The sequence below is a fragment of the Gordionus sp. m RMFG-2023 genome, chromosome 4, assembly GCF_954871325.1.
Source record: "Gordionus sp. m RMFG-2023 chromosome 4, tfGorSpeb1-WG-v2, whole genome shotgun sequence".
NCBI lineage: Eukaryota > Metazoa > Nematomorpha > Gordioida > Chordodea > Parachordodidae > Gordionus > Gordionus sp. m RMFG-2023.
In genome coordinates, this window is record NC_088778.1 from 25,842,690 (window position 1) to 25,904,683 (window position 61,994).

The 61,994-nt window shown below is 26.9% G+C and overlaps 2 protein-coding genes across 5 annotated transcripts; one reads left to right on the plus strand and one right to left on the minus strand.

Annotated features, from left to right (window-relative positions):
• The first annotated feature begins 4,999 nt into the window (after positions 1–4,999).
• Positions 5,000–50,135, plus strand: LOC135927834 (uncharacterized). Of its 4 annotated transcripts, none has more exons than XM_065464036.1 (26): positions 5,000–5,076; positions 5,299–5,890; positions 14,220–14,449; positions 14,722–15,032; positions 15,770–15,933; positions 16,113–16,183; positions 16,556–16,665; positions 20,816–20,912; positions 21,260–21,371; positions 22,039–22,105; positions 23,397–23,498; positions 24,022–24,173; positions 24,264–25,124; positions 27,087–27,639; positions 27,885–28,063; positions 28,813–28,990; positions 32,253–32,513; positions 39,020–39,232; positions 40,059–40,203; positions 40,404–40,495; positions 40,691–41,028; positions 41,410–41,640; positions 43,376–43,448; positions 47,007–47,076; positions 49,113–49,551; positions 49,821–50,135. In XM_065464036.1, exons 1-26 carry the CDS (start codon positions 5,067–5,069, stop codon positions 49,984–49,986), a joined length of 5,817 nt encoding a protein of 1,938 aa, XP_065320108.1. In that variant the 5' UTR covers positions 5,000–5,066; the 3' UTR covers positions 49,987–50,135. The 4 variants fall into 4 exon arrangements, with proteins under 4 accessions (XP_065320108.1, XP_065320106.1, XP_065320107.1 ...); XM_065464034.1 differs by having other exon boundaries at positions 14,220–14,506; positions 49,821–50,134; XM_065464035.1 differs by having other exon boundaries at positions 14,220–14,506; positions 21,263–21,371; positions 49,821–50,134.
• A 4,669-nt stretch (positions 50,136–54,804) lies between these two features.
• Positions 54,805–56,756, minus strand: LOC135927923 (polypyrimidine tract-binding protein 2-like). The gene is made up of 2 exons (XM_065464192.1): positions 56,686–56,756; positions 54,805–56,639 (listed from the first exon to the last, which is right to left on the minus strand). The coding sequence occupies exon 2, from the start codon at positions 56,627–56,629 to the stop codon at positions 55,133–55,135; it is 1,497 nt and encodes a 498-aa protein (XP_065320264.1). The 5' UTR covers positions 56,630–56,639; positions 56,686–56,756; the 3' UTR covers positions 54,805–55,132.
• Positions 56,757–61,994: the final 5,238 nt, after the last annotated feature.

Consider the following 61,994-nt stretch of genomic DNA (forward strand, 5'->3'; position numbering starts at 1 on the left):
AGAGGAATAGTTAATTTGGTTGTAATCATCCTTTTGGAGTATATATTTTTGTGAATCAAATTAAAATTTGGCTTGTTGAATAATGATATCGAGTTGGCTCAAAAAATAGCTTAAGCTGACTTTAAAAAAAATTCGATCAAGTCGACTTAGCGATTTTTCAGATCTGAGCAGAGCAGTTTTTATGAATCAACTTATCTTGATATATTTAGAAATCAAGTATATTTGATTTAAGATATAGAATGATCCATAAAAAAGGATTATTTAATTTTAAATTTTAACAATGCAAGGTACACATCCAGATTAAAACACAAGGCAGAAAAATTTGAAAACAATGTAGCAAATATCTAAAAAAAATGATTCCAAATGAAAATTATAGGGAAAATCAGATCTTATCATTAAATATTAATTAAGAAAAAATAGTAGAAAATTAATAATTAATGTATGCGCAATATTAAATTTTTATATATTTGAGTAAAATGAAAATCAGAACATTTGTCTCCAATAGTTTTACAATTATATCCTTAATATTTACTCTTATGAGATATGTCTTATATACTGCTATAGATTTATTACCAATGACAATAATCAAAATATATGCGAGTATATGACAATAATGTTACAATGCAGGGGCGTCGCTAGCCTTTACAATCTCAGGGGGCTCAACTTAAAAAAAAATTATATGGGGGGGGGGCGTCCCCCCCCCCATATCCCCCAATTTACGGGCCTTCTGCCCGCATTTTCCCGGCCTTCGGCCGGGTTTTATATTTATATATTATACTTTTTGAAAATTGTTAACTCTAAACAGTTATTCTGAATTTCATATTTTGTCATTTATTATATTATATATATAAACTGGCATATAAATAATTAAAACAATACAAGACATTTCTAAAAACAATATTTTTTTAATACAAAATCTATTTATTACAGTATAAAATATTTTTGATTGCTGATATAAAAAAAATTTGAGTCTAAAGAATTATAAGTGATAAAAAAGATTAATTCATATATATGCCTCCTAAATTAATAATAGTTTTTAAAAACACATAATGCAATAATATAATTATTATGACAAAAGGTTATCAAACTAATAAAACTCTCTGTTACCATTTTAGACAATGTTAGAATGGACTAATAAGGATAATTTTAGAAGCCTAAAATCAACAATTCTTGAAGAAGAGAGTATAAAGACCAACTTTTAGATGACATGATGAAAGCTAGATGTAATCGAGAAAATTATTGTGAGATATTAAATTTCTAAAAGATTAACTTCCATTTTAAATGATATATAAACGACTTCACGTTGATCATTATTGTTTATCAAAAATATGCAATCATATGTTCTCAGCCGTTGTAGTAATAATCTTAAATTACATAGCAACACAAATAATAGATGCTGGTAAATTTGCAGTAATAGCCATGACACTCATGATGTAAACCAATATCAGAATTTATTATGTTGGATAAATTGATAAAATAAAAACACTAAAAATCTTTGGAAGAAATAATTATGCATATTGAAGCTGAAGTTATTTACATGGCAATGCTATATTAGAAATGAAACATTTTCTAAATAAAATAAGGACCAAAATGATATGATGAAACAATTAAGATTTTATATATTGTTGCACCACCTTGATATATTATATCTAAAAATAATAGTAGTTTGTAAATATCAAAAATAACTTATATTAAACACTTAACTCAAAACTATTTTTCAAAAAAGAAAAAAATAGCTTTCATAAAAACACGCAAAAGAAGAGAAGAAAAGGTATCAAATTATTACATCTATTGCAGGATAAATAATAATAAAATGTTTAATATTTAAAGTTATTTATGTTAAATACTTATATTCAAATTGTTACTATATTTATTATCAAAAACATTTATTAGTAAAATTTATTATAATTTTAGCTGTAATATAATATATAACTATCAAATACATCTACAAAAGTGGCATTTTATCTAATATTTTATAAATAACTGTATATAGTAGAGGACAATAAACTATATGTCTACTTACTTTTTATAAAGAAATCTCTTATACTTTTTTGGACCCTGAAAACATTTTTAGGAATATGTATGATAATAAAATTTAAAAATAAATATACAGTTGATTAGTCATTTTGAACTAGCCTAATTACAATAATAAATTTGAATTTTTAAATATTATATGATTATATTTATTTAATTAGGGTTATATAATAATTTAAGTAATAAAAGTCAATTAAACTTCAATTGTCAAAGCTAAATTAATTGTTGCATTATTCAAATATTATTATTTATTACTATATAATTTTTAGTATTTGTTATAATCTAATTTTATTTTATAAACGGCGTAACCTTACTTTTTTAATATTATTTTACTTTTTTGTATTTCGTTTTATATTCTAATTTATATTTTAGAAAATGTATATATACCTTTAGAAATGAAAAAGAAATTAGTTAATAAAATATATTTTTACTCACTCGAACCTCGCGCCATATCGTCACCATCCATATCCTTTTCATGGTGCCCTCTGGGTGGTGGACTAGAAAAAGATGACTACCTATTATGACTCTACCTTGTGCCTAACCTATGGATATGACTACCTATTATGACTCTACCTTGTGCTTAACCTATGGAGATGACTACCTATTATGACTACCTTATCTATTGTGACTACCTAATCTACTGAGATGACTATCTAACCTATGAAGACTGCTTAACCTATGGAAATGACTACCTATTATTACCTTATTTATTGTGACTGCCTAATCTATTGATATGACCAATGTCTAATCTATGGAGATGACCAAGAATCAAACCTTAGCACGTTCTTTCATGCAAAAAGCTTCTTTCTTTATGGTGCCCCGGCTCTGGATGTTGGACTGGAATATAATAGCCAGCACCTAACCTAATGTGGCAACCTAGAAAGAACCATAATGAAAGTTGGACGTTAGGTTATGAATTCTATATTGTGAGACCAATGATGATTACTTAATATTCTAATTCACGTAATAAGAAAAGTTATTATATTAAGATTTTATGCCAGGATAAAGGCATGTTATAAATTTTTAAAATCACTAAAATGTAAAATCATAATGGATATATTTGAACACACAAAAAGCCGTTAAAAAATTATTTATAATTTCTTAGTGAAATATTGATACTAAAATGTAAAATCATAATGGATATAGACCACACAAAAAGCCTTTAAAAAATTATTTACTTAATTTCTTATTGATATTTTTTGATTTCTTGAATGATGACCAATTGTTGTAAATTAACAACTAAAGATGAATTCTTAGATATAATTAAATATAAACCATTAAAAATCCTAAACAAAAAGATAAAACTTTAATTTTAAATATATTAAAATGTAATTAAAACATATGAATTAAAAGGGATTGATTTAAATAACCCTTATAATTAATACTTAATATGATAAAAATGTTTTTGAAATAAAGCTTTTGAAGACAAAAGGTTATGTAAAAATTAAACATCATTATTTTAGAAAAATATTGTGTGAAATTTAAATTTTTTTTTAAGAGAGGGAAATGTGCATAATATTTGCATATTTTTAACCTCGGAGATTGAAAATAAATAAAAATAAATTAAATATTAAAACGCTACTAATTAAATATTAAAACTCTACTAATAAAAAAATGTAAAACGCAAAAAATATAAAACGCATAAAACGCTAAAAGTATAAAACGCTAAAAGTATAAAACGCTAAAAGTATAAAACGCTATGATTAACTTAACACCTAAAAAATAATATAATAATTTATCATTCCTTATTCTGGATTAAAATTTTATTCCTTATTCCATTAATTATCATTCCTTATTACATATTTTATTGTTCCAAAATTCAAAATTTTATTCATGCATATTATTCATACATTTGATTTGATCAACTATTCCAAATTATATATTCCGATTTATTCTAAATTCCAATATTCGACTGGATTAATTATAAAAAATGATAATAACAATTGAGCAATATCAAACAAGCTATGATTAATGGAGATAATTTACGATATGGATATCAAGATTGTGATTAAACAAACCAAAGTGCAAAATCGAATTAATCAAACCAACGATTGGGACAAGCCAAAATGATAAACCACTTGGACAACAAACTCTTATGACTTCTCCGATGACAGAAGAGGGAGAATGTTGCATTATTCAAATATTATTATTTATTACTATATAATTTTTAGTATTTGTTATAATCTAATTTTATTTTATAAACGGCGTAACCTTACTTTTTTAATATTATTTTACTTTTTTGTATTTCATTTTATATTCTAATTTATATTTTAGAAAATGTATATAAACCTTTAGAAAAGAAAAAAAAATTAGTTAATAAAATATATTTTTACTGACTCGAACCTCGCGCCATATCGTCACCATCCTTATTCTTTTCATTAATATTTAGTGAGTTATTGATAATATATTTTTAATACAGAATTTGATTGCATGCTGACATAGTGAAAATATAATTTATATGTATTAATCTAATCTAATAATTAAAATAGTATTCATTTAATAAAAATTTAAATAGTCTTATCAATATCTAAATAATAAAATTAAATCTATATATAACTTAATGGAATTTTAAAAGATATCAATCAGGGGGCAATCAAAAAAATTTATTTTTAGTTTAAGGGGATATTAAGGAGCCATTAAAAAAAAATTTTGTTTCAGGGGGCTAGTCAAATTTTTTAGGGGGCTTGAGCCCCTGCGTCCCCCTAGTGACGCTGCTGTTACAATGCAATATTTATGAATGCTTTATAAAGGGTTAGGGTTAAAAATATTAATGATTGACTCAGTTCTCCATACTCATATCTATCACAAAATATACTCTTGATAATTTATGAATAAAACTCATTTAATAATTTGGCATGTTTATTTTTTTTTAGTAAAAGTTAGAGCAATATATATAAAAGAAATATTATATAATGAATAAACCACAGTCAACTTTATAATCATAAGTTTATTTTCCCCCTTAATACATTTAACATCGCACCATATGATGTGATTGAAGCGGACTTTGAACATGAAGATGTATTGATAAATAGATGGATGGGGGTACATAGCATATACGAATAGTAGTAGTAAGATATAATATGAAAGTTTGAGCTCGTAAAACTTTAGTTTACTTGTATTCATTATATATTAAATTTAACTTGATCCCGTCAACAAATATAATTGTTTCATAATTTTTAGGGACTTTATAATTAATAGTTTAGGCAATATTCGAAAGTTACAGAAATTTAACTAAAACTAACTTTAATTTTTATAAAATTTTAGATTTAAATGATGTCAAAGAATTATTAGATATAATCGTATCTAATGTCAAAAAATTATATGATAGCCTTGTTTTTTATAAAAATGATCAAAACTTATGTAATTCAGGTGACCAAAACTTATATAATTCTGATGAAGGTACGCATAATACATCCTTTTCCCATAGCCAAAGTAATTATGACCCAAGGCATAAAATCGTGCAATTTAAGGCCAAATATTATAACAATAAAAGCTCCTACATATCTCCTAATCAAGAAATATTACAAGAAAAGACTTTATTTTCACATTCTATTCTTGATATTAAGAAGTTAATTACGATGTTTAAACACACATCTCACACCTCTAGTTTAAATAATTTACACAATTTAAATGAGAATCACAAGAACTATAATAGATTTGTAATTTCAAATTTGGCAAAATTATTAGTGAGCCTAAATCTAAATACTAGGTCATTATCCTCCAATAGCATTACATTCCTCTCAAAAAATTGGTTTTTAATCAGATCTTATGGATACAAAGCTCTACAAAATTATATAGAAACCTTGAATGATGTATGGATTCTCATTGAATTTCACATAGATTACCTAATAGCACGGTATATATATATTTTATATTTTTCCTAAATTCAAAAACACCTAATAATTAGTATATTTTAAAATTTATACTGGAAATTATTACGCTACTATTTATATCCTAATATGTAGGTGGAATAATTAGTGTATTTTAAAATTTATACTTGAAATTATTACATTATAAGAGAATTAAGTGTTAGGTACTTTGCTTAGAATTGATATAATTCAAACTTGGCTTATTGATGAATTAAAATTCATAACAATCAAGATATAAATTAATTCCTTGTGTTAATTAAATAGATATATAACTAGCTAAAATAGTAGATAAATTATACTAGTTAGAGTTTGAACAATAAATTAGTACAAACAATTTTTTATTTATTTCTTATATATAAATAAAATAATAATATATTTTACAAATTTATACTGGAAATTATCACATTATATTATATTATATGATGTTATGTGTTAGATACTTGGCTTATTGAAGATTTTAAAATTCAAACCTAGCATATTGAAGGATAAAAATTCTAACAAAAAAGATATAAGTTAAACTCTTATGCTAATTAAATTGATATATAATAGTAGATAACTTATACTAATTTAGTAATATTTTATTTATTTCTTACATATAAATAAAGTAGTATAAATTGCATTCTATTTTGTTATCTGGTAAATAACCGATAAGAATAAGATTTATTAAATAATAATAAACATAATAAGAGAGTAAACTAGATATTATAAAGTGAGAAACAAATTAAACATATAATAAGAGAGTAAACTAGATATTATAAAGGGAGAAACAAATTAAACATATAATTGAAGTAATATATAACTTTATTGTTTTTTCAATGTATACTGGTAATAAATACATACTAAATAATTTTTTGGGTAATCACTGTTTAAGGTAATCACTATGTTAACTCTTTAGATAATACGATGATCATATTAAACACTTTGATAATCTCTATTTAAACCTTTTAAATAACATTTGTTTTCTTTTTAACAAAAAACACTTTGATAATCTCAATTTAAACTTTTTAAATAACATTTGTTTTTTAACAAAAATTCATACTAAGTAATTTTTAGAATCACTATTTAAGGTAATCACTATGTTAACTCTTTGGATAATACGATGATAAGGTAATCACTATGTTAACTCTTTGGATAATACGATGACTTATTAAATTTGATAATCTCTATTTAAACTTTTTAAATAACATTTGTTTTTTCTTTTCTTTTAACAAAATAAATCAAATGTTTGTTTTATTTTATGTATATTTTATATTTTAACAAAATAAATCGGATAATAATTTTATTTTATATATATTATTATTTTCTTTAATTTTATCTTCGGTTAATTTAAATACTATTAATTTATATACTATATGTAACGTCAAACTTTTAAATTACAATTATTCCTAGATTTTTATTTTTTATTTATTTTTTATTTTATTTTATTTTATTTATTTTATATATATTATTATTTTCTTTAATTTTATCTTCTGTTAATTTATATACTATTATAACTTTTAAATTATAATTATTCCTAGTATATCGTTAAAATTCTCGAAACTTTCTCAAAAGATTAATTACTTTTATCAATTCTTATATATACAACAGATTTACAAGTTTTTTCTCTCGTATGATTTATGATTTTCTTCTATTATTACTCACTTTTAGTGCTGTTGAAACTTGTCTCATTATATCGTGAAATATTAATATCTAAAACTGACATTAATAGACGAAATGGGAAAAAATCTTGAAAATATTATATTGTTGTAGCTGTCGGAAATTGTTTGATAATTTAAATTCCATTTTTTTTTTCTATAGAGAAATCTTGATAAAAAAAATATATTATATTTACAAGTTTTTTCTCTCGTATGATTTATTAATTCTATTATTACTCACTTTTAGTGCTGTTGAAACCTGTCTCAAATTTGATATTATATCGTTGTAATACTAATATCTAAAACTGATATTAATAGACGAAATAGGGAAAAATTCTTGGAAATATTATATTGTTGTAGCTGTCGGAAATTGTTATGATAATTCAAATTCCGTTTTTTTATAGAGAAATCTTGATAAAAAATCTATTTAATTGTAGTAATAAGCTGTCAAAAAAATTGCTTTGATAAATAGTGATATAAGTTGTCTGAAAAACTTTATTTTATATAGTGAAGTCTTGATAATATATATTGTCGAAATCGTGTTTTATAAATCGTTAAATAAATTGTCTGAAAAACTTTATTTTATATAGTGAAATCTTGATAATATATATTGTCCGATATCTTGTTTTATAAATCGTTAAATAAATTTTTAATCTAGTAATATAAATTATTTCTCTAATTTTTAATTACTAAATAAATTTACTAACATTACAATGAACAATTTTTCTGGTTCTCTAAGAATTATATCCCTAAATGCTAGATCCCTAAATAATAATAAATTTGCCCAACTAAGAATAATATTAGATACCCTAGCGGTTGACATTGCTTGTATACAAGAAACACATTGGATTGATACTTGTAAAATTAATTGCAAAGGTTACCTACTCTTTAACTCGGGCGAAACTGAAAAAAACTGGTATGGAGTTTGTATATTGATCAAAAAGAATCTATCGGGCTACATCTCAAAATTCGATGGCGTAAATAGTAGGGTATGTAGCATAAAAGTAAATACGAGATGTAAAACCTTAAATATTGTAAATATTTATATACCAGTGAACTATACTGAAAAACAACCATTCTTCATTTTTCTTGACGAATATCTAAATAAATTTCCGAAACGCGAAAACTTACTAATTGCTGGGGATTTTAATGCGAAAGTAGGAAAAATTGATATAAAGAATCATATTTCCCTTGGTTCAGGAACACTAAATATTAAATCCGATATTGGAGGAAAACTACTATTAAAACTCTGTCATAAGTTAGATCTTCGAATAGCTAATACTTTCTTCGAACATTCGGATAAAAGAGAGATATACACATATTTTAGCCCAACATACAATACTTGGTCTCAAATAGACTATTTTATTTGTAATAGGTCGACTATGAGTTGGATAAAAAATATTAAAGTTCTTCATCAGGTTTTATTTAACTCTGACCATAAAATTATAGATTGCTCTATGGTAATAGACCCGAAGATATGGCATATGAGGAAGAAAAGAAACGGAAAGTCACTTTCGAAACGTCCCAAATTAGATATCGAGGCTTTAAATGATCACAATATCAAAACAGAATATATAAAACAAATCAGAAATAATTCTCATAAATTTATCGATCATACTAACAACTTATCCTCGGACACACTATGGGAAAATACCCGTGACATTTTCAACAATGCGGCATCAAATTCCTTACCAGCCAAGATGAATTATCCGGACTGGATCTCAATAGAATCAAAAAATCTTATTTCAAATCTAGTGGGGAGTGGTCATTATAGGAGAAACAGAGCCATGTATATCCTAAACGATATAAGTCATAAACTCAGAAGAGATAAGAGGAAATTCCTTGAGGATCGTGCCACTGAGATAAGTAATTCGTTCAGTGCAAATGATTCATATAAAGCTTTTAAATTATTGAAATCCTTCACTTCTTTCAAAAAAGAGCAATTTTTTAAACTTAGTCACAACTCAAAAGAAATTACAGATCCAGAGATACAAATGGAAATATGGGTTTCACATTACTCTAAAATATTTAATAGCAACGAACCCTCCTCTACATCAAATAATTGCAACGATCCCTCCTCTACATCAAATAACTAAATAGTAATATCTCCCATTGATCAAAGTCCATCTACCTCAAGTTTCTGGCTTCCAAATCTGCTAAACCTTGGACTTCCCCAACTCCTTCCCGCTCAAAATTCTTATATCTCAAATTTTTTATCTAATTCTACGTACAACTCAAATTTAGAATCTCCCATTGACCAAAATGCATCTTCCTCAAACTCCTGGCCTCCTCAGGTGCAATTACTCCAGAACCCTCCTAAATGGCCTTCTGATCTATGCCCTCAAAACTCTTCTTCCTATAATCTCTTGCCATCTAAATTATTACATTTACCAAACCAAAGTGAGTCTTCCATTCATCATGGTCCATCCACTTCGTACCTCTGGCCCCCACAATTATTTCTCCCACAAGATAATACTCATAATACTACATCTTTATCTACACATTCTTCCCTCTCTACCTTATTCCAAAATACAGATAGAATCATAGATCCTATCAAGAGTGAAATAATAAATATAATAAAGAAACTAAAAAATCACAAGGCGTTTGGTCAAGATAATATTCGTAGTGAATATTTAAAAACGGACCCTATATTATCCGCCGATATACTATTCCCTATCATATCGAGAGTATGGAAGGAAGGGATCTGCCCTAGTGATTGGCTATCGGCTACCCTAATTAATTTTCCAAAAACTAAGTACCCTAAAACTCTAGAGGATTGGAGAGGAATCTCACTAAATTCTATAATTTATAAGATTTTCACTAACATAATCCTAAATCGACTCAAACCTTTTATAGAACGAGATTATGTGGATTCAATAGTTTCATTTAGAAAGGGGCATAATGCTCTTGAGGCTATTCTCAACTTAAAGATACAAATAGAGAAATCTATAATACGAAAAAGGCAATTAATAATTATAGCTCTGGATTTTAGGAAAGCTTTTGATACGATTATTCATGATAGGTTATGGATAGCATTAGAAGAAGTTAATAAATACTCCAACTTCTTTGGTAAAAATATTAAAAAATATCTATAATGATTACTCGATACAAATTATCCATGCGGGTCATAAATCAACAAAAATACCAGTTAAGATAGGTTTGAAACAGGGATGTGTCCTTTCTCCTCTTCTTTTTAATTTTATTACAAACTATATCATAAAAAGAGTGACTAAACAATGTTTAGCTCAGATTCCCATCGTAAAATTTAATATTCTTGCTTTTGCCGATGATATTTGCATTATAGGAGATTCTATATCACACCTCCAATAGCTAGTGGACATGATGACCCAAGTTGCTGATTTTTTTGGTTTAAAAATAAATATTGATAAAACAAAGTTGATGACATCAATATTCTCCCCTCCAAACATGAATCTAACGATACAAGGGAGAAAAATAGCAGAAGTTCAACAATTAAAATATCTAGGAGTGATACTGGATAGAAAAGGAAATACTAAACTAGACCTAATAGCTAAAATAAATAAAGGCAGACTGAAATATAGATCTTTTATGAAAATATGGAGTTCGAATCAATTATCAATTCCGTTAAAGATTCGATTATTTAAAACTTTAATATTCCCCTCCTTAATCTATGGTATAGAAACTTGGAAAGATACCAAACAAGAAAGTAAAAAGATGCAAACGTTCATTAACAAATGTCTTAGATATATTACCAAAACTTTCTACCCGTATAATACTTCGAATCATAATCTTTGGTCCAGATGTGACATTCTCCCTATATATAGACTATGTGAATATAGGAAAATCGAAATATTAGGGCACATTCTCAGACAAGCCCCAAACAACCTAGTATATCAAGCCCTTTTTATTACCCCTTTGGAAGAATTATCTCTCAAACCTTTCCTATCCTACAAAAATAGTTGGTTTGGTAGAATAAATCGATCATTATCGGACATAGATCTATCTTGGGAATTCATAAAACGTGCTTCGTTAGATAGAAAAACTTACAAAATCGTATTAAGACTTATTTACGAACACTTGACGAATAACTGCTGAGAATGTAACAAGTAAAGATGATTAAATTAAATTTAGTTTAGTTTATTATTTAAAAATACAATTCCGTATATTACTTTGATATATAACAAGTAAAGTTGAGTAAGTAAAGTTATTTTATTTTATTACTTAAAAATACAATTTCATATATTGCTTTGATATATATCTAAGAGTTGAAGTTATTTGAATAGGGCTATAGTAAATGAAGGCAGATTAAATTAGTGCACATTGTAAGATAAATTATAATAGATTACATTACATTATGAGATTTAGGTCTAATAGATTAAATAGATAGATATTTTTAACTAAATAATTATAAAAAATAATATAATTATATCTTCTAACTAAATAATTGGGAATAAATCGTAAATAAACTAAATAAAATTTAATAATCATAATAAAAATTAAGACTAACTATAAAAAAATAATTTTAGATAATTAACTAATGACTAATAATTTGTATTGGATGATACAGTACTACTATTTTTTCCTTTTAAATATGCTCATAATCTTATTCCCTACGCTATTATTATTATTGGATTGGGTGAGTTCCACTCCTCTTAATAATTATATCTGGGTTACAAGGTTTGTTGGTATCCTTGAGGAAAAAATCGGCATAATTATTATGGAGGATAGGGCCTCTATAGTAATTCACGTTCGCTCATTTTGGGCAGGTCCATGACCAACGTGCTAGATAAGATAAGAAGAAGTGAAGAAAAAGAAGATTAATTTATTTTATTAATCTAACATTTTTTTATACATTCATTAAATATTTTTATATTTACACTACTTTATATTAACAGTTCCTTTTTCATTTCTTATTATTCAATCAGATTCTTGTTTATATTCAATTCATATTTTTAAAGTATAATATTCCTTTCCTAAAGAGTAGGTAAAATTTAAATTAAAACCACTTGAAGCTAAAAGGACTAGAGCATATCAGAAACATAAATTAAAAATTTATTTATAATTAAAAAAAATTGTTTTTTAATGATTGTTACTGATCATACATTTTTTTTTAAAGTTTCTGTCATGGCTATGAACTGTGAAGTATAATGATTTGGTTCATTTTGGTTAGTTAAAAAAATATTAAAGGATTTTGGTTTTTTTTTTTGAAGAATTTTTTATCGATTTGGTTCGGTTTAGAATTTATAACGATTCTTGTCGTTTGTGTTTATTTACATTTGATTTTTTTTTAAAAATAAATCATAATATTAGAGAATAATCTTTTTAATTTAAATTCCTTATTTTATTTAACCATGGAAATTATTTCTTATCTAATTAACTAGTAATTTGCCTCATCTCTATTAAATTATATATAAAGTAAAAACAATGAATTTGGTATTTATTGATTGACATGAAGATAATGACGATATGCTTTTATTATTAAATCGAACCAATCTCACAATTCTCCTAGGGAATGATATTAAACCAGCGGGCGGGGGACTTTTCCAGAAATTGTTTCCGATCGTTGTTGTTGCAGCCTCCCTTTCTGCTAAATCTATAACCGGCCATATTCTCTTTTCTTCTCCAATCGTTGCAAGGGCCACACCCTTGAGCTTCTTCCTTCCTGCGCCGAGGTTCAATTCACTTCAGCCATCGGCTTCAAACGTGAAGAGACTACAAATATCGGTTCCCCTCCACGAATTCTGCTACTATCTTTCTTATCTCCAAATCCTTGAGAACATCTAGTTTCAGGTGGTGTCTCTTAATGCACCTCTGATCACCCATATGCTGTCTGCTGGCAATTATTTTAATTCGTCAAGATAGGAATAATACAATAAACCCGAAATTGGAAAGGCCTAATTCAATGGAATAAAATGTGACTTGATTTCTATGTGAAATGTGATAGAGCTTTTAGTATGACCAAGACGAAGGAATAGGATGGTGAGGCCTACCCCAGCCCAAGCTTATAGGTGATCAGCGTAGATGTTATAGATGCAATGAGAAAGGCCACCTGCAATATAGATGTCCTAGAGGATGATCGGGAAGATAGTGACGGAATCCATGGATCGATATTTTTTTTATAAATTGGGTTTTAAATTTATTTTAATATAGTTTTTAAATATGTTTTTTTTAATATATAATTGAAGAATAGATTATGAATGCACTATTAAATAGGTAAGAAAGAGTACATCTATAATTGGAGTGTTTAGGAATTGCTACACGGCTCTATTTTTATCCAATATTTATAAACTGCTAACTAAATATTTTACCCAGAAAAATATTACGAAAACATGAAGATATTTCACATAGATGGCAGCACAAATGTGTGGATTAGCTAAATCTGGAGACTAAATCAATATTTTTTTCGGGCTTAGAAATCAAGATTTTTAACAGCACTAATTCTAACCCTTCAATAAACAAAATCTTTAAAAAATTCAATTTTTGAAAATAAAATTTAATAAATTTTTTTAAATCTTAATTAAATAAATATTAAAAAATTTAATTCATAACTAAATTTTTGGCGCCTCCAGCACTTTGGCACTTTTATGGCGCCGAATTAAAAATTATCGACGCGCGGCGTATTATAATTTTTACTTTTGCAATTATTAATATATAAATATAATTGATATTAGTAAAATAAAAATTCTTTTTGAATGATTGACAGAGATATAGATTTGAGCTCAGTTACCGACTCAGAGAAGATTCAAGCCTTAAAGCTATGCAACAAATGCTTGACAATAATATCTTCCCACCAAATTGATTCGCCCAACTCATTGATGAATCCCTTATTGGCTATCCTTTCCATCCCATCCCAAAAAGAGGACGCCCCTCGTCAATTGTCACCGGATAAAACATCGTCTAGGGAACAAATTTTCAATATCAATCCACCGATTGGTACGAATAATTCTTACTACTTGATGCCAATCGTTATAGCTATGATATGCGAATATAGTTAATATTTTTAAAATTTAATTTTTTTTTTCAACCTTCAAATATTTCTCAATAATTAATGTCTACCAATTATACAGCTGTTTTAGGGTTCAATCCAAACCAATTTAAAAAACTTATAATAACAAAGGATAATGCCATTTTCATCGGGTGGCGCTTTATTTTTTAAAAAAAGAAAGAAAAATGAATATATTTATTTTCCGTCTAAAATTCCGCAGTAATATCTAGCTACTCCAGCTCGAAGCCCTCCCATTGCATTACCTTAATGCCTCGCCTAATCCAATCGATAACTTTTATGGGCTCGCACCCCGAAGTCACTAATGGGGGAGATAAGGGAATCCTATTGGTCGACTCCATAATATCTACCTTTTGTTACGTTCTCAATCTTCTCTCCTACCCTAAGAGATGTACGACGAGTGAGAAAGTTAACAACGAGAGTGAAAAAATTTGCTATTCAAAATGCGACGTGATTGGAACCATCCAAGAATACGATGTTGACAATCATGCCTGTTTCTACATGAATATCGAGGTTGAAACAACTTCTATCTTTGATTTTAAAATTTTTCACACAAAAAAACCCATAAAAATTGAATGAGTTAATATTAAAAAAAATAATCAAAAAGACTTATTTTTTTATCGTTTTTAATATGATTATTAATGTTTTATTATATTTTAAGTTGATAAACCCAGCTTTCACAGTTACCACGAATTTGCGACCAAGTATACAAAAATTAAATATAACATTATTAAATATTTATACCATATTTTGTGTACTTCGCCGCGAATTCGCGCTAACTGTAAATGTGGGGTAAGACATTTGAAATGCTTTCCTAATAAACTAGTCATATTTGAATAATTGTTCAATTAGTGTGTTATGTAATGGCATCGCTAATAATTAAAACTTATATGAAAAAGTATAGTTTAAATAAGGTATATATACAAGAAGATGTTTTTTTTTATTTGAAAACAAAAACTAATATAAAATACAAGAAGAATTGATATGAATCATGATTTTTTAAAAAAAATTATCTTCAAAATCGCGATTTAAATTGCAATATAAATTCGATTTAATCATGCCAATTTTAGGAGATATAATCGTGTTTACTATAAATGTTCTCCTCGTGTCACCTATTAGTATTTCAACATGAAAAATTTATAAAATTTTGAATAATTAGATCCCACTTGCAAGATGCAACAGAGCATTCTACCTAATTTTAACATAAAAAATATGTCCTTTTTTTTGTTTTCTTTATAAAAAATAAAAAGCCTATTGTAGCGTATTTCACCTCATCCCAATTGGATATCTCGTTACAATCTCTCTATAAAAAATTTGAAAATGTTCGTAAAAAGGATGTTGTCGATATAGCCGAGGTTTCAGCCTTCTATGAACCTAATATACATAAAATTCATAATTATGCCGAATATTTGGGGTTAGTATATTTATTATATTTTAATATGGGGATTAGGTTAACATTATTTATAAATAATGAATGATGAGAAAGAAAAAAAAGAAAGAAAGAACGCTATTGTAATTTTCTGATCTTTATTTTTGTCCATACAAATTTAAATAAAAGGAGGAGAAAAATGAATTAATATATTTTTAATACAGGGAATCAAAGATTTATAATCTCGCTAATTATTGTAAACGAGCGCTGATCACTCTCATTCGACATTGGTCCGGTAATTTAATATCATCTAATTAGTGAACGTAACCATACCGGTTTTAAAATGGCCTTCAATACGGTGTTTTCAAATCGGTATTATCCGGTCCGGTCTTTGACTTTTCGCTACAAATTATATATTTATATTTTTAGTTGCCGTCAACTGAGTATTAAAGTGTCCTAAATCATATCTATTTTTTTAAAATTTTTCGGAAAAACATTCCATAAGCTATAATCTCTACTATAATTTTTCCCTAAACAAATTATAAATATCTATTTTGATTAATATGTTAATAAATTTTGGATTTATATAGACCGAGGCTTAAACGATTCATTTAAAAAAATATATAATTGTCAAAAATTTTAATATTTCTTTCCAAAAAAAAATTAGGATTAATTTATCTCCTGTCCACGGGTAATCATGTCATTAACGATTCCACCGAAACCAGTAATATGCTAACCTTGATCCGCTCTTTGGAATTGCCTTTTCCTCATACTCAGGTTTAGTCATTTTATCCATAATTTTAAATTTAGTAAACGGACTCCAATAAATCCATCTTTTTTTTATATGAAGAGGATTTCCATTATTATAGAACTATATTTAAACACATAAAAATCATATTTAAAATAATAATATAAAGGATAGGATAAGAATTTAAGCTTATCTCAATTTTTTATAAATAGATATAGTAGCGTAGGGTTGGCAACAATTAGGATATTAGGATTTATTTTTATAAAATAAAAACGATTTTTTTCAATTTCATTTAATTTATTTAAATTTTCAATTTCAAATATTCAAAATGTTTATAAAATATATAATTAAAATTATTATAAACTAAAATATTTAAAAAAACGGTGAAGGGGGATTAAAAAATTATTTTGTCAGACATAGGGCCGAGGATAGAAATAAAATTAGATCTACATATCTCAAAATATATTCTTTGTCTGATAAATTTTCTTTATGATCTCCAGTGATTGTTAACTTTTTAACTAAAGTTTTTAAAAATTTAATTACATCTTGGCCTAGTTCAATTTTACAAACGCATCTATATAGGTATAGCTCCATACCAAAGATTGCCTTTTCTACAAGGTAAGAGCGACACGATCTGGTCATTTATAGTCTGGTATTCACTGCTTGCTCTTCAATCTATAGTAGCAAATCTCCAAAGGATCTCTTTTTACGACAAAGGCTTGCTACTGCAATTATTGGCCCTAACTACCAAAGTTTTATATCTTCCATCGAATAATCTCGCATGCCTCATCGAACATTGTCTTCTTATCTTCCTTAGATTCTCTACTAACTTCTATACTTTTCTCTCACCTCAATCACAGTTTTACACTTGGCGCTTCTATTAATTCAATATTTACAAAAAAGGGAGATATACGTAGAGAACTGCAAAGTAATTTTTTCGCAACCCGAGCCCGACCCGAGCCCGAATTAAAAAAAATTTTTTGTCCGAGCCCGACCCGAGCCCGAGCACACATTTTTTAATCCAACCCGACCTGAGCCCGACCCGAATAAAATTTTGCAATTTAAGTTTTAATATTATAATAACCAAAAAAAAATTTATGCGTATTTATTCAGTTCAGCCACCTTAAATAAAAGTTTATTTGACGGCCATAATCTATTCAAGATATATATTAAGTTGCATTTTATTAAATTTGTAAAAAATATTATAAAACGATTAATATACAAGCGAATTTAAAAATTATAACGATTATATAATAAGCATCATTTATGCGAATATAGATATGATGTAAAAGTTAATAAATATATAAAAAATATAATGAACATATTATATTATATATTGACCTCATCAATATCATTATCAAAATTATCACAAAGTGAATAATTATGATATATAAATAAAGAGGCGTCCAGTTTATCTGGCTTTAAACGAGTCCTTCTCTCCTCAAAGGCCCTAATAGCAGCTGAAAACGCCCCTTCACTGCTAGCCGACGAAGCAGGGATAGCCAGGAATTTTTAAGAGCTAAAATACTTAAATTTGGAAACTCATAATGGTTTGTTTTCCACCATTTTAAAATATTATCGTCATCAACACATAATTTCGGATCTAGATATTTTTTTAGCTCGTCAACTTCGGCGCTAGCATCAGAATACGCATTGTCAGCCTCCCATAGAGAGAAGTCCAAAAACGTATCTACCACCACCTCTGTAGTTTCTTAAGAAAAAAATATTCAATAATAATATTAAGATATATATTTACATTATTATTTTTTAATAAATAATTTTATTATTAATTTAATAAACCTTTATTTACTACTCTATCGGTTGAGCACGAGTTAGATGGTGAGTTGTTTAAAGACTTTTGCTCAATCACATCTCTGTTGATTTTCTCTGCATTAATCAACGTGTTGATATGTTGACACAAATCTTTATAATGTTCCCGGGATAACATTTTCATATCCCGAAATTTTGGGCACAAAAACGTCGAAATTTGGTGGAATAAATCTATTTTAAATTTATCCACAAATATATCCCGGCATCTTAATGAAAGCTGGTTTAGCTGATAGTTTAAGCTAGGATTAGCTAAAAAACTCAATATTTTATGATAACATAAAATAACTTTGTGAATAGTAGGTTTTAAATCACTCTCAAGTTCATCACTCGCAATTTTAAAAGGCGTCAGAAACTTGATCAGATCCCTCATCATTTCAAAATCAATATTTTCAAGTCTAATCGACTCTCCTCTGGAATTGAGGATTTCCAATATGTCATTAAATTGATTAAAGATCGATTCAATCATATTCAACCTACTATTCCACCTAGTCTCAACACACATGTGGAGAGTTTTATCGAGGCGATTAACTAATCTAAAATGTAATGATATATTTTAATAAAAAGTTAATTTAGTAACAACTGGTGAATTGTTAAAACCAGAAATTATCTCAAAATTTTACATATTTGATGATTAATATTTTTTTTGATATATGATATTTTTTTATAAAATTTATGTAATTATCATTATTCAACATTGATTTAATAAAATTTGAATTTTTTGAATTTTATTTAGTGATAATAAAATAATTAAAGGAAGTACTGAAAAAGAAAATTTTATTTCAGTAATTTTAGGAAAATTTGTCTAACTTTTTTTTTGGAAGTAAATATTAATCTAAGATTTTGTATTTATTATCTCCAATATTTTTTAAATATATACTCAAAATTTTAGATCTCAATTTTTAATATGTTTTGAGATATATCTAATCAAAATTTGGGGTAAAATAGACCCCACCTTTGTAGTTAAGGGAGTTTTTTCTACCTTTGTAGTGAAGGGTTAAAACAAATGTTAAAAAAGACAATGTATAGGCTAGATAAATAATAAATAAAACTTACATAAAATATGTCTTATCTTGTAATTTACGAGAAACACAATTTAGTAATAAAATAGTTTGGTATCCGGTTGTTAGGTTTATAAAATAATAATTAATAATGACATGACATGTTAATATGATTGACATTTTAATCCTAAAATGTGATAAATATTAAATAATATGATTTTATAATTAATATTATAAATTATACTAACTATTTAAGATATTAATATTATGATATATATTTTCGGGTCGGGTCGGGTTTTCGGGTCGGACAGCTTTTACAACCCGACGCCCGAACCCGAGAAATTTTTTTTTAATGTCCGAACCCGACCCGAGCCTCGGGTCGGGTCGGGCTACGGACAACCCGTGCAGTTCTCTAGATATACGTTCATCCTTTATTATAATACAAAATATTAGATATCTTTACTGCTATAGAGAAATAATGGCGCGGAAAAAAATATTATATTTAAATATTGACGTTTATCAATTTGCAGGGTACCAGTTAATACGCGCAAAAAACACTAATTTATATGCAATATTAGCATCTACAAAGAAGTTAATCATTAATTACAGTGCAGAAATAATTATGGAATATTTTTTTACCTCCTTAAATTAAACAATTATAATGATTTTCTTAGAAGTTTTTTTAATACAAAAAATATTTTAGATTAACAAAACACAATATAAAATTTACCTATTTATTAAAACTTATATGCAAAATATAGTTTAAATATGGTATAATATTTTTAAAAAAATAATATGGAAAAATGAGCTTATAATTGATTAAATCGCGATTTTAATTAATTTGATTTAATCATGCCAACCCTAGGCTTATGTCTCGTCCTATAAATACTAATTGTGGAAGTGAGAAAAAAAACGTAAATTAAATAACATAGAGCTGCATTTGTAGCAATAAAACAGTGAAGATTTATCTATCTGATTGAATTGATTTAAAATAATAAGTCGAATATAGGTAATAAAATGTTCTCTTCTTCTACATTTAATGGCGGTATTCCAGATTTACTCGGGAGCGTCAGTTTCCCCTCTGATTCCCCTTATCCATTTTTTGCGGTCCTGGGCACTGCTATTTGAGAGATTCACTTTCCCTCATATATTCCGTTATCATTTTTATCCAGGTCCTTTTGGATCTTCCTTTTGGATTTGATACCCTTACTTCCATCAACGTGTATCTCTTTATCAATCATCTCTCATTAGATGGTACCCGAGTAAACCTGGAAAACTGCCATTAAACGGAAGAGAAGAAGATAAGATTACATACACTTATAAAAAAATATAATATCGCGCTTCATAATAGCGTTTGTTAATGCAACTATTTGCCGAAGTATTGTACATTCCTTTTCCGAAGACCAACGAAACAATTCGTGATTTCAATGAGTTGGAAAAATGGAAAAGTGATACATATAATTATAATTAGTATATTAAATAATATATTTTTTGAAAAAAATTTAAATGGGAATAAATCCCGAAACAAAAGGCTAGAATTAAACTATTCAAATTTGTTTTTTTAGGCGAATGAGTCAACTATTCCAATTTGTCCTTATATTAATAAGATTTATTAAAGGAAATTACCTTTGCAAGTAATCAGGGATTCATCGATTGCGATATCAGACCAGATACTCATGATATCTGTGAGTTATTGCAAATAAGATAAGGATTTGGTTTGATTATTATCAGTTTTTATTTTTCTAAGTTTCATCATTTTTAACCAAAAATAATGAAATGGTATAAATATAAAAAGAAGACAAAATGCAAAAATGTTTTAAGACCAAAGAAAATTGGAGATTGTGCAATGGTTTTGTAGCCTCTGAGATCATGGAAGTCAACCCTATTGATAATTCTACTCTTCACAAGTTTTAAATCATATTTAATATTCGATTTTTTGAAATTATACCCCCCCCCCTACTTTTCTTCTTAAGATTACTACTAAAACCTGTTTTCAAAAGGTTTAAAACTTTAAGGAAACCTAATGATAAAGTTTTAAAAATTTCACAAATATGTTTTAGCAATATTTTTATTTTTTTAATTAAAAATGGCTTTATAATCGTGTTTTTTCTATAAAGCTTTTGAAAGTTTTTGAACCAAATTTTTTGATGTTTAATATTGATCCCTCTATGCCTGTGCCTCTCTGACTAGTGTCGTTAAACGGTTCTATTTGAGCCGATTTTTAAAAACTACTAACTAAATATTTTATTCAGGAAAATATTACGGAAGACTTCTATTAGCAAAACCTCGATGCTTAGGCAATATTTTTCTGGCTAAAATATCGATGTAGTCGCTTTTTAAAAATCGGCTCAAAACGAGCTTTTAGCAACACTTGATAAAATCCTTTCGAAAATTTCTACATATTGACAACCTCTTTAAAAGTAGTTTAAGTTTATTCAATATTTTGATAAGCATTCATACGATTTTGGAATGGAGGGGTCAATTTCACCCTTGATGGTGTTACTTTATTATCGATTAGTATACTAGTATAATAGTATAATATAATATAATTATTTTTCCTATTCTTAATATAAGATTTAATCCGGCTCTTAGTTATCAGTGCAATATATTATACACGTTGTTGAGGTTGGATATAATCAAGGTAATTACTATATCATTATCTATCATATCAAATTAAAAAAATTTAAAAAAAAATCTATGCAAATTATTATGCATCTTTTTTGTTGAGATAAACTTTTCCAGCCATCGGAAATACTTCTTATTATACATAAATTTATTTGAGTAATTTTTTTTTGGAAGTTATTAAAATTTTTTAAGTCTCCATGGACCAATTAAAGTGGGACTGGTGGGGGAAGGGGAAGGAATGCGAGAAAGCATAAATCATGTGACCGAAGATAAGATAATAATTATACAGTTTACGAGTATGGTTGGAACCTAGCTAAAAAAAAACCTACAAACACAAACTAAAACAAATCTAAAATCTACCCAAACAAATCCTAGAAACTTAACCAAACTTTCTAAAAAACAAATCGTCAAGAATTATATGAAATTATCAAATCAAAAGACAAATAAAACTACAATATAAATCCAAAAATTTTATTCAAAAGAAAATTCATTTCTTTATAAAAAAAATATCCGTAATTTTTTATAAAAATTAATTAATTAAAAATATAATAAAATCCACATATAATATATTACATCTAATCTTTCTATCCAATCAACCTTATTTTAATTGGTTGATTGGCATTTCGCGTAAAAAAAAAATATAAAACGTTCACGTATTTACAAATACGACACTAGCTAAGGTAATTAATATAAAGAAGAGATTCACCGTCACCGATTCTTTCAATTATATTATGCGCCCGAATGCTCTGAAATGAGCTCGAATTTTATACTAAGTGTTGATAATTAGTCAAATCCAATCATTGAATGATTTAGTTGCAAAAAAATGGACCAGAATTGAATTTCATTATTAGAGCCCAATTGAGAATTAAATACTCTAAAAAGTAGTCTGGTCGTTTTTTAAACCAAACCTAATCACAAAATTATATGCTAATAATGGAATTCTTCACTATTATTCTTCTCCATTTAATGGCAATTTCCAGGTTTACCCGGTAAGCCATTTTCCCTTCTGATTCTCCTCCATTTTTGTCAGTCCCGAGCATCACTATTTGCTTTCTCATATCTTCCGTTATCACCTTTATCCACCTCGTCTTGGGCCTTTCTCGAGGTCTTGACCCTCTTTCTTCCAACCCTTTTACCCGTCGTCTTTCGTTGATAAATAATATTCATCAACTATTAGGTAGATTAATTTTTTTAAAAAAAAACCATTTTAACGATGACGATCCTTATATTATTTTGCGCCTCATAAAATGAAATTTTTTTATTGTAAAACATATGCTGTAATGTATTTACGAAATCTTTTTTAAAAGACCTTAATGGGAGCCATCATTAATAGATACGATTATGAGCTATCTATGAACGAAGCTGTCTCCGTCCAGGCAACTTATTTAGTCGGCGAAATACTAATTTTGGTAAGTTATCAATATGATTACTAGATATTTTTTTATAAATCAGGGTTCGGAATTCATTCATTCATTTTTACAATGAATATTATATATATTGTTAAGCGGCTCAATTTTTTAAAAAACGGTTAACCTAATATTTTAACCAAAGAAATATTACGCAAGACTGGAAATTTAGCTCGTAGATGGTAGAAAAGGTTGACCATCTATTAACTAAATCTTGAAGCTATTATGGTTAAAATATTATTTTATAAATTGGCTGTATCGAGCCGTTTTGAAAATATTATTGAATAATTATCCTTTTTTTTTATTCTCAATTTCTGGAATATATTTATTTATTCAAAATTGATGAATATTTTTCGAAACCTTATTAACTTTTATTTCAAAAAAAATTTATAAATATATTCATTAATGTTTTAATATTACTTCTATATAAAAAAAATTATAGCTGCCAATTTTGATTAAATATATTTTTTGTTAAAAAGAAAACTTAAATATTAAATTTTAATTCAGGTTTTGTTTTTACCCTTAGACGCATATCTATTTATCACCTAATCAAGATGATTATATCAAATATTTTCTCAACGATTTGAGTCTTCTAGTCCAAAAATCATTGCGATATACCTTAAGCCATACTGCTCATATTGAAAATTCGAATACAACCGCTCATCAGATTATGGAGAAGTGTGCAAAACAATATAGTGTTTTTTTTAAAATATTTTTTAATGAATAAATGAAATAAAGAAAGCCAAAATTATATCTTTTCCCTTATAGATCATTAGCCTCTTCGGCATTATGCTACATTGATCGAAAATTGTCTACATTCAGGAATTTCGAAAATGCCACTTCTTCAATGGCTCCTGCAAATACCCGGAGTTTAAATTCGAATATTTCCGATTCGGAGAACAACATCACTATTAATCCTGATTTACCGAAAAGAAATCATCTTGAAAAATCTCAAAATTCGAAAGCAAATTGTCCCTACACAACCACCTCAGTCTCAAAAATATTTTACAATTCAATCTTTGCGCGCGTAATCAGAGATTGCATCATTGCTTACCTTGTTTACGCATCGAATATCGCGAAAATGCCTTCTATCAACGTGTCCGAAGAGACCATTGATGCGCCTAAAGAGACGACTACTGTACCATTCCGTAAAAGGTCGAGACAATTATCTTTGAAGGATCTTTCTCTCCGTATCAAAAAAAAGTTGAGCGTCGACGGAGAGGTCAATGCTAATTTGCTCGATAATTCTAAAAGTCGTGTGAGAAATAATACGGGTTACTCAAAATTGGCCGATGAAGATAGAAAGAAAGAGATGAATGACAGTTTTTATCGAAAATTAATACGAAATACCAAAATATTTGCCCCAATTTCGAGTCCAACCAAAGATACGAATCTTAAAGGTCTTAGAAAAATTCGTTGGAAAAGGGGCAGAAATTTATCCGACACCGGAATTATTCGCCCTATAAATTATCGATTATCCCTGGACACTATAGAAGAAGACACCCTCATATGGAATTGGGAAGCTCTCTTAGTTTTATTGAATCGTATAGATAATGATGGAGGTTTGGGGAGTATACTGCGAGTGGATCGTAAAGAAGGATTGGTAGATTGGCGGACAAATCTATTAAAGTAAAATATTTTATTTACTTATTAATACTTTTTAATTTAATGTTCTTTTAATTAAAAAAAATTATGAATTTGTTTCTACATTTCAGAATAGGAAAGGAAGAAGTAAGAAAGAAAAATGAAATGATTTAATATTAACATCTTCGATCCATCGCCCGAGGGCTAGACCTAGATCTAAAAAGCGTATCAGGTCAATTCAGCGAAATTTTTAACGCGAAGAATATTATAGAAAAAGTAACAAGGCGAATTTTTTTCCACGAAACATTTATAGCGTAGCCATTATCGTGAATTTACTTCCGCGAAACCTTAACCGTTAATTCATTAAATCGACTACATTTTAGCGGAACTTATCGTGAACCCGTTATAGCGAACCCTTTACAGCGTTTTTAACGTGTTTACGCGAAGTCATTATCGCGAGCACATTACCGCGAAACAATAAATATATTGCGAATGCATTTATTTAAAGTAAAACAACATATTGAATTTTACTCACAAAAGTTCCTTAAATCATAAACGCGAAATGTTTTATGGATCTTTTGTTACCTATTGTCTATTAAGTAAGCATATAACTTTTATCTGATTTGATTAAAAAAAAAATTAATCAGTATCTTTCTGGGCTCGTATCACGCAGGGTTGTAATTACGAAGGAAATATTTGGTTCAGGTTTTTACCCCAATAAATTTACTCCCTCCCCCCTCCAACATAATTTTTTTAAATGTGCTTATGCCATTAATAGTTAATATGAACAAATATTTTAAAATGCTTAGGAATTTTTCAAGTCAATATAAAATAATACTATAAAAGCTCAGATTTTTTGCTAATTTTCTCATAATTATTTTATTCAATTTTCCGAGTTATTAAGACACGGAGTAATGATTTATATTAAAACTCAAAAAATCATGTTTATGCACTTAAATAAAATAAATAGTAAATATTTATGAGCAATTTATTATATTTCCTAAGAAATTCAATTGCTTAGAAAATCATCTTTTGGGAATTCATTAAAAATTACTTTAAGTAGTTTTAATTATGAGTAATTACGGGGAAAAAAATAATATATGCTGTAACACTAACCTATAAGTATTTTGGTTAAGCATCATATTGGCTTAAGCTACAGAATTAATGTATGAAAAGTTTGGCAATCATGCTTAAAGCTGCGTCTCAATATTTGATTTAGATTCCTATTAAATTTTAACTAATAATTTAAAGAGAAGATAAAATAAAAATATCTATAAAGATCTTAAAATCCTAAGATTCAAAATATTTTAAATTATAGAAATCTCTTATTTCACTTAGATGAAATTTAATCCCAATCAAAATTCTATAGACACTCTAATAGCTTACAACTCTTGGTTAGTGAATGGCAAAAACTGATTGATAAATTTTTGCATATTAAAGACTTCAGACAGTAAATATTGGCGCAACCCAGATATCAATTTCGCCAATAAGGACTAGGTTTAGCTAATGAACTCAATGATTAATATATTAATAAAGCCTGAGTTCCTTTTTCACGTTTTATAAAATAAGACTTCGAGGAAAGGCATAGGGCAGGATAGCAAAAAATATTTTATTCCAATTAATTTTAGATTATTAAGGCTAAAGGAAAATTAAAAACTCTATCATTGAAATAACTATTTTTTAAAAATATTATTCAATTAATAATATCATAAAAATAAATTTTTCATATAATAGTCATTATTAGCAAACAATTATCGCGATATTGATCGTTATAAAATTTTCGCAATTATTAAATTGCGATAAAAGTTTTTCTGTAATGTATTCGCTAAAGGTTTCGGAAAGATTTCGCTATAAAAAATTCGCTATATTGTCTTCGCGGAAGAGCATTCGCTAATGTGGATTTGCGATAAAAGTTTCGCTGAATTGACATGGAAACCCTAAAAAAAATTACCACTGGGATACAAAAGCATAATATACAAGTATTAATGTGATTTTTTTTTGAACAAGGTTGATCGAAATAATATGGGAATACTTTTTGCCGCCCTTGACTCCGGTTAAGCACACCGATAAATCCGAAAAATCCTCCCATTCTTCCTTCATCTCGGAATACGGGATATCTACGACCAATCGAGAAAAGGGGGAAAAGTCGATTTACGGAAGTAATACCGTAACCTCTCCCGCTAACGATTCGCGAACCCAATCCTTTTTCCTCATTTTAAATCTTCTTTGCCGATTTCTGACCGATGAAAATAAACCTGACACGATGATCGATATCACGATTATCTTGAATCGCCAAGACGACAACAACATAGGTAAAAGCAATAATAGGTATAAAAAAGGTGGCTCTTCAAAATTGACTTATAAAATGCTCAAATATTACCGAAAATTAAAAGTCAAGACTTCTCCCCGTGGAAGCTTAAATTCATTCTTCAGACATGACTCTAAAGCCGGGAACGAAGCTGATACTCCGGGTTGTAGTAATACCGAAATATCTCTTTCCCAATGGATCTATCAGCATTTATCAACTATGCTGGTCGGCATTGATTCAGTCTTAAATGAGGTTTCTACTATTAAATTTTTTGCGAAAATATTACGATTTGTCTTTTTTAAATAAAAAACCTTCAAACTACATTACGGTTAATTTTGTACCGTATTGTCGTTTGAATCAATTGAAAGAATAGAAAGAAAGATAGAAAAAGTATTTTTAAGACTAATTTTGATTTTAGGTGTATAAAACTATTTTAACTATATTTTTATTACACTAAACATAACAACGTAACAATAAAAAAAATTTATAAATAAAAGGCTTGCCTAACAAAGATACCATCTTCGTCAATTTTCAATTTATATAACGTGGGAGCCTTGAATTCCCAATACTATTTCTTGATTTGCGGTATTTTGTTATCCCATTATTTTCGTTCTGGCTCTACATCTATGGATATTCAATCAGAATCAGATCACTGTATCTATACTATACTAGACAAGTATAGTTAATTCGGAATAAATATTTTCTTTAAAAAAATTAAACTTAAGAAAACACGGATTTTGCTGTTTTTGATCTTGTCAAATTTTATATTTTTATTTTTTGTAATATATAATTCTATTTAAAAAAATATTTAAATATTAGAAAATAAGCATGTTTAAGTTACAAAATTATACGGAAATTTCAAAAAAAATAAATGAGTAAAATCTTTTAAATGTTTCATTATTTAAAAAAAATATATATATTTTTGGGGGATAGAATTAGAATGTTGTCAATTTTATTTTCAAAGAATCGATCACAATTATTTAAATTATAACAATCTTTTACATAAAATTTGATAATATTTTATTAAAGCATAGATTGTTACATCCAAAAAAATAAGGATGAGGCTGGCAACATTTTCCTTAGAATCTAGAAGGAATTCTAACATAAATTAATATTTTCGTAAATTTGCTAAGGAAATTTTTTTGCTATTAATACCATAATAAAGATTATTTTAAATAAAGCTAGTATGGAAAAAATTTCTAATTTTTTTTTTAAAAATACGATAGAAAATGGAACAACAATTTGAAACAACATTTTTTTCCCCAAAACTACTTTTACCTTTATTCATCCCTTTCGGAATTTGGAATCAAGCCTCCGGTTCCTTAGAAATTTTTTTAAAAGAGTTTCTACTATCAGTTCTTAGATGTACCGCGGTTCCAAAAAACTACTTTATTTGACATAATTGCTATAATATTAAAAAATTAGGTTCGAAAAGATCGTAAAATTAAATCATGTCCCTTTGACAAAACTGATTCTCTCTTCCATATTCGTTTGCTTTTACCACCCCGATCATGTGACCTCTACTTCTGACGCTACGCCCTTCACTGCGATTCAAGATAAATGTAGGGACATCTATTTAAGCGTTCTGAAGAACACTGATAAGGTTTCATTTTTTCCTTGTCGTTTATTTTTTGGGTTCTTTTAAAAAATTACTAATAGTTACACGTTCCACCCATCTAAAATTCTTAACGGTCCGGGCTTTGTAGACTTTAAATGAGTTAAATCCTTAGTTTTTAAAGATGCGCGCTACTGTAGCGTCCTATCTTTATTGTATAAGCGATAACTTATAGCACGCTACATTTTTTTAAAGAATATATTTTATTATTTAATTTTGAAAATGAAATTTATATTTTCTAAATTTGTATTTATAAATCTAAATCAACTGATGTAAAATATTTAAAGTGTTTACACAAATAATAATATTGATGTAAGTGAGTAAGTCACAGATAATATTAACGAAATTATATGGGATGAAGATGATAATCTTGATAATAAAATCAATTTTTCCAAAATTAGAAAAATATTTTTAACTGAATGGAAAAACAAAAGTTGTCTGCAAAATTAGGTTTTTACATACAGGAAAATTATATCCTCTACAGTTTAAACCTTAAAGTATTATTTATTTTTAAATTCTGTATTTTTATTTTTTTGAATGCCAATAATGATAGGGATATTGAAAAATATCTGAATAATTTTAAATTCACACCACATTTATTAATCCTAGTACTATACATTCTGATGTTTCGCAGAAACTGACTGATTAAATCTTTGTCAATTTTATAATTGATGCAGTTCAACCAATGTCCTTTGTTGATATTGTTGATAATTCATCATTTATTATTATGAATAAAACTTTATCCCGGTGGGTTTTTTTTGTCGGTAGATATTATTGACAAGAAAATTAATTTTAGTCAATTTTTTATATTTAAATTTTTTTTACAATCCATAACTATATTGAAATATTTTATAAAATATTTATTATTGTTAATTTTCTTAAACAAATTATCTATAAAAAAAAGATTAAATCTAATTTATAGTCCGAAAATGATTACATTAGTCATGGTTTATTTGAAAATATATCTCAATTTTAAAGAAAACATAAATATATTTATTTGTTCCCCAATTCTTGCAGAATTTTTTTTTCAGCACACGGCTGTAGATTCTTGATTTCTTTTTAGAGATTGTCAAGAAATATGGATCTAAAAATTATGGTAATATTTTTTTTAAATTAATAAAAATAAATGAATAAAATTTTTCTGGTTTGTTTTTGTAATGAACTAAAAATCCTAAGCAATTTTCGGTTTCTTTTTTTTTGTTAAAAATAATTTTGGAACTAATATTTTTGCCAATTTATTAACTTATTTTAATCTTAAAAAAATTATCTTTCCAATATATCGCGCCCTCTTGCGGATAATTTATAACTTACGATTTTATGTATTATTATTAAAATAGAATAGTTTATTTTTTAATATTTTAAATATATATGATAAATGTAGTATACAAATAAGAAAATTTTTTGTGGAAAAAAATTCAACTAAAATAATGCAAATTATTTTAAACATACATCCTAATAAGCTTACAAAAGTAAAAAATAACTTTATTATATATATCATATTTTATGATTATTTTGAGCTTGATAAATTAAATTATTAGGAGCTTGTCTAAGAATATTGCCCATTATAGAAATTTTTGAAGGGTTGCTCAAAACAATTTAAAATATTTTTAATAATTCAGTAGACAATTTTATAGTGTAAATGCGTTGATATCTCCAATTTTAAATTTAATAAGCCTCAAGATTTCGTTTAATAGATGTCCAAACCTTTCTGCTATCTATGAGCAAAATCTTCAGAGTTGCATAATATTTTTTGGCTAAAATATCGGGTTAACACGTTTTTTAAAATCCAGCTGTTTTTTTTATTTGATATTATCAATATTATAAATTAAATAAATTCTCAAATATCTAATAAAATCTTTTGAAGATCAACAAAGTATGAAATTTTGTATTATTTTATCGTGAAAGATTTTTTTATACATAAAAATAATTAAATATTTACAAAAGCAGAATTGCTCATTTGAAAATGAAAAGTTATGATCTTTGCAAAAAAAATTTATTAGGCTAAAGATCATGGAGCTGTGACGTAATATAAAATTTAATTGTATTTTTCTAATTTTGTGTTTTTAATTGAATTTTTTGGAGGGGGTTAAGCAATTTATTTAACATGAATAAAATTTATTTAGAACTTTACTATAATAAAAATAGCTTGGAGTTTTTTTAGCAACGTTTATAATAATTAATTCTATCTTTCTTAGCCAAATTATATATTAGTATTTTATTTTATCATTTTAAATATTTCAAGAGTTATAAATTTAATATTTTAATAAAATAACAATTCTCTTTTGTTGATTAGTTTTATTGATTATAATTGTGAAATTACTCTAAAAATAATTTAGAAATAACGTTATTTTCGACTTATGGGTGTGTTAAAATATTTTTAAAAAATATTTATTTTTCCATTAATTTTTAACAAATTATGTTCTCAATATATAGCGCACTCTTGTGGGGAAATATATATTTTATGTATTATTACAAATCTTCAATAAAAGTGAATAGCTTATTTTTTTAATATTTATATGATAAATATACTTAAATAAATGCGAATTTTGTAAAAAAAAATTTCAACTAAAATAAAATAAATGATTTAAACTTACATATTAAGTTTATCAAAGTTAAAATATGTAAAAAAAATATTTTTATATGAAAATAAATAAATTATTTATTATAAAATTATTAATTCTTATAAAGAGCAAATGCAAAGGAAACTAGAAATTTTTGAAGGGTTATTCAAGGTAACCTAAAATATTTTAAATATAATTTAGAGAACTTAATTATTTGTAGTGCAGTTATATTCTTCGATTTAGCTCATTTATTAAGATCTTAGCCAAAAAAATATTACGTATAAGCCTTAAGGACTTCGTTAATAGATGTCCAAACCTTTCTTCTATCTATGAGCAAAATCTTCAATATTGCGTAATATTTTTTGGCTAATATATCCCTCTTTTATAAAAAATCTAACCTTTTAACAATACTAATTATTTGGTGTTAATTATTTTTTTTTCTTGAAAAATTATATTATAAATTTAAAAGAGATCCTCAAATACCTATTTAAAAAAAAAAAAATCCAATTCGAGTTGTCAGGATCTTCCCCATGAGATCGCTTCATATACTATTTCCCAACTATGTAGGTACACCTTTTTTTAAAAAAATATATTGTTGGTTACTGTAATAAAATCTAAAATAGTGTTAATATTTTCCATCAAATTTATAAGACATTACGTCGTATATTCTTGTGTTTTTACTATAATAGGAAACCAAGTATTATGCCGTACACAACATTAGATCCCTTTTAAAATTGGCGCGAATATCGTGCAGGGGTCCTGATTTAAAACCCAATTTCCTCGATTTTAATTGGACCATACCAACTTTATTCCGCGAATGCTTGATTTCATCGTCACCTAAAAATTGTTACAAAGGGAACAACAAAGTTACCTTGAATCCCGAAAATGAGGACGATCAGATTTTGTATCTCAGCTATTTGGCTTTGGACGAAATATTAACCTTATCGCAAGTTTTTTATATTATACAAAGCAGAGTTTGAAGAAAAAAAATTATTAAAGATTTTTGATCAAATTTTTACCTTAAAAATGCCAAATATTTTTTTAATAAAAAAAAATCTTTTATAAGTAAAATATTTTGTAACTTTCATGCAAGAAAAAATCTTTCAAGATGAAAATCACAATTTTATTTTTTTCAAACTTTGATTAATAGTTTATTTTATTTTGTGCTATTATATATTTATCTATGACCCGAAGAGGTCGAGTATTTAAGCTCCACCGGAATTTTAAAAGAATTTATCAAGCCTGTAAAAAGGTATATTTTAAATATTGTCTGGCATAGATCCCAGCATGGAGATAACATTGAATCTGCATATCTTTATATCTTTGTTTAGGGTATAAAATTTTCTTTGGAATCTTCAGTGATTGTAGTTATTTTTCTTTACCTTTTTAAAAAGAGGATCGCTTCTTGGCCGAAGTTCCTCATGGTAGTAATGAAGAGTAAAATAAAATATGTTTTCTAATTGAGAATATTTGTTGCGTTTAGGTTTCGATGATTCGACAGCTTCAATGGATGCGTATTGTGAGTTCCATTTTGCAAACACATCTATGCAGGTATAATTCCATACCAAAGATTAGCCTTTTGACCAAGGCGTAAGGTATTTTGTTGTCAGATATATTTGATCCAACTGGTTCTAAGATGGAAGGAATGCTGGTTGATAGTAGAGCCTTGTGCATTAGGTTACTAATTATCCAGTGGCGTGAATACCTACCTTTGGAGTATTTGCAATGTAAAGAAAGGTGACCCTTTACTATCGACCTGGATCTTGTATAAACTGCAGATGTGTAAGATGACTATATTTGTGTTCAGATGGAGCTCTTAGTTAAACCACAACTTTAAGCTTGAGGCGAATTTTTTTATATAATAGAAAACTTAGCTAAAGCCTTATTGGAATATAACCAAAGATGGAAAATACGGAGGGAGGGGGGGGGGGGGGTTGAGACCAGACCTTTAAGTAAATGCATCTCTCAGGGTGAATTATGAAGCAATTTATATAAGAAATCAAATAATTTTTAAACCATAATACAAAACATTTTTTTTTCTATATCAAAAATTGACAATTATTTTTAAATAACTAAATATAAATCATTTTTAAAATATTTCTAAATTATATACGCTACCTTGCGGAATAAATATTATTGACCTTTATATTTTCTTTTTATTAAAATATTTTTTAATAGCGTTTTACTATTTTTTCCTTGAAACATAACTATATATAGACCTGTGCGCCGGCCGGCCACTTTTTTGATTGCGCCGAAAACGCCGCCGTTAAAAAAATCAAGAATAAATATGTTGTATTCTATATCAAATCAACTGAAGATTCAACCCGACCCTCTTCGATTTTTTTTAAAATTTGCATGATGGTAGTATATACACTAACTAGCAATAATATAAAATTTTAATTCTCAACTCAGCTTACTTCATGAGATATGGCCATCTTTAGAAACGCGAAAAGTTCAAAATACATAATATTTAATTTTAAATATCTCAAAAAGTAATTAAGCTAAAGATATAATTTAAACTTTATTAAATAACTCTAGAATAGCCCTTTAATATGATATAAAATTTATTATATTGAAAATAATTTTATTACCAAAAACCGGAAATAGAAAACCGGAAATGGTTATAAAATAAAAATTGCCCTTTTTTTTACTTTCAAATTTTTTTAACAAATAGACATTATATATCTTAATATTTGTACAAAATCCTAGATTGGGACCATGATTGGGACCATTACTGGGCCAATAGTTATTACGCTTTAAATATAAATAGTATGGCTTAAATTCTATATTATACGAAATGAGTAATTATTTTTTTAACAAAAGTGATAATATTTGTGAATAATAGTATTAAAACTGAAATCCGAACCCCATCTTAAGATTTATATTCGCCCCCCCCCCCAAAAAAAAAAATCCCTTCTTAAATTCGAGATTTTTGACCTGGCAATTCTATGAGTGAATTATGTAGATTATTTTCTTTGCCAAATAAAAAATTATCTTTGTGATCGTCAGAAATATATTTTCATAAAGATTATTTTCTACTTAAAATTAATTATTAAATAAAATAATTATCATAAAAATCAAATTCAATTCCAACAGCAACAGCCGTCATTTATATTGATTAAATTTATAAAGCCATTTTTCTAAGAAAATTAAATTATCGGTATTCATTATCCAATTTATTTTTAATTTAAAATAATTATATAAAATTAATAGCTATCTTTTATTCTTTACCAAAAAAATTTAAATGTCTAGAAAAGATATTTATATTCCAGTAAAGTGCTGTAATCCCTTTAGAATAAAATCTCATTCAGTACGTTACGATCTTAGAAATGTTTTACAATGGATGAGAGAAGTGAATTCTAGCTTATCAATTAATCAAAAAATTTGTAGCTCTTGCCGGAAAAAATTAAAAAAATATTCAACATATCTGATCTCACCTTTTACTTCTACGATCCCGATCACATTACCTTCTATTTCTAACTTACCTTCTACCTCAACTATTAATGAAACATTTAGCGATTCTGAACCTGATCAACCATGCAATAATCCCGACTCTTATACAGATTTTAATACTTCAATTTCAACTTTAAATGAAACTTTGCCATTTTTAGGGGAGACACCTATTAAAAAGAAAAGGTTAAATGAAAAAAAATATCCTGTAAATAAATTTTTGAAAATTCAGGGAAAAATTAAAAAAGTTTTTAAAATAAATCTAGAGGATCAAGCAAAAAAAGATGAAGCCGAAATCATAAATCAACTGAAAGAAAAATTTGCTACAAGTTCTCGCAATGAAAAAATACAAATTTTAACAGTTTTACCAAAATCTTGGACCTTGATAAAATTGAAAAGGAATTTTCAACCACAAATTTTATGGCCCGGACAGCTAAACAATTAGTTGAAGAAAAGGGTGTTTTGTCAAACCCAGATATCATAAAACCAAGTAGAATAATTCCGGATGACATTGCAAATAAAGTAATAGAATTTTATAATTCTGACGAAAACAGCAGACTTATGCCAGGTATGAATAATTTTATATCAATGAAAGTTAATGGAAAAAATGAAAGTCAAACGTTATTCTAATTCATTAGATAATTTAATGTATGATATTATTTAATTTAATATGTTTATAACAATATTAATTTTCCATTTGATATTCATGTAATATAAATAATTAGCTAAATAAAGTTAGTTATAAATATTTTTACAATTATTTTCTCTCTCAAATAAAATCGCTAAACTTATATGTTTATAACATATGTCTACTAGTGGGCTCACAGCCCGAAACATTTATAAAAAAATATAATCGGCCCGATCATAAAGGAATTTTCTTTTTATTTGTTTCGTAAATTACTATATATTTGGTATAATTTAAGATTTAAGCCATACTATTTATATTTAAAGCGTAATAACTATTGGCCCAGTAATGGTCCCAATCTAAAATTTTGTACAAATATTAAGAAGTATAATGTCTATTTGTAAAAAAAATTTGAAAGAAAAAAAAAGAGCAATTTTTATTTTATAGCTATTTCGGTTTTCTATTTCCGGTTTTTGGTAATAGACTTTTTATTAATAAAATAATTTTTATATCATATTAAATGGCTATTTTAGAGCTATTTAATAAAATTTAAATCATGCCTTCAGCTTAATTACTTTTTGAGATATTTAAAATTAAATATACTGTATTTTAGAATTTTCGCGTTTCTAAAGATGGCCATATCTCATGAAGTAAGCCGATTTGAAAAGTAAAATTTTACATTTTTATTAGTTAGTGTATATACTACCAACATACAAATTTTTAAAAAAATCGAAGGGGGTCGGGTTGAGAATCGACTTTTTTTGGTTGATTTAATATGGAATACAACATATATAGAATAACTTGAATGTGATGTGGTCTTTTTATTTGATAATATGGTTAAACAAGTGATCTTTTTAATGAATAATATGCTTATACAAAAGAAAAATAAAAATGAATTTTTTTTATTTGTGTATATATCAAAATAAATATTCTTTATATATCTCGAAAATCAATTGTTTCCAATAACGTTATATAATTAACAACCTTAAATATATTATTACATTATAATATATCTTCTTTTCGCCTTAAATGAAACATTTGTCAAAAAGTAATATTAAACATAATTGTAATTGAAAACACCACCTAAAATACATAATATACGTTGTATCATACAACATGCACCACCTCCAAAAAAAAATATATATATAAATATTAAAGTCTTGAAAACACAACAAGGTACAAAAAATGGGGAAGGAAAGAACTCGTTTGGCATGCGGGAAGTAAATCTTATAATGTTAAATGAGTGATAGGGTTAATATTTAATGTTACGATAATGGTTTAATTGTATCAAAGTTTTTAATAGAGCAAAATTGCTCAGCTTCAAAATTTATAATAAAACATCTTAAACTTATAGAGAATGATGATAATCAGGTAGTAAATATAGCTAATGAGGATGAAGATGAATTATTTAATTCAAGTTATTTGACAAAATTGACAAATAAACATGCAACAAATATAAATTATGATTCCAAGTTAGGTGACTTAGAACAAGAATGCCACAGTTTTCTTGGAAAACGACATTCACAAGATATGGACGTTCTAAATTTTCGGAAAGAAAAGAAGAGTGACCTTCCCAATCTTTTCAGACTCGCCAAAAAAATTCTTTGCATTCCGGCCACTAGCACACCTAGTGAAAGAGTTTTCTCTACCGCTGGATTGACGTTAAATTCAAGGAGATCATCAATAAAATAATTTTTATACATGATAATTAAATTACGAAATAGATTTTGGATATAATAAGTTTTCTATTAAATGAATATTAAAAAATATGCCGAGATATCTGTAGAATAGTGTATATTTATTTGTTTTTTATAAAATTAATAAGCAATTAAAAAAATTTAACTTATAAAAATTTATATATGCGCCGATTTACGCCGATTTTATTGACGGCGGCTAAAAATCGGCGCGCCGCCGGCCGTCGATTAAATTTTTAAAAAATTGCGCCGGCAGCCGATATTTTGTCGGCGCACAGGTCTAACTATATATAATATTTACTATGAATCACAATATTTATATCAAATTAAATTAAAATGACTATATAAAATTAAAGTTGAAATATAAAATAATTTAATTTAAAAAAGAGATTTAAGTTGATACAATTTTATATAAAAAAAATATGCCATATTAAATCAATATAAATTTATGTTGGAAAAATTAGGTTGGGATAACCATTTGTTTTATGGAATATACAAAATAAAAAATTTAAAAACAATATTTAATTTTTTTTTAAATTGCAATTAAAATATATAATTAAAAAAGAATATTCACTATTTTGAAATAAAATATCATTATTTCGTCATTAATTTCCATTTTGTTGTTGTTTTTAAAACTTCCTGTGGATAAGCATGTAAGTTCTCCTTTTGTTATCAGGGAAATCAAAAATATATAAAACTTTCTAAAATATTTATTTTCCTTTATTAAGGCTGTATCCTAAATATATTTTTAAATACCTCAAAATTTATAAAAAAAATTCTCAAATTAATAAAACCTAAAATAAAAAATTATTTAATATTTTTGTCTTTTAATGTTATTCTATTTTTTAGATGTGGCAATTAAAAACTTGCCTCAGAATGTTTAGTAATCTTCGATATTTTTCTATAACCAAATATATTCTTGAACAAACTGAAGATCTTTGCTTTTTATATTACTTCTTTTTAAAAAAAAATAATTAATTTCTAATAATTATTTCGCAGAATTGCTTATCGATGAACAAGAACGTTTATCTCTATGCACCGCTTTAGTTTTATTGAACATCCGTTCTATAAATGTGAGGATGGCAGTGATGTTGTATAATATATGTTATGAACAAGGTTTTTATATGTGTAAATTAAGTAGGGATTGGTAACTTTATTCACAATAAATTTTGATTTCTTGTCATCAGGGCAGGCATATCTTCATTTTCAAAAAAGAATCATTTTATCTTGGGAATAAGTCTTGACACTAATTTTCATAGATATTATATATCAATATCTATCCTCAAAAAAAAGAAATCAAAATACTGTTTTTTCTTCTTCATTTGATAAGATTATGGTTCCGTTATTATTCATTCTCACTATCACTACTCTTTAATATATTTGATGACATCCAAGTAGACCAATAAAAATATAAATAAATATCAATTAAAATATTATATAAATAAATTAAATATCAAATAAAATAAAATTTCAAAGATAATTTATACTATTATTTATTAAAACTTGCAAATAGTTTACTTTAACAATATAAATTAAATTATAAATTATGTAATGAATATAAAAGGCAAGTTAAAATATCATTAGTAATTGCTATACTTTTTTTTAAAAAGGTGACGTTAACGATTACTTGTTTTTTTTTGAGTATAATATTTTATGGTATTGGTTTTATAAAAATAAAACAAATCAGAATAATTATACAAAAACTTTTTTGGACCACCTTCACCAATGCGAAGAAATTCGAAATTCTTTTGAACACGATGAAACGGTGTCAATATCGAAATGCCAATATTTTTGCGATCATCTGTTGACGAGAATCACTAAAGATATCAATGGTTATTTAGTTCTATCGCAAGCAAATCATGGCAATATTATTTCTAATTTAATGGCAAAGTGGGAAAAGGTAAATAAGCCATTGAATATTATAATAAATAGTAATAATTTTTTAATTTATATTTTTGATAATAATTAAATAAAGAAAGAAAAAATTTGACATATATGTGTCATATTGGTATTATGGAATCTGTGATGATTTTGATAATTAGTATTCCAGCTTGTGTAGAGTACCTACCTTATGAATTTTAGCCAATTTTTAAAGAACTTTTGAATATTTTTTTTTGAATTAATAGAGTTCAAAAGTTAAAGATCAATGCCGTCAGTATGGACTTCTCTATACATGCTGGAATACACTTCCGGTCAAATCAGATATAGTTGTTTAAAATTAAGAAATTCTAAAATCCCCATGCCACTAATTTCATATCCCCGATACGACATATATAGTGATATACAATAAAAAAAATTCTAGATTTAAAATACTCGATGGGTGATTAGCATTTGCGCAAATTTTAACAATTGTTTCAAATTAGTCCCCTAGTCAGAAATGAAGACGATTCCGCCTTCCACCATTCGAGATTTTTTATAATAATTTTAAATATAAAAATTTCCCCTACATTTTTAAATAATATAGTTGGAATAATTATATATGATAATTTAATAGGTTGATTTAATAAAAAAAAAATTCTCCTGATTTTTAAGAAAGCCAATTACTCTATTCATCATGGCTATTCTAGTTAAAAATACATTATAAATTCCTCTGGATTCTTCTAAAATAAGATAATTGGGAATATTAAAAAAAGGTATGCGAAGAATGAACATGTTTTGTTCTCTCCTAGCTAGGCCATTCTCGATTATATTACTCTTCATTAAAACAAATATATATATATGTTTAGATTTACGTAACAGAATATCCAAACATAATTGAAACTCGTATATCTATACGCTATCTAGGTTACGAGCCTTCTTTGGGTCATCGTAGTTCTTATTCGAGCTCTGAAAGCGACAATTGCTATAACTTTTTCTGCAATCAAAACAGGCGTAATTTTTGTTTTTTTAAATAAATAAATATTTAAAAAAATAAGGTCAATGGGGTATAAATCAGCTAATTAGAATGGTGTGTCTAAATTTTTTAAACCTTAGTAAATTAATATATCCAGAATTAATTAATTATCTTTTTCTTCGCACATTTATTATCATTTTAAATATTATTTTAATTCATATTTTAAAATATATATTAGTTTACATTGGTGATGAAATAAGTTCGAGCATTCCAATACACTTTTATGTGATGGCGGAACATCTTCCGGGAATGTCGTTCCTTTATAAACAGGTTTTTTATCATAATTCCTAAGTTCAATATCTAGATAGGTTTCAAATCAATTGATTGTTTTATGGAATAATTAATTTCTTTGGAAAAAAAGAAAGAAATAGTGAAAGAGCCCGTGTTAATATCGGTCTTGTTTCGATATCGGTGCATCTCTGAAAAAAAGCAAATATTTATAATTATTAAATATAAATATGTTAGAATACCTTATCGAAGCTGAAGAATCTCTATCTTAGTGACTTCAAACCCATCATCGAATCAAATTCGTTATCTTCAAATGTCGAAAATTTGAATGTTCGGATTAAGGCTTGTCTTTGGTCATTGAGTCACCTAACCAATTCTGCCTTGCATTTTCTATCATGCCTTGACGATGAGCATTATAATAATCTTAATGATAGCCATAGTATTCATATTTCTGATGTCGATAATCCCGTATTATACGAAAAATGGAATCAAGATTTGAAAGATTTCGTTTATTTTACCATAATAGAATTAACGCATTTATTCACTTCCACAAAATCTCCTATACCTATTAAAGCGTAAATTTTTTTTTTTAAAAAAAAGAGAAAGAAATAGATTAATGATATGTATTTATTGGTAAAATTATTTGACGGTCTATTTTCCATCAATTTCATATATTATTGGTCCTCGATAGCTATTATCATTCGGACGTGCTCAAATTACTTTTAGACATGCTAGGTCATATTATATCCATACCCGATATTTCATAGCCCTCTGATATGGAAGGGGGAATATAAATAAATCGGGTAATTAAAATATCAAGAGGGTACCCATCTTAGTTAAAAAGCGAACCCGTCATTGGTTTAGAGGAAGGAAAGGGGGAGGGGCGCTTTCATAACGAGTTATAGACTTTATAATTAACTTATTTTAAAAAAAACATGTGTAATTAAATTATACAGGACTTGTTTTTATTGCCTTAATTTTATCCGATGCAATCCTCACTACTCCCAGTTTTATTGCCCTAGTAACACCGACAAATCGAGTCCTGAAATCATCTCGACAAATATTGATGACGACATTCGATTTTATCGTAATTTGATGCGCACACCTTTCAATACTGCCGCCATTACGAACGAAAAAGAAAATGCCGGAAACGATACTATGGAAGATGAATTAGAAAGGAAAGAAAAGTATCTTCCTTTTTTCGCATAAATTTTTTATATCCATTTTCTAATTATGATACTAATACAAAGAGACACGTCATAACGTCATAAACTGTTGTAAATAACTCATAGCTAGTGTTGTTAAAGACTAATTTTGAAAAGTTACTGGTTACTTACAAATTACCTCTTTAAAAATGTGACCAGTTACAGTTACTAGTTACAATAAAAGTTACTTTATAAATTTTTTAATAAACTTAGTTTTTTAATAATTTTTGTATGCCCTGTTTAATAAATATAATTGTATTGATTCAATATATTGTTAAATTTAATTTATAAGAGTTTACTTAAAGTAATAATTTATTAAAATGGATGCATATTGAATAAATAACTTTTCCTTAGGCGTTATATTCTTCTGTGGTATATTTTTAGAATTTTTTTTATATATTTATTCATATCGAAAAAATTGAGAATATTATCAATCCTATAAATAACACAATATAATATTTATTTTTCATAAATATTTGGACATTATAAATTTTTATTTGACTTGACTTTGTTAGCAAATAAACTTTTAAAGTTGGTATCTAAAAGGTATGCTAGTTTTTTTTCTTATAAATAAGTTTCCACTATATGAACTTTCTAAAGGAGTACTTATAAATGAGACATTATATTTAAATAATTTAACAGTATGATTTAATTTGGTATTTTACCATACAAAGATTTTGAATAATATCAATATATATATATATAAATCTTAATATCCTTAATTTATTATTTCGTATCATCTTCATGTTTCATTTTCATGTCAACTTTCTGTTAATATAAATTTCAATAATCCTAAGCTTTAATTAATCCAATACCTCAATCTTCATTTGAATTTATATATTTTAAATTCATTTTGATTAGCCAGTTTAATCTTTAAAATGACAGAATGATTGACTTCGAGGGGAAAGTTCTAAGAAAGTAATTGATCAACGGAAGGGCAACAAGAGGTGAATTTAAGTTTTATGAAAGGTTCTAATGGGAGATGTATGCGAGTGTTTTTACTTCGTATCCCGAGGGCTAAGGCTAATTCGTAATCTGTGATGGGTGTATGGAGAATTAACGAAAGAAGAGATTGCATCAAATGAAAACCATTGTTGATAGGAATATGAGATGAGGGGATTTCAATTTCGCAGGATTTAGGTCAATATGATTTGGAACCAACGGAATCTTAGAATTTTAATTTTAAACCCTATTCCAGTGAGTAGGTTCTTTAATTATACCATGCAAGATCAGAATATGCTTCTTTTTAAAAATAGGGGGATCCATTGCCTAAAAGTTTTGGTTATGCTGAATACACCTTTAAATAAAGCCTCGTGAACGAGAAAGACTTTGAACAAAGATTTTAGGTGGTGAGGGTAAAGAGATGATTCATATAGTTATAACATATCTATTTTGCTTTATGAAAGCAATTAGATGAGCTAAATAATCTAGGCATAGTTGGGTGAGAGATGAAATGATATGAATTTGGAGGTATGAGAAAGGTCTATAGTAGGGATTAGAAAACAAGCATTCATTTTGATTCCCAAATTTACAAAAATTAAGAAATAATTTGTACCTGTTTTTGATATTATTAAGTTATAAAATTGGCTATCCTCGGGTAAGGCGACTATACCTAATATTTATACTTTTATCCATCACCTTTTTATATATTCAGAAATGTCATGCATTCTAACTATAAATCTTTTTTATTCTAATTAATATATTATAAAAATTAAAGTTGTCCGGTTGGTTGGAATGGCACCCTCTGCTTTCAAATATGGTTGCCACACGATTTAATCAAGCTATCGAAGGTACTATTCTTATTAATTTTTAGAATTTTATTAATAAAGATATTAAATTATTTACTATAATAATTGTTTAATAGGGATTAGCTGTTTTATATATGTATCTCAAAAATAAAGACTCCTTCATATGGGAAAATTGGGACAACACCCTAAATTTTATGTTATATAAAAATGTGACATCTTTAAATATTTTTATTTTTTAAAAAATGTCAACTAATTTAATCCGAAATTTTTTTTAGTGACGAATATATTTATATTATAATAAGAAATGCAGAATAGGAATAAAGTGCAAAAATTAGGGCTGTGCCGAAATTAAATATCGGATCGGATCGGTACCGATATTTAGCGTTTTCCAAAAATATCGGATCGGGCCGATACCTGTAAAAACCTCGATCCGATCTTACTTTTCCTATTTTTGTTATTTTATGTTATGTATATTTATTTTACATTATTATAATATTTTCTAAATAATTTTCTAAAATTTTATTTATTTTTTATAATAGTTTTATAGTATTTTAAAAATTTTATTTTATAAAAATAGTAAGCAACACCAAAAGTTTTATTTATTTTAAATCTTTTTAAATAACGCCATTTTTTTTATACTTTAAAGAATTTTTTTAAATATTGAATTATGGAAATATTTACAAAAGACAAAGATAATTTTTCAAAATGCGTTATCTACGGAATCATCTGAGTCTGCCTTCAGTACGGAAAGAGATATAGATTGTCCATATCGTAGAAGCTTATTCCCAGAAAATTTAGAGGCTCTCAAAAAATCTAATATGATAATTATATATATTAAATATTACAATTTTATAATTCCAACATAAAATGGATATATTATTAAATATATATTTTTTTATTATAGTCTTAATTGTAGAAATAAAAAAATATTCGATTTTTTGCATAAAAAATATTGATTTCTTAATTACATTTGGTTCAAACGGGGGTGATTAAAAATTAGTAAAAATATCGGATCGGGTTTGAAGCAATATCGGATCGGATCAGTGAAAAATATGTGGATCAGCTCAGCCCTATCAAAAATATTAACTAAAGTTTGTAGAAAATAAATATTTTTTTTTATTTAATACGCCCACGGATGGGTTAAACTTTAATTATATTTTCAACAAATTATGAGGTAAAGGCATATTACAGGGTTTTCCAAAAAGGAAAAGTCCCAATCAAAAAAGGAAAAGTTTCAAACATAAAAGAAAAAGGTCATAAAAGGAAAAGGTTCAATCAAAAAAGGAAAAGGTCCAAACAAAAAAGGAAAAGTGTCAATCAAAAAAGGAAAATTCCTAAAAAGAAAGGAAAAAGTCCGATCAAAAAAGGAAAAGGTTCAATCAAAAAAGGAAAAGGTTCAATCAAAAAGGGAAAGTGTCAAACAAAAAAGGAAAAGGTCCAATCAAAAAAGGAAAAGTGTTAATCGAAAAAGGAAAATTCCCAAAGGAAAGGAAAAGTGTCAATCAAAAAACCCATTCAAAAAAGGAAAATCATAAGTTTTTTAAATTGCTTGTCAATTTTTCTTAAATTTTTATTTATTTTTGTTATTCCTTTATTTCTAACTTTTTACGACTTCTTTACGTTATATTTCTTACTGTATCTTCTCTCAATTTATTTTTCTTCTCATTTTTGATAATTCTTTTGTTTTAAAAATAATTTTTAAATTTAGGTCCATTTTTTTAACAATTCTTTACGTTTTTTTTTCATCATACATACAATATTCTTTTTATGATTTTTTCATTGTAATCTTTTACATATATTTTTAACCTTTTCAATCTCATCATTATTAATCTTTATTTTTTTGAGCATTTCTCAATTTTTTTTCTTCTCATTTTTGATAATTTTAAAAATAAGAATTTAAAAATGATTATATTTTATTAATTTATATAGCGTTTGGTATTAGAGTTCAAACTTATTTAATTTTAAAAAGGTACATTATAACCAAACGATTTATTTAATTTAGCAAGTTGTCTGCCAAAAACATTAAATATAATTTTTAAAATAATTATCAAAAATGAGAAGAAAAAATTTGAGAAAAGATATAGTAAGAAAAATAAAATAAAGAAAATCGCAAAAAGTTAGAAATAAATTGAGAAAAGATACAGTAAGAAAAAAACGTACGCAAAAATTTAGAAATAAATTAAGAAGGAATAACAAAAATAAATAAAAATTTAAAAAAATTACGATTTCCCTTATTTGAATGGGAATTTTTCTTTTTTGATTGACAATTTTCCTTTCCTTTTGGGAATTTTCTTTTTTCGATTGACACTTTTCCTTTTTGATTGAACTTTTTCCTTTCTTTTTGGGAATTTCCATTTTTTTGATTGACACTTTTCCTTTTTTGTTTGGACCTTTTCCTTATTTGATTGAACCTTTTCCTTTTATGATTGACCCTCTTCCTTTTTTGATCGGACCTTTTCCTTTTTTGATTGGCACTTTTCCTTTTTTGAATGGGAAACCCTGTATATTGGACAATGAAAAATCTTCATGTATTTTTTATAGAATTTCTATATTATAAGTTGGAGTTTTAGAAGTCTAATATAGTGATAATTATCTATAAAAAGGTAATGAATTAATCCGTTTTGAATTTTTTAATGAAAATATGCGAATGCTTCAAAAGTGTATATTTTATTGCAAGAAATACCAATGAGCAACAAACTTCATAGACCGGCGATATCAGGGCTCACAATTATCAGATATGGAATTATTTTTAGCTTTGACTTAATCAGCACTATTATAAGCCCTATTGAAATGTTAGATAAACTAGGGGTAATATTTTGGAAGAGGTTGTTAGCAAACTAAACCTTCGTATATAGTGACGGCATTCTTTTGTTACCATTCTCCAGTGTTTGATTTACAGAGGTACGTCATTTAGGAAGGTTCAACCTATAACTCAAAATCGAATAAAAAACAAAAGTTCCCAAATTGTTATTGTTCAAGGCACAATAAAGATGTAAAGGAACTAATGGTCATAATCTTGCAAATTAGATATTAATTCATTTCTATATATTTTTTATGGGAGAGGGGGGGGGGGACTTAAAAAGGGATGGAAGGGCCAAATCTTGATATGGTTGTTCTAAATTATTCTCTCCTACTAAGCTGCTAATTATTAGCAATAAGATACACCAGATGCAAAACAACGGGGAAAAAGCGTGGATATTAAAAATATCTGACCTCTTTGGTGGACCAAACTGGAATGAAAACCACAATTAGAAGTTAGATAGGACCAAAAGTCAATTTTTTAAGTAAAAGCTTGATTAAGCAGTATTGGAGTTGCCCAAAGTTAAGTGATTTGACAACCCTAAGCAAAGCCATTCGACAGCATTGATAGGCTACAGGTTAATTATGTCTTATCTACTTTACTTTTAGGATTTGCATAGGTCTTTTAAACATTTTGAACAGACTAGACGTACAAAAAAAAATGTAATATCTTCTTGGTCATAGCCCTTTAAAATAGGTCCGATAAAGGGGCCTTAGTTTATATACAAATCAATTTTAAAATTTATCGCTCTCATCCTCATTTATAACTATAGTATATTTTTTTATATATCATTACCTTAGATCTGGTGCAATGGTAGTCTCTCAACGCGCTCTAGATCCAAGGACGGAATCTCATATTTACGTTGCTATAGTAAAATTCTATTATAAAAAAAAATAATACATAAACTCCTCCTTCTTTTGATTTCTTTAAGTCGGTTCCTCTCTTGCAAAAAAATCTTATAAATAAGTAAAATGCTCTTTATATTGACCGAAACTTCTACTCTCTTATAGTTGTCAGATGTCACCTCATAGAAGCTTTTTTTTTTAAATTTTCATAGACCAAAGTATTGTTTTATGATTGATTATTTAAAATTTCAAGTTTATGTTTAAAGGTTCGGTTCAGATTCGAACCGGTTTCGGAACAGGTTCATGCAGGTTCAGTTCAAAATTGAAATTAAAAATTGGTGTCCTATAAAAATTATATTTATATATTAAAATAGCATCAAACATTCATTAATAAAAATCATCAAATTAACATAATTTTTCAAAATTCAAACTATTATCTCTATTCAAATTAATTTTATAGTTTGTTTTTATTATATAATATACATATCTTTTAACAGATATAGAAGATAAAATAAGAATATGACATTAGGTTATATTTATAATGCATCTATTTAAAAGGCTTATTCAAGCGTACAATTAATATATATTATAATTCATTAATGTTAGATCTATATGGTGATAATATAAGCTTTAATAAAGAAAGTTCTCTTTCCACGCTGACTTATGTGGCTTGAACTGCCAGGACGAGACAGCATTATTTTAGGCTGGGTTTTCTTCATTCCTTCCCAATATAGTAAATCCTGGTCTTGGTTTATTCTACTTTGATCTAAAATATTAAATAAAAAGCAAACATATATTATATTAAAATTTATGTATCTAACCTAAGAAACATGCCACTAAAGTTCTGTTTCTTTCATCATTTTTTTGACTAATAATCTTCAGGATTTTTACTTTTTCTCTGCCTCAACAATTGTTCTAGATCATCATTAGGAGATTGCATGTCAACTTCACTAATTTAATCATCTACAATATTAATAACATCCTCGATTTTCTGCATTCTCATCCATAAATTTATTAAATGCCGTTTTGCCAAAAGTGTCGCTTCTTATATTAAAATTTTGTATCTATGATCCAAATACAGGGCAGAAAGAAGTAAATTTTTTGTAAGATAGTCACGTTCCCCTATTCTCATTATAGTTGCTAATACATTAGCAAGAGGAGTGTCGGTAATCTCAACCTATAAGATACACTTTAGCCATGTAGCATAAGAACTACTCAAAGTTAATTGCTCACTCTATTAATCGTTTGTTACTCTTTAGTTGTTTCAGTATCTTTGATATAGAATCTATTTCACTTCATTCCTCAATTGTTAAATAATAGTTTTGATATGAATTGACTAAATCCTGAGAAAAATCTTGTCATTAAATAAGCGTTTTAGAATAAGTAGAAATGCCACGTATACCAATCCAGAATTGGTTTTAGCATGTTGTAACTTTTTATTAAGCTTTAAATCTGTAGTATATAATTAGAGGTGTACTAGATCAAAAAGGGAAAATCTTGAATCTACCGGTTCCTATCCCCGTTCCTTTTTTTAAATGAAAATTTATTAGTCAAAAAAAATATTTTTTTATCATTTTTTTGTTTAAAATTATGCAAATTTAACAAACTAGAACATATTAAAAAATTAACCAGGTGAATAATATTGAAAAATTAGTCAATTATTTATGTTTATCTTTTGAAAATACTAGTAAATTTTAATATATTCTTTTTATTAAATTAAATCTACATTCTACGCTTAAAAGATTTAATAAATATTTTAAACAAATTATAAAATCCGATACTAAACTCTGCCGAGTAATTTCAAATTTTAGAATCCGTTAAAAAAAATTGATATCCGCTACATTCTCTAGTATTATATTAGTAAGGGCAAAAAAATTCTTAAATTAGAAACAGCCGATCTAAAATCTTTTTGTTATCATTAACAATTTTTTATACCATCACCTGCAATGGTACATTTACCGACCTTGCTCAGGTTTGTAAAAAAAAAACTTTGTAGCCCTGAAAAAGGTCTCCAATTTTTATATTTAGCTTTTTGTCATTTTTTTTAAATTCTTCTCCCAGATGACCTTCATGCTGTACCGTCGATCCCATTATATCTCCACAATCGTCATAAACTGTTTGATGATAATTTCTCCGAGAAATCTAAGTCACCTCTTAGCATCAAGGAATCGAAATCTAACAATTCCCTTACCTCCGTACCACAAATTTTGATGTCACACGTGGAAGGTGAATTCGCGTCTAAAAAAAAGGACAAATTTATTTATCCCGCAATTTTTAAAAATTCTAAAAATGACTGGGGGAAAAATAATGATAAACGCTCATCATCCGAAAATAGCCAAACGTACATCCACTCTCATAATCTTTGTTTAAAATGTGGTCTTGGTTTATCGAATAATCATTCATTTGTTTATTCCGAATCTTGTACACGGGTTATGAGACTAATAGCCAATAAAATCGGCATCTTTTATTCCTTCAAAACGGCTTGCCGAGATTTAATCAAGTTTTTTTCAAATTTATAATACACAAAATAGCTTTGACAAACATTGAGTATTTTTTATGAATGAAAAGAAAGAACTCATAAAATCATGTTTTGTCTTATATTTTTATAGATTTTTAAATATTAAAAAAAAAATTTAATATAATATAAAATATATATAAATAAATGTTAGCAATTTATTCTTGACGTGTTTCTGCTTCGCATTATTTGATAATACAGGAAATTTAATATTTATACCTACCCTTTTTATTCGCGAAAAAAAAATATTTTAGGTTGAGACATGAAGTCCCTGAGGTTTTCGATAATGTGTGTTTCTATTCTGACGTTTGTGAGCTCTTAAACACAACCCGTTACCATTTTAAAACGAGGCAATTCATCCAAGAGCTGTTTAGCAATTTGGATATATCTTTCCTTTTTGATTTTGTGATATCTCTATAAATGCAAATTTATACATTTCTTTGCCACTAATTTATTTCATAACCAGTACTGTCTGAAGATGCGATTCTTAATATAAATAACATATTTTTGTGGGATTGTCATAAATTGATAAAAATTGCTTATAATAATTTATTTATTTTTTTAAAAAAAACTAATAAAATTTGGTGTAGATTTATATTGCCATACATATCATCAGCTGAGTATTATAGTGTCCTATATCCACATAAAAACAGTTTTAAAAAAGAAGTATTTGGATAGGAGATTACAAATATAATAATACAAATAAAGGATATTATTTTCAATTATATTTTAAGATTTTTCTTGTGGTTATATAAGAATATAATATAAAAAAAACTTTTTAAAAAAAAGCAATGGTACACGAATTCTTTTTTAGGTATTGATTTATATTTACTATATCTTCAGTTCAGCACGCATATTTGTTTTTTAATTTTTCGCTATTTGCAAACATATTTATATTTCTTAACTCCCTATTGCTTTTCTTGTTTAGGCATCATAAATACTTGTATTTTATAACATTTATATCTTTTCAAAACTTGAAGACACCACTGTTGCAATTTAACGACAATTAATTTATCCATCTTTTTTTTAAATTAACCTTCGCCTGCTTATAACTTTTTTTATTATATTATATAATTTAATTAATTTTTAGCTTTTAAAGTTTTTTTTATTCAGCTTAGTAAAAGCAAGCCCTCAAATATTCATATTCATGAGATCTTTATTAATTCAGCTAAGAGGAGATTCTGGCAGATATAGCGGACCAATTAGTTATAAGTCAATCTACCATTATGCTCTGTTTATAGTAAACGTGATAATAGATATAATTTATAAATACTGAGCGGAATGATTAAATCGCGAGAGCTGCTTATGTATATTTCAGATATTTTAGCTGTGATTTGGCGTCGCTTGAGCAAATACCGCTTACTATAAACGAGGCGTTAGATATATTATTAAATATAAAAATATCGCACTTTTTTAACGTAAAAAATGGGGGATCTCTAAGATAATTACTTCAAGGGAAAAGGATACTATAAAAATCGGTATGTTACAAAAATATGAATTGATGAGATTTCTGCACTTGTATATCAACTATCAGCGAATATTGATCAAACAAGGTATAAGTTTTGGGTCTGTACGATATTTGGTTATAAGGCTTTAAGTAGAAAGCTTAATCTTAATTACCTAGGAACTGCTAGGTTTTCAGATAGTATATAAAACTATGGGGTTGATAATATAATAAAAGCTGTTAAATATCAAGATATTCTCAATGTAGTACTGATCCACTAATTTAGTTATTTGGACATGAAACAAATTGCATCTTCTATTAAAGGGGGGGGCACCTTGTCATACTGAAATTTACAAAAGCCTTGCAAATATTATAATATCCATAGGTTAACCTTCTCCAGATATCATCCCATAGATTGGAATTACTAGAGTTTAGAAGGCAGCGGTTAGAACAAAGGATTATTTTGAGAATATAGAATATCCCAAAATAAGTACCAGCATTTTATTAATTAAATGCTACAAAGATAACCGCAGTTATAAAGGCAAAATTAGATATCACTGGGTGAAAATAATGATTTTTAGCATAGTAGAACGAAAATCTTGAAAAGAGTTACATTTTTAATATCATATAATAAAAAATTAAATATAAATTATGTTATAAAAATATTATATAAAAAGAAACAGTTAATATGGCAACTAATAATAAAAATTTAATTGAACATAAGATGATTATGATAAAAATACAAATATAACAGAACCAAAAAGGGCAATAATATATATTTTAAAATAAAAAATTCATTGAGTATTAAAAAAATAGAAATTTAGTAAAAGCAAAAATTGGAAAGAATTCTAATCATCTGGGACAATTAAGTTATTCGCAAGGCTCCCCCAATTGATGAACAGACATGTTTGAAAAAGTTCTTCGCCAAATCAACGTTGGTACAAAAAAAATCGAGTATATTGGGCAATCTTTAAATTATAGGTTCTATTTATAGCATTCTTGTTAATATTAGATGGGGACTTCGTTTCTTTAAATGAGAATCCAATATCGTTGTATGCATGGAATTCGTGTAATATCATCAATGTCTATTCTCAATAAATAGATTAGAAGGTTCTGATAAAGGTGTAAAGAATGTGATGAAGTTCAATATTTGCTGCATCTGGGAAACAAAAAATGGATATTAAATTTGTTACATATAGCACAGCTGAACTGATTATTCAATGCCATTTTGGATTGAATAACCTTTAAGAATTCATAACCTTTCATTAATGAGTTCATTGAATGTGGATCTAGCCTAAGATAGAAAACTCAAAATAATGTAATCAAGAGTTTTCATAAGTGCTAAATCCCAATATTTCTTTCTGTCTATAATTCGGATGTATTTACCATAAACTTTGTCCATTCCATCCTAGCCATACTTAAAAAAGGATCGAGAACTGATAAATGTTGTTATATTATTGTCTGCACTTGTGACTTGCACTGAAGGCAGAGATTTAAATAAATAATGAAGCCTTAAGGTTTTTCGCACAAGTTCTCTGGCTCATTATTTAAATATTTGTCTAGCATAATTTTTTTTTACTAATCCCCTGACCCAAAAATTTTACGAAAAATGAGGTCCTGCCTGCACCTTTTAATCCTTTTTAGACAAAATTTCCTGCCAGCATTTTTTAATCTAATTTTTCTTAATGTCAATTATGCCATTTATATCTACCCTATGGATATCTATTTATATAACAACCGTTTTATAAATAATTGTGTTTTGATATCTGTATTTGTAATTGGATCATATCATAAATAACTTATTTAATTTTTTGTGAATTCACTATTTTATTTATAGATTTAGTATTTGAGTTAGATAGCTTTTACTAATAAAAATAAATTCGCATGTAATTTATTTTCAAATAGTGTAAATTAAAATATTTGCCTTAAATTTAAAAAAATATAGCAAAGTTTTAATGCCCCAAGCTGACTTATTAAAATTTTACAAAACATCTCAGATTCGTGAGGCCTTGCCCAAATTTTTATGTAGAATTATCAAACCCGAGCCGTTTATTTTTTATGTACCAATTGCTCAGCCTCATTTTTTTAAAAATCGCTTTTAATCTAGTCTAGTATCTTACTAGCTGCAATTTCAAAATTATTAGGCTTGATTGACAAGAATTTTAAAGATGTTGAAAAGGATAAGAGATTATTAGCTCCTCACTAATGGGAGAGCTTAAATGAGAAATTTTTAGCATAGTGCATTTGATTAAGAACTAAATATTTACTTTTTATGGAAAGGATAGTTTGTGGTAACTGGATATTGTTTTATGAATTGTGAGATAAATATTTCCTGCAAATGGTATCAAGCATTGCTGAAATCATTATGAATAAATGTTGAGCAAAAATATCTGCAACTGCCTCCATTCTGATTGTTCATACAACTAATTAAAGAGGAAGTAATATGCTAGCTTGTTTGCTGATCCCTCTGCCTATAAGCTTAGTCATAATTTTCGACTCTGCTAACTGCAATTGATCTGATATAACCATTTTTTCAGAAAAAGTTTGGCTCCAAAAAAAAAGCTTTAGAAAATCTGTGATTTCCCCATTATAATTTTATAACATAATTGGGTGATCTTATCCAATAAATAACTTTGATTGGCCAGAATCGACATACTTAAATTGTGTAGATAGACTAAACAATTTCAAACCCAGGGGTAACATCCTTTGAATAGAATAGAACTCTTTAAACAGTTATTATTAGGTTAAGCTTTATACTATTTCCAAACAGGATTCAAAAAAAATTCTCTCAATATATATATATAATGAATCACAGACAGAAATTTCCTAGTCAAAAATACCCCAACATAAATTACCTTAGGCAAAAGTCACCAGATTAAATATCAACCAATTATAGAAATTTGTCTAAATGCTTAAAAAGGGGTAATTTTAAAAATGTTCACCTATAGAGCATTTAATTTTTTTTATAAATTTAGGTATTTTTGTACAACATCTATTTATTGGTATTTTAGTCCAGTATCTTTTTACTAAGATCTTTTGGTAAAGAAAATTTTTGTCCTTGATTCATATATTTTGGCTTTATTTGAAATATTATTAAATATAAAATAAATCTTGATTTTGTCTGAAGCAGTTTGAAATTTAGATTTTGATAGAGGGTTGTTGGCAACTGTTACTATCTTTTGTAAAACATGTTTTTTTAATTGATAATAGTATAACTGATACCCCCCCCCCTATGACAAGTGTATAATGTTCATTTGAATATCAGTAAGTCAAGCCTCTTAGCATAATTTGATTAAAATTATTGGTGTAAAAGGAAATCCAATAATACAAATTTATAACCGCAGACATTCATTACACAATCAAGTATTCAAAAATATTAGGATAACTTTAAGAACTGATCATCTTTGAGAATTTTTAATTTGAATGAAGGGTGCTTGCTAAATATTAAAAATTTTAAGGATAGAAAGTATGCAAATGCACAGCAATGTCCCATTAAGATTACATGTTATGTAGATAAAAGAAATTTCTTTTTAAACTGATAAAATATAGGATTTTGGCATGAAGTTATTGAATGTTTAAATATTAGTAACTTAATGCAATCACACAAATTGTTGAAAAATTAAGATATAACATACATGACATAGTTTTTCTAAAAGACTTAAATTGTTTGTGAATTGTGTTAAAAGATTTTGTTGCAATTTCATAGAATAATATTATAATAGAAAAAGATACAACACATTTAGAATTTGATAAATTTATTTATATCAAGAAATAATTGCGAAAATCATGAATAAGAAATAGATGAAGCTAATAAGAAATATCAATGTGAAAATACAAAAAAAAGATCAATACATTTAAGAATTGGAATATAAGATAATAAAAAATTACTGAACAAATATATACATGAAAAAGAGGAAAATAGATGCCCAGATAATGAAAATTGAAACTTATATCTATATAAATCATGTCTTAAATATTTTATTTACATATATATAAGTAATTGTATTTACATATGATTGAGAATTATAGATTAAAAAATGATGATATAAAAAGATAAGGAATCAATTTATTTAAAAAAACATTTAACATACTTAGGTATTTATGCCTTTTCATTCAAGAAATTCACATTTTAGATGGACTAAAAGATATTCTCAAATGTTTCTCAGCCAAATCACCCTTTTCTCCACTGACAGTATAATTGTTTAATAACACCAAAGCTTTTATGCCATCTTCTTCTGTTGATAATCTAACTAGAGCCATGCTACGTGTTTTAGGAAAAAATTTAAATCTATCAACAAAGAAACCAGAATCTTTAAAGATGTGTTTAATGTCATCTTCAGTAAGTGTAGAAGGAATATTGGAAATATGTAATATGCAACTAGGTGGACATATATTATTATAATTTTTAGAACCTGCTTTACGGTACCTATGCAAAGGAGAGTTGGTGTAATCTTTTGTTAAGAGTCTCTTTTCCCCATTTTCATCATCAGAAGAACCCTCTTCATTTAAGGGTATGGCAGGGAATGAAATTTCGTGATATTTTGATGAGGTAATCCTGATTTCTTTACCAAATACAATGCTACCATGTAAAAAGTCTAAAACCATACCCGCTTGAGTTGTATCCATCATTTGTACTAAGGCAGCATCTCTTTTATTGTAGAGAACTTTTACTTTTTGGACATCTCCAAATGCACCAAAAAGTGCAAATATTTTATCAGGGGTAGACATTTCTTTACTTAAATTACTAGCTAATAAAACTGGTGTTGGTGGATTAGAAGAATTATTATTTTTCATCCTTTTATCATTTCGCATATTAAAATCATTATTTGGCGAAAGAGAATTCTTGTTAACTCCAATAACATTTTGCAATAGTTGTGGACCAAGCATAGAGGCAGCAGCAATATTTGGCATATTGTTAAATATAGGATTGTTTAAAATACTCCTATCATTGAGTGGAAGAGTATAATCACGACAAAGGGGATCATTTGGTGAAATATGGAGATCATCTTTTTTGTGAAAATCTATTCGAAGCTTACAACAATTATTATATATATTTTGACCATTTAGAGTTGTGCGTGCATTGGATGCTGTAAAACTATCAGAATATTGAATTAAAGCTCCAAATTCACCTAATTTATTATAAGTTGCAATTTTCATAACTTGACCATTTTTAGAAAAAATTTGATATAAAACATCAATGGTAATAGGACATGACATGTTATCAATTTTAACATGTAATACTGGTGAAGTGTTTGTTTTAGAATATGTATCATCATAATCATTATCATGTTTTACAGATAGATTTTTGTGATTTGAATATTGTATGACAATTTTATTACTTCGTAAATGTATATCAAAAATTTGAAAATAGTCCATTAGATTGGTAGCATCATACTCTGATTCCATTTCAATAAATGCTTGATTTTTATTTTTAATAATCATTATTTTCCTTGAAACACCAAATGGAGAACAAAATTGATTAAGTTCTCTCTCGGTAGTATCAAACGGTAAATTAGATATATGCAGAACTTTTGACGGTTCAAGCGAATTAAATTTCCTCTTATAAGAATATTCACTTGGTCCATTTAGGCTTCCATTGGTATAATCACGAGATCCCATTGAGCAATGCCTTATCAAATTGAATTTAATTAATAATAGGCATAAAATATTTTTACTTTTTATTTTTGAAGGAAAGCAAGTTTACGTAAGGAATAAATATGGTGAATTAGAACACTTTTTAACCCACCAAAAACAAAGGTAACAATTATATTATAATAAATTAAATATAAATATAAGTTAATATATACAAAATAAAAATACTATACTGTATGATTAACGTTCTTTAGTATTGTGTGCATTTTTTATAGCAGTCTTTAATTTTTTACATAATTACCTCAATCTTAATAACATTTATCTATAAAGTTTATTTTAATATATTATTTAAAATAAAATTATTTAGTCAACTATTTTATAGCTATCTATAATCAGCAATGCTTTTTGACTATTCATAAATATATTATAGAGACATAAAATATTTTTCAATAAAAAAATATTTTTTCAAGTAAAAAAAATATCTTCTTTCGTAGAAACGCTATTAGCTCTCAGAATTTCAAGGGAAATTTATAATATAATTCTAGACCAGATGAAGAAAAAAATTTTTTGATGTTTTAAATTGAAATTTTTAAAAATAGAATGTGAAAAATTCAAATAAATTTGAAAATAATATTGGAAATAATCTTGAGAATGTAGCATAATGTTTCTTTAGATAAAAGCTTAAGCGAATGATTCAAAGTAAAGAAATATTAAAAAAAGGCTAATAGACTTGGCTACTTGCATCTTAAGATGAAGGAATTCTTGAGATCATATAATGATAATGCGAGTTTTAAATAAAACTATCATGCGGGATGAGGGAGCATGAAATAAGTGTATCATATATAAAAGATGATGGCATAGGTTATTGTTGTGGGTGGATTAGCTGTGTATTCTGATGGATGAAGAGATAGATAAAGGCAGTGGCGTAGCTAGGAATTTTCCTTAGAGGGGGTCCATGCATATAAAAGCTGGGGGGCTTCGCCCCCCAGACCCCCTTTGACAGGGCTTCGGCCTTTTTGCCGGGCCTTCGGCCGGGTTTATCTTACAAATCATAACCATATCTTCGATAATATATAATAAATATATTTTTTAAATACATCAATAATATGTTATTATAATTTAGTAGATTATTCTCAATGACCTTATAATAATACTATCCAGAATAATTTCAATAGTAATATAATTGATATAAAAGCACTTTTAAGTCTTTTGAAAGTATAATATATAAAAAAAAAATTTGCTCTGGGAGGGGTCCTAACCTGAAAACCACCCCCGTAGCTACGCCACTGGATAAAGGGGTTGGAAAGGAGGAAAAGTTTTTTCAGATTAGAATCTTACGCTTTGATGCCAATAAAGAAGCCTGATATCATATTTTTATTTCGAAAGTTAGACAGCGTTTGATGAAAGGTTCATTAGATTATTTTGTAACTAAAATCGTCAGATATTATATAAAAAAGTACGAAAAGTTAACGAGTATTGTTTATGGGGAAGTGTACAGTGGAGTAAGGAGTAGTAATCTAAAAGAGAAGAAAATGGTTAAAATTTTTGGAATAAAAATATAATGTAAAAATATATTATCTTAAAAGTTTTAGGAGAGAGAAAAATCTCTCTTAATATAATGTATTATAGAAAGTAATGTAAAGCAATAAAGTTGGTAAATTTTATTGGATTTGAAATTAGGAAAAATATTTTTAACATTTGAAATTAATATTTAAAAAATGGCTATTCAATTCTTAAAAATGTGATATGTATGTTTTTTGGAAATGAAAATATTAGATTTTAAATAAATTGCTTTTAATTAAATTATAATAAATAAATTGGGTATAAAAATGACCCTTATAAAAGAATATGCTGTAAAAAATATATTAAATTATTGTTGTATAGTAGCATAAGAAAGATGAGGTAAATGTATACAATTGTTCTAATCGATTTATTTAATTGATGTAGATATAAAATAGTTAATCTCATTATATTTTGAATCGAGTATTTATTAATTTTATATGAATCTAAATATCATATTAAGACAAAGTTTTAAGCATGAAACTTCTTAGACTTTGAATCATATCACGAATTATAATGCTTTTTTAAATACTTCCATTCAATACCATTTGCTAAACAATATAAATAAAAAAGTTATTACTAAAATAAGAAAATTTTTGAGGTTGATATCAAGATTCAAGAGAACAAAAATTAAAAGTACATAATAATAAAAAAAATAATTAAATTACCGAAATATTTAAAGAAAAACTATCATTATTTTAAAAACTGAACCTTTTTTTGTATTATAAATTATGAGACTCGATATTGGCTGTAGCCTGGCTACTATATAACGGTAGTTTAAAAAAAATAAAAAATAGATCTAAATTGGACAGTCGAGATATCTCAAAAAAGACAATAATATGAACATTAAAGCAGAATATTATTTTTTAGGTCATGGTGGACATTGAATCATGAATAGAGACTAAATTTGATTTGCATTTTGCATATAGTAATTGGGATTTGTTGTTTTAGATTAACATTAGTGTTATAAAATAACGCCAATAACAACGGCGTTACCTTTTTTGAATAAAAGCAACGCCAGTTGTGTTTTCTTTTTCAAGAGGTAAGGCGTTTCTTCTTTTTTTTATTAACAGTAGCATAAGACGTTGCTCGTTACTTTAAACAATTTCTTAAAAAATATGGAATTAGTATATTTTATTGTAATAACCACCAACTTCATTTTTGATTAAAATTTTTGTTGTTAAATTGTTGATATATTTAATCAATCATATATATATGTTAATTTAGGTTCTTATACTCTAATATTATAATATATTTAAAAAATATATGAATTGCACATATTTCTTCCGATGAAGACGAATCCTGCCATGGCCCCAATATGAAACATTTTTTACATCAATAAAGAAAATAAAGGTTTACAAAGTTTACCCTTTGTAAACTTGTGTCCAAACTCATATATTTTCTCAATTGTATCATGGACAGTTTCGAAACTGTGCACGCATTTTTAATGGTAAAATGGGAAGATATCTGATTAAACCGGATATAACAAGATGAAACTCTTTTTATAACTCCGTGAAATTATTAGTCTTATAGGAGAATGGCTAATTTGATGAATCATTTGATAATTCCGAATTATGGAGATTTTCAGGTGATGACTCGTTCATAGATATATTGTATGGTTAGTGATAATTAAAAAATATGATATGTATACAGGGTTGCCATGTCCTCCCCCCCCCCCCATCAGCAAGAGACTCCCGCAATTTTTTAGTTTACACGCAGACATCTCTCTCCCGCAAAACTACCGCAATCAGAAATTTCCCTCATTAATTTCTCCCGCAATTTTTTTTTAGTATTTTAACGTTTTTAATATATAAATAATAATTTTGAGAGACATCAATTGAATATTTTAATATTTTTAAATTTAAATATTTATTCGAAAAACATGTCTAGTTTGTAAATTTCTTTCTATCCTGTTTTATTTTTATCCAGTAATAAATCAACATCATTTCATTCATATAAGTCAGTACAGGGGAGTAAATCAACATCGATTGCATTACAAATATATTCTCAAAAATAATAAATAATACAGATGCAACTACATTTGCGGAAATCGTATACATCTATCATGTAGTTCAACATTCACAGAGCTTCATCACAATGTGGTGAATCTTTTTCTCATCATATTTAACGACTCCAATATAAGTCCAAACCTTACTTGTGGTAGAACAAAAATGAGCAAGGCTATCACAAGTGTTTTAGTACCTGAATCCTAGAGGTCAATTCTAGACGATTTGAAAGATGGGCATCCATGACAATTCTAACAGATGCATCTAATAAGGGAAATATTAAAACATTTCCCTCGATCCTTCGTTATTTCAACCAACAAGAATAAGAACATTTCAGTAAAGCTGTTAAAATTTTTTCCTCGGATAGTGAAAAATTTAACAATGTAGCTAGCCACATAATGGTAAATATAGCTGATTCAGGGTTATCAATGATTTGCTAGTCAGCTTTCTGCGCTGATAATGCCTCTGTAAATTTTAGCAAAAACCAAAGTTACCGAATTGAGGCAGCACAATAATGAATTAATACCTATTGGCTGTATATGCCATATACTACATAATTCTTGCAAGAAGGTAATGAATGTACTATCTGTGGATGTCGAAATAATTGTGATGAAATGTTTTGACGAATTTAGTTCATCAACTAAAGAGTTAATGAATTAAAAGAGTTGGTGAAGTGGTCTGATTTGGAATGGCGTGAGTTGTTGCGATATATACCTATCAGGTGGTTGTCATTAATACCTGCCGTCGATAGAATTTTAAAATTTTTCAAACCCTTAAAAAAATACTTCTTAAATAGATTTTAAAAGCTGTCCTAAAATTTTGAAAAATTTTTTGGAGTATGGAATGGCAGAAGCATATTTGGGATTAGTTTCACATGTGGGAAATATACTTCATGCTGTTAATATTTAGTTGCAATCAGAATATTCTTTATTAAAAAAGATTCACCATCTCTACAGTTAAAAATTGTAAATTTTAAGGCGCAATTGCTAAAAATAATATATTAAAATGTTCAAATAATACTCTTATTAATACATTTTTAAATGAAGCAGATATTTTTATTAAGACAATTTTAGAATATTTATAACCAAAATTTGATTTTAATAACTCTATTTACAAACGTTTAAATATTATGACCTTGGAACAGAAACCATCAATTGATGGTTTTTATAATTTAATAAATATATTAAAAATACCGAAAGACATTGATGTCTTGTTTGAGGAAATAGTAATTCTCTCTATTTTTTATGATTCGCCAAAATACTTAAAGTTAGATGGTCTAAAAGCAGAGGAGAAATGAGTAGAATTTTTTCGTAATAACGATAAATCCCCATGATTGGAAAAAATTGCGAGTATGTCTTCTCCTTACCTCATTCTAATGCCTCATACGAGCGCATTTTTATCCTGATGAGGACTGCCTGGAAAAAGAAGAGAAATCGGATTGCTTTAACAACATTAGAGGCCGATTTAATGTTTAAACAAATATATAATATGCCATGCCAGGAATTTTATAAATATCTCAATAACGACGGTAAACATTTAGTTCTATTATTTAAATCTCAAATAAAATATAATTAAGTTTTAGCAATGGCACCATATAATTTATTGTCAATTTTTAATTGTTAAGATGAAAACATCTGCAGCATAATTTTGTGAATCTTTGTTAAGATTATTCTGATTGCAACTACACATTAACAGCATGTAGTAGATTTCCTACATGTGTAATCATTTCTAAATATACCTCTGCCATTCATTATTTAAAAAAATTTTCAAAATGTTAGGACAGCTTTTAAATCTTTATTTAAGAAATATTTTTTTAAAGGTTTATA

Excerpts from the sequence above, each read along its gene's own strand:
- LOC135927834 (XM_065464034.1), top strand. Across the intron at positions 20,913-21,259 it reads TGAGTTGGAAAAATGGAAAA|AAGACAAAATGCAAAAATGT; the intron begins GTGATACATATA and ends AAATATAAAAAG. Across the intron at positions 25,125-27,086 it reads TGGCGGACAAATCTATTAAA|GTTGATCGAAATAATATGGG; the intron begins GTAAAATATTTT and ends TTTTTGAACAAG.
- LOC135927923 (XM_065464192.1), bottom strand. The coding sequence starts at position 56,629 with ATGGGATCTCGTGATTATACCAATGGAAGCCTAAATGGACCAAGTGAA.